Here is a 72,089-nt window from a genome sequence, read left to right as displayed (position 1 = left end):
TTGTTTATTTTTAGCAAAGTTATTTTTCAATAATATGTTCGTAAATGATAAAAAATATTCTTCGATCATGTATCTTTTTTAAAAAAACTTTAGAAATGGTTAAATTTATATGATAATAAAAGTGGGAGTATTGTGTTTTCAAATTTGTTCTTCATGCTTATATTGTTGTACCCTCTTTGTTGTGATGTTTTTATTTTTACTTTTTTACCTTTTTAGTTATATATATATATATAGCACCAATAATTTTCATAGTTTACAAATATATCATAATATTTTTTTAGTTTTAATCCCTAACATTTTTCACGTTCAACTTTGGTCTCATATACTTTTCATCTTTTAAAATTTTTTGTTAACATTTCGGTCTAAATTTAACGAGTTAACACATTGCAACGCGTGTGTGTGGTTCATCCTTTTTATGTCCATTTTCCTGTTTAACGGTCCCGTCACAATGCATATATGTTAAGTTGACTTGGTTATTTTTTTTTCTATATATTATGCTTTAGTCTAATTTTACGACGCAAATGAGTTTGTGTGCTTCAACATTTTTTACGTCTACTTTTTGTTCGGTTTTTTTAATGGTTAATGAATGTTACTCACCGTTGGTGATGTGAAGGTGACCGAATGCAGTGGTGGTAATGGTGGTAACTTCATGCTTTTGAGTTGAGTGGATATGTAAATACACGGTTTTACACCCCGCCGTAACACAGGTGGTGTTAATACTAGTTTAAAATAGAATCGGATGGAAAACAATAAGTGTAATTTTACACTGTTACAAATAAAAGTGATACCATTTGGTTTTTAATATATGCATGGTTATTAAACCAACTAAAGTTGACTAATATATATTATATGATTATTAAATTAAACCAAAATGCCTTCTTTCTTCATTTTATAAATAAAAAGCCAAAACGTTTGCGGAAACATTACTTGCTCAACCGTCATGTCCTTTGTATTTACTTCAGTAACTACCTTTTAACCAGGGGCGAATCTTCATTGGGGCCAGGGGTGGCCCCGACCCCCTGTTTTTTGTATAATAGTGTAAATTTATCCGTTTTCGGCCAAAATATTTAATACGTAGTGTAAGTTTAGCTTTTTTGGCCGAAAATTTGAGTCCGCCCCCCTCGTTTGTGAAATTTTGTATACATTTTGAGCTCGGTCTCCCCGGTGCCTCAGTTCAAGCTTTGCCACTGCTTTTAACCGTAAAAACTAATAACCGCTACCCAGGACCGTCTTTGAGGCATGGCAGGGTAGTTGAATGCCACAGACCCGACACCCCATAGGCCCGAAAATTTTTTTTTCAAAAATAATTATATGTATTTTTATCAAAAAAGATATGTATGATATCTAACTAAAAGTTTGTGGGTTCTAATCTTATTCGAGACCATTATAAGCTTATTTTTATACAAAAGTTTTTTATACAACTCAAATCGTAATCTGGTAAGCCCATTTAAAATTAAATTGTATAAACCCAACAAAATGTTTATTTTACTTAAGGCCTAAAATTTTTTATGTATTTGGCCCAAAAAATTCACCTTCTCGGAGCCGGTCCTGCCGCTACCCCTCCAAACCTATATATACATCCCCATATTCATCCATTCTCATAATCCATTACCATGGTGAAAGGAAGTGATCACAACAAGATGATCGTGCCATCTTCTTCTGCACCACCGCGGCACCGCCAACATACTTGCACATCCAATCACCATTACGACAACGAATGCTGGCCGTGTATGGCATAGTTCGAGTGATGGGGTTGACAAACCGGCACCGAAAACCTACAAGAGCCGAACCATAAACAATTCCAGAGAACGATGGAGACTTATATTGCTTATATGTGAATTCATACAATTCCGGCGGATGACGATATGAGAAATTTTGATTGATTACATAAGTTGTCAAAATTTGCATAGTATAAGCATTTTTTTAGTAAAATTCATACCCATGTTTTAAATTACTTACATGACAGACGAATGATGGTCCGGCAAGTGTTGGAGAATGGTACGCTGTCTATTGTCCAGTAGTTACCGCTTCCGTCCTGTGCCACCGTTATTACTCTCGCCATTGATATTTATCTTCGACAATATTAATAGAGACACAGATAGTGAAAGATAGATAATAATAATAATAATAATAATAATAATAATAATAATAATAATAATAATAATAATAATAACTTGAAAGCGGTTTGGTTAAATTGTCACATTCTATTGTGAAAAATAAGTTGTATTTTTCCATTTTGTAATTAACGTAACTTTTCCATGTTTTTTAAGTTAGCGTAATGTAGAAAACGGGAGAAATAATAGTTTTAACTATTAAGGCATTGGTGGTTACCGGCCAACCATCGCGTCTCTTCATTAACATTATTAGGGTTACGTGTATGGCGGTTAACCACGAACAATCGCAATTCATCAACCATCGCATTGTGTATCTAATAACCAATTAACCATCAACGGATAACCACCACCACTCCCACGCCTATAAATCATAAGAAAATCCAATTAGATTTCATATATCTATCCTATGTTAGTAAGTTTCATATAAAAATATTTTAAGCCTAAAGAGAAAAATAATCACAAATATAAAGCAACATTGAATCCATTTTTTAACACTACATTTTGTAGTGAAATTAGGATTCTATAAAATCCAAATTCAACCTTATAAATCGTGTCATATCAAAATTCAAAAGCAAACAACCTTATAATATATTTTAATTTTTTTTTATGTTATCACAAATATTCTCTACATCAAAAGTAAAGAATTTTATTGCTTTTAATCGACAAAAACAAGGGAAATTAATTGGGATGCAATGCTTATTTGTTGTAACTATTTTGAAGAATTCGTAAAACAACATAAGTGTTCACAAACACAACGGTCCCATAAGGTTCGAGATACGAATATTGCCGCAACACACAAAAACTTCCACAGGTTATGGTACCGTAATACTATTGTAAAAAACAATTCTACCAATTAAATTTCTGTTGCAACGCGCGAGTGTAACATCCCGAAATTTCAAAGGTAATATTAATTACATTACTTATTAATAGATGGGAAGTTTACTCGGGTTATCAGGGAATAAATAAAAGAATAGGAGTTGGTATGGGTCGGGCTAATGTCGGGTAATGGAAGTGGGTTATGGACTTGGGTTAATTGAGATAGGTTAAATGAGAATGGGATTTCAGGGATATAAATACCCCCAAAATCCCAAAATATCTCATTTTCTCACCAAACTCCCTAACACACACTCCTTACACCCTCAAAACACACACATTCTAACCGATCAAGATTCGGAGCCGAGACCCGAGGTTTTGTTGATAGATCTGCGTTGGTAAGGTAAGAACATATCCAACAAAGCTAATATTACTGAAAATGGTTAGGATTGGATGGGTTAAACCGGACCCAAACCCAAACTGCCCAAATCGGACCTCTAAAACGTCGATTTTAGGTCGATTTGATGGTTAGGGTTTGTAGGCGCCGATCATACGATTCCGTGGGTACCAAAATCGAGTTATTTGGCTAAGAAACGAAGGAGTTATGGGCAAACAGATCTGCAGCGCGACAACTTCGCCTTCATCTGGGCAACTTCGCCTTCAAGCGATGAACTTCGCCTGCAAGCTAAGTTCGCCTGATGAACTTCGCCTGCAAGCCAAGTTCGCCTGATAAGTTCGCCTGAAGCCAAGTTCGCCTGATGGCAACTTCGCCTAAATGGTAACTTCGCCTAAAAGCCAAGTTCGCCTAAGGTTTAACTTCGCCTGAAGCCAAGTTCGCCTAAGGTTTAACTTCGCCTGAAGCCAAGTTCGCCTGAGGTTTAACTTCGCCTAAAAGCCAAGTTCGCCTGAGGTTTAACTTCGCCTGAAGCCAAGTTCGCCTAAGGTTTAACTTCGCCTGAAGCCAAGTTCGCCTAAGGTTTAACTTCGCCTGAAGCTAAGTTCGCCCGAAGGGTTAACTTCGCCTAAAGCCAAGTTTGATTAGAAAATAAATTATAAAGCGATAAGTTAAAGTAAGCTAATACTAGGCCACCAGATTAGGTCAGGCGAGTATTGATACGTGTAACTTGTACAGTTAGCCGAGCTCAGTTAAAGAAGGGATTTACAGCTCTCAGAAAAAGAAGCAGTATTCAGGTGAGTTTCTAGCCCCATTCCTTGTTATGTTTTCGGGGCTGTGTGCATACTCGATGTGTTGTTAATACATTTATCCTAAGTGATAAGTGTATGTCATATGTGAAATGTGTGATAGATATGAATGATTGTTTGTCGGTACGCGAACGATCTTCGGATATTGCGCGTACTGTCAGGTTAAAAATAAAGGTACGAATATTATATATCGTAGATGTATGAATGTTCAAATGAATACTTGTCGGGGCGTGAACGATCTTCGGATATTGCACGTAACGACAAGGGGTATGGTTGTTAATGAATGAGGTAAAGAATGCCTAGAGTGTTCTTATGTTATAATGTAAGTATGTGTGTATAGGTACACGAATGGTATGTGATATGTGTGATATGTATGAATGATTGCTTGATGGTACGTGAACGATCTTCGGATATTGTACGTACTGTCAGGTTGTAACGTTATAAATATGGTAAGTATGATATGTATGTTTATGTATATGAACGTAATAAAGTTAATAAAAGAAGGAAATGACGGTTGTATGGTTGTATGGTTACGAAAAGGGTACCGAGCCCTAATAATACTCGAGGTAGGATGTATGGTTGTATGGTAATGAAGAGGGAATCGAACCCTACTAATATTCGAAAACCAAGGGACCAGACCCTTATAATATCTGTGATGTTAAGGACCAGACCCTTATAATATCTGTGATGTTAGGGACCAGACCCTTATAATATCTGTGATGTTAGGGACCAGACCCTTATAATATCTGTGATGTTAGGGACCAGACCCTTATAATATCTGTGATGTTAGGGACCAGACCCTTATAATATCTGTGATGATAGGGACCAGACCCTTATAATATCTGTGATGTTAGGGACCAGACCCTTATAATATCTGTGATGATAGGGACCAGACCCTTATAATATCTGTGATGTTAGGGAATCGAACCCTTCTAATATTCGAAAACTAGGGACCAGACCCTTATAATATCTGTGAGGTTATAGGGCGAAAGGCTCTTTAAAACGTATGATTATGAATGTAAAGAAAGTATGTAAGTAAGAAAGAAAGTATGTAAGTAAGAATGATGGTATGAGTACTTATGTGTGTATGAAAGAAAGTTATGAGGTTAAGTACGTATGTATGTAAGAAGGTATTGCATGATATTGTATGATTAACTAGAACTCACTCAGCGTAGCTGACTTTTAGTATGCACGCAGGTGAGCTGATTATAGAGTTAGCATGAGGATGACACACGGCATGGATTGAACGGCTGGCATCTGAAGAAAGAAGTAAAGATGTTTTAAATATAAAGTTTTGTGTTATGGTATCAAAGAAAAGATTTAATGTTTGGTAACAAATGATTGATGTTTTATATTCCGCGAAAAGTTTTAATAAACTCTGATTTGAAGAACTGTGTTTATGAGTAAATCCGACGCTAAAGTAGGGTCACCGGGTTCGGGGCCTTACAAGTTGGTATCAGAGCATAAGTTCGAGAGATTTAAGCATCCTACATGCTTAGACTCGAACAGAAAATGGGATTTAAGTAAGAAAGGAAAGAAGATGCCAGTTCAAGAATGCCATGTGTCGCTCAAGCAAGATCAGTAAAGGTAAAGTGTATGATTAAATGATATATGTTAATGAGAAAGAAAGGATATGTGAACGATAGGGATAGGAATAATTGATTGTTTGATTTGACTAACTGCTTAAGTAGAACCAGCACAAATAGACTCATAAAGGGAAGTGTATAGGACACGGAAAGCAATGTGATCAGCTAGTCACAGCTGGCCACTGTTATTACCTGTTAGCCTTGCTATCCTTGTACTAGATAGTTCCTTGAGTGATGATGTTTGTGTTTTCCCTTAGAATACTAATGGCTGGAGCAAAAAGGTTTGTTGGTAAGGGAGGTCACACTGGACGTCCTCTTGGAATACGCGTTGTCCGAGAACCTTCTGAAGAACTAGTTACTACCACGAAAAAGGATAAAAGTGAAACTTTGCAAGGACCAAGCAGCAATGAAGGGTATCAGCTGGATCCTGTTACTCAATTTGCCATTTCTTACGCTGTGGCTGCTGCAGAGAAGAAATTTCGTACTGACAAGTCTGCCGAAAACCATGCAAGGGCCACTGAGAAGGCAGGAGGAGACGGAAAGAAGGGTGATGATTATAAGGGAGGAGCGAAAGGAACCAAAGGATCTGTAGATGTCGTGGAGTATGCGGGGAAGAAGATACTAAAGGTCGCGGGAAGGGAAACATGCAAAGTGTGCGGGAAGATGCACCTAGGAGAATGCAAGGCTGGTCCAAATCAGTGCTACCGATGTGGGAAGAAGGGACACATAACTCGTGATTGCACCGAGAACCAGAAATGTTATAAGTGTGGTAAGTCGAGTCACTTAGCTAGGGATTGTGGGGGAGCAAGAACGGTGGGGGAAAAGAAGAAAAAGAACCCAACTCCAGAACCAGAGGAAGCCGATGAGGTGGATCCACGCAAAAAGAAGGCAAGGCAAGAGGGGTTCACTGCTTGTGAAAAATGTGGGAAGAGACACCCCGGAGAGTGCAGAAAGGGATTAGGTGTTTGCTACAGGTGTGGAAGAGCAGGACATTCCTCTGGGGAATGTGATGATTACCATAGGTGTCACAACTGTGGAGGACGTGGGCACCTAGCAAGGGATTGCAAGAAGCCAAAGGAAGGACATGAAGGAGAAAAGAAGGAGAAGAAATGGGCTACCTCTGCTAAGCGGTCTGGCGAGATGGTGACAACAACTGATGAGAGGAAGGCCAAGGTTGGGAACAAGGATGCGTGTAAGACATGTGGGCGAGTGCACCAGGGAGAATGTAAGACTGGGACAGACAGGTGCTATCGGTGTGGAAAGAGTGGGCATTATTCTCGAGAATGCCCTGATCGTCCAAAGTGCTTCAATTGCGGAAAAGCTGACCACATGGCTAGGGATTGCAAGGAATCAGGGGCGGTAGGTGCGAAAGGATGAAGACTTTGGGAAACTGCAGAGAGGAACACCTGATGAAGGAATAATTGCTCATGCAATGGTTTATTTAAATTACTTTTGCTTAAGAACTTGTTTTGTGTTAAGGTTTAAAACTTATGTTTATCTGGGGCGTGTAATTATTTTGAGTTTGGTTAAGAATGATTATTATGTTATGGTGAAATGTTGTTTTAGACAATAGTGTTAAAAGTACTAATCGAAACCCTTAGAAGGATGAGATGAGTCTTGGTGCATCGAGGGTCTCATGGACAAGCTACCTTAAATAGCTAAAACACATGACCACCATTCGATGGCTGTAAAGTCGGAAGTAGGAAGGGTAACTCAGAAAGCGAAAGCAATTCTATAAAACGTGTATATGTAAGAAGTTTTCCTTTTATAGGGAATAAGTTAGGTTTCGGGGACGAAACCTCTTTAAGGAGGGAAGACTTGTAACATCCCGAAATTTCAAAGGTAATATTAATTACATTACTTATTAATAGATGGGAAGTTTACTCGGGTTATCAGGGAATAAATAAAAGAATAGGAGTTGGTATGGGTCGGGCTAATGTCGGGTAATGGAAGTGGGTTATGGACTTGGGTTAATTGAGATAGGTTAAATGAGAATGGGATTTCAGGGATATAAATACCCCCAAAATCCCAAAATATCTCATTTTCTCACCAAACTCCCTAACACACACTCCTTACACCCTCAAAACACACACATTCTAACCGATCAAGATTCGGAGCCGAGACCCGAGGTTTTGTTGATAGATCTGCGTTGGTAAGGTAAGAACATATCCAACAAAGCTAATATTACTGAAAATGGTTAGGATTGGATGGGTTAAACCGGACCCGAACCCAAACTGCCCAAATCGGACCTCTAAAACGTCGATTTTAGGCCGATTTGATGGTTAGGGTTTGTAGGCGCCGATCATACGATTCCGTGGGTACCAAAATCGAGTTATTTGGCTAAGAAATGAAGGAGTTATGGGCAAACAGATCTGCAGCGCGACAACTTCGCCTTCATCTGGGCAACTTCGCCTTCAAGCGATGAACTTCGCCTGCAAGCTAAGTTCGCCTGATGAACTTCGCCTGCAAGCCAAGTTCGCCTGATAAGTTCGCCTGAAGCCAAGTTCGCCTGATGGCAACTTCGCCTAAATGGTAACTTCGCCTAAAAGCCAAGTTCGCCTAAGGTTTAACTTCGCCTGAAGCCAAGTTCGCCTAAGGTTTAACTTCGCCTGAAGCCAAGTTCGCCTGAGGTTTAACTTCGCCTAAAAGCCAAGTTCGCCTGAGGTTTAACTTCGCCTGAAGCCAAGTTCGCCTAAGGTTTAACTTCGCCTGAAGCCAAGTTCGCCTAAGGTTTAACTTCGCCTGAAGCTAAGTTCGCCCGAAGGGTTAACTTCGCCTAAAGCCAAGTTTGATTAGAAAATAAATTATAAAGCGATAAGTTAAAGTAAGCTAATACTAGGCCACCAGATTAGGTCAGGCGAGTATTGATACGTGTAACTTGTACAGTTAGCCGAGCTCAGTTAAAGAAGGGATTTACAGCTCTCAGAAAAAGAAGCAGTATTCAGGTGAGTTTCTAGCCCCATTCCTTGTTATGTTTTCGGGGCTGTGTGCATACTCGATGTGTTGTTAATACATTTATCCTAAGTGATAAGTGTATGTCATATGTGAAATGTGTGATAGATATGAATGATTGTTTGTCGGTACGCGAACGATCTTCGGATATTGCGCGTACTGTCAGGTTAAAAATAAAGGTACGAATATTATATATCGTAGATGTATGAATGTTCAAATGAATACTTGTCGGGGCGTGAACGATCTTCGGATATTGCACGTAATGACAAGGGGTATGGTTGTTAATGAATGAGGTAAAGAATGCCTAGAGTGTTCTTATGTTATAATGTAAGTATGTGTGTATAGGTACACGAATGGTATGTGATATGTGTGATATGTATGAATGATTGCTTGATGGTACGTGAACGATCTTCGGTTATTGTACGTACTGTCAGGTTGTAACGTTATAAATATGGTAAGTATGATATGTATGTTTATGTATATGAACGTAATAAAGTTAATAAAAGAAGGAAATGACGGTTGTATGGTTGTATGGTTACGAAAAGGGTACCGAGCCCTAATAATACTCGAGGTAGGATGTATGGTTGTATGGTAATGAAGAGGGAATCGAACCCTACTAATATTCGAAAACCAAGGGACCAGACCCTTATAATATCTGTGATGTTAAGGACCAGACCCTTATAATATCTGTGATGTTAGGGACCAGACCCTTATAATATCTGTGATGTTAGGGACCAGACCCTTATAATATCTGTGATGTTAGGGACCAGACCCTTATAATATCTGTGATGTTAGGGACCAGACCCTTATAATATCTGTGATGATAGGGACCAGACCCTTATAATATCTGTGATGTTAGGGACCAGACCCTTATAATATCTGTGATGATAGGGACCAGACCCTTATAATATCTGTGATGTTAGGGAATCGAACCCTTCTAATATTCGAAAACTAGGGACCAGACCCTTATAATATCTGTGAGGTTATAGGGCGAAAGGCTCTTTAAAACGTATGATTATGAATGTAAAGAAAGTATGTAAGTAAGAAAGAAAGTATGTAAGTAAGAATGATGGTATGAGTACTTATGTGTGTATGAAAGAAAGTTATGAGGTTAAGTACGTATGTATGTAAGAAGGTATTGCATGATATTGTATGATTAACTAGAACTCACTCAGCGTAGCTGACTTTTAGTATGCACGCAGGTGAGCTGATTATAGAGTTAGCATGAGGATGACACACGGCATGGATTGAACGGCTGGCATCTGAAGAAAGAAGTAAAGATGTTTTAAATATAAAGTTTTGTGTTATGGTATCAAAGAAAAGATTTAATGTTTGGTAACAAATGATTGATGTTTTATATTCCGCGAAAAGTTTTAATAAACTCTGATTTGAAGAACTGTGTTTATGAGTAAATCCGACGCTAAAGTAGGGTCACCGGGTTCGGGGCCTTACAAGTTGGTATCAGAGCATAAGTTCGAGAGATTTAAGCATCCTACATGCTTAGACTCGAACAGAAAATGGGATTTAAGTAAGAAAGGAAAGAAGATGCCAGTTCAAGAATGCCATGTGTCGCTCAAGCAAGATCAGTAAAGGTAAAGTGTATGATTAAATGATATATGTTAATGAGAAAGAAAGGATATGTGAACGATAGGGATAGGAATAATTGATTGTTTGATTTGACTAACTGCTTAAGTAGAACCAGCACAAATAGACTCATAAAGGGAAGTGTATAGGACACGGAAAGCAATGTGATCAGCTAGTCACAGCTGGCCACTGTTATTACCTGTTAGCCTTGCTATCCTTGTACTAGATAGTTCCTTGAGTGATGATGTTTGTGTTTTCCCTTAGAATACTAATGGCTGGAGCAAAAAGGTTTGTTGGTAAGGGAGGTCACACTGGACGTCCTCTTGGAATACGCGTTGTCCGAGAACCTTCTGAAGAACTAGTTACTACCACGAAAAAGGATAAAAGTGAAACTTTGCAAGGACCAAGCAGCAATGAAGGGTATCAGCTGGATCCTGTTACTCAATTTGCCATTTCTTACGCTGTGGCTGCTGCAGAGAAGAAATTTCGTACTGACAAGTCTGCCGAAAACCATGCAAGGGCCACTGAGAAGGCAGGAGGAGACGGAAAGAAGGGTGATGATTATAAGGGAGGAGCGAAAGGAACCAAAGGATCTGTAGATGTCGTGGAGTATGCGGGGAAGAAGATACTAAAGGTCGCGGGAAGGGAAACATGCAAAGTGTGCGGGAAGATGCACCTAGGAGAATGCAAGGCTGGTCCAAATCAGTGCTACCGATGTGGGAAGAAGGGACACATAACTCGTGATTGCACCGAGAACCAGAAATGTTATAAGTGTGGTAAGTCGAGTCACTTAGCTAGGGATTGTGGGGGAGCAAGAACGGTGGGGGAAAAGAAGAAAAAGAACCCAACTCCAGAACCAGAGGAAGCCGATGAGGTGGATCCACGCAAAAAGAAGGCAAGGCAAGAGGGGTTCACTGCTTGTGAAAAATGTGGGAAGAGACACCCCGGAGAGTGCAGAAAGGGATTAGGTGTTTGCTACAGGTGTGGAAGAGCAGGACATTCCTCTGGGGAATGTGATGATTACCATAGGTGTCACAACTGTGGAGGACGTGGGCACCTAGCAAGGGATTGCAAGAAGCCAAAGGAAGGACATGAAGGAGAAAAGAAGGAGAAGAAATGGGCTACCTCTGCTAAGCGGTCTGGCGAGATGGTGACAACAACTGATGAGAGGAAGGCCAAGGTTGGGAACAAGGATGCGTGTAAGACATGTGGGCGAGTGCACCAGGGAGAATGTAAGACTGGGACAGACAGGTGCTATCGGTGTGGAAAGAGTGGGCATTATTCTCGAGAATGCCCTGATCGTCCAAAGTGCTTCAATTGCGGAAAAGCTGACCACATGGCTAGGGATTGCAAGGAATCAGGGGCGGTAGGTGCGAAAGGATGAAGACTTTGGGAAACTGCAGAGAGGAACACCTGATGAAGGAATAATTGCTCATGCAATGGTTTATTTAAATTACTTTTGCTTAAGAACTTGTTTTGTGTTAAGGTTTAAAACTTATGTTTATCTGGGGCGTGTAATTATTTTGAGTTTGGTTAAGAATGATTATTATGTTATGGTGAAATGTTGTTTTAGACAATAGTGTTAAAAGTACTAATCGAAACCCTTAGAAGGATGAGATGAGTCTTGGTGCATCGAGGGTCTCATGGACAAGCTACCTTAAATAGCTAAAACACATGACCACCATTCGATGGCTGTAAAGTCGGAAGTAGGAAGGGTAACTCAGAAAGCGAAAGCAATTCTATAAAACGTGTATATGTAAGAAGTTTTCCTTTTATAGGGAATAAGTTAGGTTTCGGGGACGAAACCTCTTTAAGGAGGGAAGACTTGTAACATCCCGAAATTTCAAAGGTAATATTAATTACATTACTTATTAATAGATGGGAAGTTTACTCGGGTTATCAGGGAATAAATAAAAGAATAGGAGTTGGTATGGGTCGGGCTAATGTCGGGTAATGGAAGTGGGTTATGGACTTGGGTTAATTGAGATAGGTTAAATGAGAATGGGATTTCAGGGATATAAATACCCCCAAAATCCCAAAATATCTCATTTTCTCACCAAACTCCCTAACACACACTCCTTACACCCTCAAAACACACACATTCTAACCGATCAAGATTCGGAGCCGAGACCCGAGGTTTTGTTGATAGATCTGCGTTGGTAAGGTAAGAACATATCCAACAAAGCTAATATTACTGAAAATGGTTAGGATTGGATGGGTTAAACCGGACCCGAACCCAAACTGCCCAAATCGGACCTCTAAAACGTCGATTTTAGGCCGATTTGATGGTTAGGGTTTGTAGGCGCCGATCATACGATTCCGTGGGTACCAAAATCGAGTTATTTGGCTAAGAAATGAAGGAGTTATGGGCAAACAGATCTGCAGCGCGACAACTTCGCCTTCATCTGGGCAACTTCGCCTTCAAGCGATGAACTTCGCCTGCAAGCTAAGTTCGCCTGATGAACTTCGCCTGCAAGCCAAGTTCGCCTGATAAGTTCGCCTGAAGCCAAGTTCGCCTGATGGCAACTTCGCCTAAATGGTAACTTCGCCTAAAAGCCAAGTTCGCCTAAGGTTTAACTTCGCCTGAAGCCAAGTTCGCCTAAGGTTTAACTTCGCCTGAAGCCAAGTTCGCCTGAGGTTTAACTTCGCCTAAAAGCCAAGTTCGCCTGAGGTTTAACTTCGCCTGAAGCCAAGTTCGCCTAAGGTTTAACTTCGCCTGAAGCCAAGTTCGCCTAAGGTTTAACTTCGCCTGAAGCTAAGTTCGCCCGAAGGGTTAACTTCGCCTAAAGCCAAGTTTGATTAGAAAATAAATTATAAAGCGATAAGTTAAAGTAAGCTAATACTAGGCCACCAGATTAGGTCAGGCGAGTATTGATACGTGTAACTTGTACAGTTAGCCGAGCTCAGTTAAAGAAGGGATTTACAGCTCTCAGAAAAAGAAGCAGTATTCAGGTGAGTTTCTAGCCCCATTCCTTGTTATGTTTTCGGGGCTGTGTGCATACTCGATGTGTTGTTAATACATTTATCCTAAGTGATAAGTGTATGTCATATGTGAAATGTGTGATAGATATGAATGATTGTTTGTCGGTACGCGAACGATCTTCGGATATTGCGCGTACTGTCAGGTTAAAAATAAAGGTACGAATATTATATATCGTAGATGTATGAATGTTCAAATGAATACTTGTCGGGGCGTGAACGATCTTCGGATATTGCACGTAATGACAAGGGGTATGGTTGTTAATGAATGAGGTAAAGAATGCCTAGAGTGTTCTTATGTTATAATGTAAGTATGTGTGTATAGGTGCACGAATGGTATGTGATATGTGTGATATGTATGAATGATTGCTTGATGGTACGTGAACGATCTTCGGATATTGTACGTACTGTCAGGTTGTAACGTTATAAATATGGTAAGTATGATATGTATGTTTATGTATATGAACGTAATAAAGTTAATAAAAGAAGGAAATGACGGTTGTATGGTTGTATGGTTACGAAAAGGGTACCGAGCCCTAATAATACTCGAGGTAGGATGTATGGTTGTATGGTAATGAAGAGGGAATCGAACCCTACTAATATTCGAAAACCAAGGGACCAGACCCTTATAATATCTGTGATGTTAAGGACCAGACCCTTATAATATCTGTGATGTTAGGGACCAGACCCTTATAATATCTGTGATGTTAGGGACCAGACCCTTATAATATCTGTGATGTTAGGGACCAGACCCTTATAATATCTGTGATGTTAGGGACCAGACCCTTATAATATCTGTGATGATAGGGACCAGACCCTTATAATATCTGTGATGTTAGGGACCAGACCCTTATAATATCTGTGATGATAGGGACCAGACCCTTATAATATCTGTGATGTTAGGGAATCGAACCCTTCTAATATTCGAAAACTAGGGACCAGACCCTTATAATATCTGTGAGGTTATAGGGCGAAAGGCTCTTTAAAACGTATGATTATGAATGTAAAGAAAGTATGTAAGTAAGAAAGAAAGTATGTAAGTAAGAATGATGGTATGAGTACTTATGTGTGTATGAAAGAAAGTTATGAGGTTAAGTACGTATGTATGTAAGAAGGTATTGCATGATATTGTATGATTAACTAGAACTCACTCAGCGTAGCTGACTTTTAGTATGCACGCAGGTGAGCTGATTATAGAGTTAGCATGAGGATGACACACGGCATGGATTGAACGGCTGGCATCTGAAGAAAGAAGTAAAGATGTTTTAAATATAAAGTTTTGTGTTATGGTATCAAAGAAAAGATTTAATGTTTGGTAACAAATGATTGATGTTTTATATTCCGCGAAAAGTTTTAATAAACTCTGATTTGAAGAACTGTGTTTATGAGTAAATCCGACGCTAAAGTAGGGTCACCGGGTTCGGGGCCTTACAGCGAGTTAATCTTGCTAGTAAGTTAAAACAAATCTAATTATGAAAACTAAAAGCTATCCCTCAATTATTTATGAGAAAGAATTGTAGCGAAAATCAGATAACATAATAACTATTCTAATTAAATATAGTAATGGTTAAATAAAAATAAAATAAAAACTACTTTATGAATATATGAAAAGTAAAATCATAGAAAGTTGTAACACCCCGACCGATGGCGGATTATACATCGGGGCGCCACGTATTGTTTCATTACTCGTGACACTATTTGGGTGTCAATATTTAATAAATACATTTTCATTGCGCACGCGCAGAACACAAATCGTAAAGTAACATAAATCATATCATAACTTAAAATATTCAAATAACATAATTTGTCTTGTTACATTTTAATCTAGGTCCAAAGAAAAAGAAAACATCCTACGTGTCCTTGAGATTCCCAAAAGCAGCTACAGCAAACCTGAACATGTGTTAAAATAAAACGTCAACACTTGCGTGTCGGTGAGAAATCAAGTTTAATAGATATAAATAGATAATAACAAACACTGCGCGCAACATGTGCTTAACTGGGGTTTAACATAGGGTGTAATCAGATTGTGATCAAGCCTAAATAGATCATAGCTCATAGTTCAATCCGTGCTCCCAATCGAGCACAAAAACAAATAATCATACGTGCATGTGTAAACAAAACAAGAAAACCGTAAACGATAGGTCTCCCGTGTTCATCTAATGGATCCATGAAAACTTCGGAATAGGCCGAACAAAGCGGTTAATGATTCACACATACAAATAAACAGCCAAGTAAACGTCCATAACACATGGGGTTTTGCGCACATAAATTTCATAAACAAGTTTAAGACTCAAGTTGTACGAACACATGAACATCCCAAAACGTTAAAAATAAAAGGGGATTAAGTACGAGATTACTCACCTGTAAAAGGTGTGTTGAAAGATAATGCAAGAACCAACTTTTAAACAAGCACAAGTTAACCTATAAATAAGAGGTTATTGGTTTAACGATTGGTTTTTGTGTCTTGAATATATGCAGTAAGTATCGATTTTTTTTGTTAGTTAAACAATTTAAAACAAAATATATATATTTATATTTACCGAGATTCTGGGCAGAACAGAAGAGAAGACGGAGGCAAAGAGAGGAGTGGCGTTGCTGAGGAACTACGGCAGAGAGCAAAGGGAGAGAGATTTGGGGAGTGTTTAAGTGTAGTGTGTGTAGTGTTAATAAACAAGAAATTAGCTTAATTTATAGGAAAACCCAAGGGAACACAATCCCTTGAAAGGGGAAAAGATCTTATCAAATCAAGCAAAAGATATTAAAAAGCACAAGAAACCAAAAGCAAAAGATATTAAAAGATATGCCGGCAGCTGCAGGGGATGGGGAAAAGCTGACAGGTTACAGATCAAAGCATGGGAGGTGTCAGATAAAGCACTGTTCAAGACATGCAAAAGAAGATTTCAAAAGATTATGTCAGTCACTTTTTCTGTCCACCAATAGGATTGGTGCGCATGCTGCGCCGAAAGTGGCTCTTCGGACAGATGTCGGAACTGACCTACAGTGCTCAAACAAAAGATAAGATATTTCAAAAGAATACAGGCTGGCATAAACTGGAGAAAAGACTTAAGTGTCTAGCGCGAGAAGGCTTGAGTGCGCGAGGGCGAAGGCAGACAGAACAAACCTTAGCGCGCCGCGGGAAGAACAACAATCCTTAGCGCGCCGCGGGAAGAACTACAATCCTTAGCGCGCCGCGGGAAGAACTATAATTCTTAGCGCGCCGCGGGAAGATCTACAATCCTTAGCGCGCCGCGGGAAGAACTATAATTCTTAGCGCGCCGCGAGAAGATCTACAATCCTTTGCGCGCCGCGGGAACAGTTCGTCTCGCGTATCGCAGGAACAGCTGGTCTTCACGCAGGCTTCCTTGTAAGGAGTCTGGCGCGTGGAGCTGCGCGGACATCCTTAGGCGGGAAGAACCAAAGGACAAGCAAAGAGTTAAGAGAGAGGGGTTCAAGGTTTAAGGGTTAAGCAGAGGGGCGGGACAGCGACAAGAGAGAAAAAAAAAGAGACGGGTCGGCGGAAAAGAAATTATTATTATTAGTAAGTAATATAAAAAAAATATGTATATATATATGATTTATTTAATGTTAAATTTACAAAGATTAATAATCAAATTTTAAATCATAAAAAGAATCGGATTCGAAAACGGGTACCTGGGTCGGGTCGGATTAGGGCAGATGCTACAGTCTCCCCTACTTTAAGAAATTTCGTCCCGAAATTTATCTCGAAGTAGGATGCGCAGAGAAAAGGTGCGGGTATTTGATCTTCATTTGATCTTCCCTTTCCCAAGTGAACTCGGCTCCGCGCTTGGACTGCCAGCGAACTTTAACAATAGGGATGCGACTGCGCTTGGTTTGCTTTACCTCGCGATCCATAATCTCAACAGGCTTCTCAACGAAGTGCATAGACTCATCAACTTGAACTTCATCAAGTGGTATGTGGAGGTTCTCGTCAGCTAAACATTTCTTGAGATTGGATACATGGAATGTTGGATGCACATTGCTGAGCGCGGGCGGCAGGTCCAGCTTGTAGGCAACTTTTCCCACCCTCGCAAGAATCTTGAACGGACCAACATAACGAGGTGCAAGCTTACCTTTCTTCCCAAAGCGGACAACACCCTTCCAGGGCGACACTTTGAGGAGAACAAGATCACCAACTAGAAATTCGAGAGGCTTCCGCCTGCGATCTGCGTAACTCTTCTGTCGGCTTCTGGCAGTCAGCAGATGATCACGGATCTTGGCGATTTTATCGGTTGTCTCTTGAACTAGTTCGGGTCCTGTGATTTGAACTTCACCCACTTCGTTCCAACAAATCGGTGAGCGGCACTTTCGACCGTAAAGTGCTTCAAATGGGGCCATACCGATGCTGGAATGATAGCTGTTATTATAAGAGAACTCGATCAGAGGTAGGTGTGAATCCCAATTACCTCCAAAATCAAGAACACAAGATCGAAGCATATCCTCAAGGGTTTGGATGGTTCGCTCAGACTGTCCGTCAGTCGGAGGATGATATGCAGTACTCATGTCCAAGCGAGTTCCTAACGCAGATTGGAGAGATTTCCAAAAGCGAGATATAAAACGGCCATCGCGATCGGATATGATGCTCAAGGGAGTACCATAACGGCAGACAATTTCCTTAACATATAGATGCGCAAGTTGTTCAACACGGTAGGTTTCACGAATGGGCAGAAAGTGGACAGACTTGGTCAATCGATCCACTATTACCCAAATGCTATCATGTTTGCTTGCGGTCAAGGGTAACTTGGTGATAAAGTCCATTGCTATACTTTCCCATTTCCACGTAGGAATTTCAGGTTGTTCGAGCAAACCAGATGGGCGTTGATGTTCAGCTTTTACCTTAGAACAAGTTAGGCATTTAGCTACGAACACAGCAATATCCTTTTTCATACCAGGCCACCAATAAGAAAGGCGCAAATCTTTGTACATTTTGTCAGCACCAGGATGAACGGAATACCGAGTTTTGTGCGCTTCACTCAGTATGACAGTGCGAAGAATCTCATCATTGGGAATCCAGATGCGATTGAGATAACAGAGAGTTCCATTCAGGTTAGGGACTAGATGCGCTTCTGCACCACACGCTAACTTGGCGCGTAGGTTGCCTTTGCTGATCGATGCGCGGTGCGCGTCGCGAATGCTGTGGTAGCCGATGCGCTCAGCCGATGCGCTGCGCGTCGCGAATGCTGCGTGCACGGCAAAATACTTTTACCTTAGAACAAGTTAGGCATTTAGCTACGAACACAGCAATATCCTTTTTCATACCAGGCCACCAATAAGAAAGGCGCAAATCTTTGTACATTTTGTCAGCACCAGGATGAACGGAATACCGAGTTTTGTGCGCTTCACTCAGTATGACAGTGCGAAGAATCTCATCATTGGGAATCCAGATGCGATTGAGATAACAGAGAGTTCCATTCAGGTTAGGGACTAGATGCGCTTCTGCACCACACGCTAACTTGGCGCGTAGGTTGCCTTTGCTGATCGATGCGCGCTGCGCGTCGCGAATGCGCGATTCAAGATTGCTTTGGATCGGCGCGAAGTGAAGCTGCGTGCGCGGCAAAATACAGTTGAGTTGACTGGGTTTGCGGCTGAGCGCATCGGCTACCACATTAGCCTTTCCAGGGTGATATCGGATCTCACAATCGTAATCGCTGATGAGTTCGCTACATCGGCGTTGTCTCTGTTAAGTTCCTTTTGATCAAAAATGTGCTGAAGGCTTTTATGGTCGGTGTAAATGATGCACTTAGTACCATAGAGGTAGTGTCTCCAGATTTTTAAGGCAAATACAACTGCACCAAGTTCGAGGTCGTGAGTCGTATAATTCTTTTCATGAATTTTGAGTTGCCTTGACGCGTAAGCGATAACCTTGCCTCGTTGCATAAGTACACAACCGAGACCTTGGTTGGAGGCATCACAATAAACGACAAGGTCGTCAGTACCCTCTGGTAACGTTAGAACAGGAGCTTCGCACAACTTTCGCTTGAGCGTTTGAAAGGCTTCTTCTTGCTTAGAGCCCCAAATATACGGTTTGCCTTTGTGCGTTAATGCTGTTAAAGGCAAGGCGATTTTTGAGAAGTTCGAAATGAATCGCCGGTAGTAACCAGCTAAGCCCAAAAAGGAACGGATTTCGGTAGGAGTGGTCGGTGTAATCCAGTTCTTGATTGCTTCAATTTTGGATGGGTCGACATGAATACCCATCTTGTTTACAACATGACCAAAAACTGTACTTCATCAGACCAAAACTCACACTTGGAGAGTTTGGCATAGAGTTGTTCGGTTCGAAGCTTTTGCAACACCAACAGAAGATGTTGTTCATGCTCGGCCTTGGTTTTGGAATATACCAGAACGTCATCGATAAACACGATCACGAATTGGTCCAAGAAAGGCCTACACACCCGGTTCATTAGATCCATGAAGACAGCGGGTGCGTTGGTTAAATCGAAGGGAATGACCAAGAATTCAAAATGACCGTAGCGGGTCCGAAAGGCAGTCTTGGGAATATCTTCTTTGCGGATACGCAACTGGTGATAGCCAGAACGGAGATCGATTTTGGAGAAACAAGAGGCACCTTGGAGTTGGTCAAAAAGGTCGTCAATACGCGGTAAGGGATACCGGTTCTTAATGGTGAGCTTGTTCAGCTCACTGTAATCGATACACATTCGAAACGAACCGTCTTTCTTTTTAACGAACAAAACCGGAGCACCCCACGGCGAAGAGCTAGGGCGAATGAATCCTTTATCGGTCAACTCTTGAAGTTGACTTGCTAATTCCTGCATTTCAGCGGGTGCAAGTCGATAAGGAGATTTGGCTTCGGGGGATGCACCAGGAACAAGATCAACACGAAACTCGACTGTGACAACTGCCCAATCCGACCCGACCCAGGTACCCGTTTTCGAATCCGATTCTTTTTATGATTTAAAATTTGATTATAATCTTTATATATATATTACTAATAATAATATTTCCTTTCCGCCGTCCCGCCTCTTTTTCTCTCTTGTCGCCGTCCCGCCCCTCTGCTTAACCCTTAAGCCTGGAACCCCTTTTTCTCTTAAACTCTTTGCTTGTCCTATGGTTCTTCCCGCCTAAGGATGTCTGCGCAGCTCCACGCACCAGACTCCTTACAAGGAAGCCTGCGTGAAGACCAGCTGTTCCTGCGATACGCGAGGCGAGCTGTTCCCGCGACGCGCTAAGAATGGTAGTTCTTCCCGCGGCGCGCTAAGGATTATAGTTCTTCCCGCGGCGCGCTAAGAATTGTAGTTCTTCCCGCGACGCGCTAAGGATTATAGTTCTTCCCGCGGCGCGCTAAGGATTGTTCTCTGTCTGCCTTCGCCCTCGCGCGCGCTCGAGTCTTCTCGCGCTAGACCTTAAGTCTTTTCTTCAGTTTATGCCAGCCTGTATTCTTTTGAAATATCTTATCTTTTGAGCACTGTAGGTCAGTTCCGACATCTGTCCGAAGAGCCACTTTCGGCGCAGCATGCGCACCAATCCTATTGGTTGACAGAAAAAGTGACTGACATAATCTTTTGAAATCTTCTTTTGCATGTCTTGAACAGTGCTTTATCTGACACCTACCATGCTTTGACCTGTAACCTGTCAGCTTTTCCCCATCCCCTGCAGCTGCCGGCATATCTTTTGATATCTTTTGCTTTTGGTTTATTGTACTTTTTAATATCTTTTGCTTGATTTGATAAGATCTTTTCCCCTTTCAAGGGATTGTGTTCCCTTGGGTTTTCCTATAAATTAAGCTAATTTCTTGTTTATTAACACTACACACACTACACTTAAACACTCCCCAAATCTCTCTCCCTTTTGCTCTCTGCCGTAGTTCCTCTGCAACTCCACTCCTCTCTTTGCCTCCGTCTTCTCTTCTGTTCTGCCCGGAATCTCGGTAAATATAAATATATATATTTTGTTTTAATTTGTTTAACTAACAAAAATCGATACTTACTGCATATATTCAAGACATAAAAACCAATCGTTAAACCAATAACCTCTTATTTATGGGTTAACTTGTGCTTGTTTAAAAATTGGATTCTTGCATTATCTTTCAACACACCTTTTTCAGGTGAGTAATCTCGTACTTAATCCCCTTTTATTTTTAACGTTTTGGGATGTTCATGTGTTCGTACAAATTGAGTCTTAAACTTGTTTATGAAATTTATGTGCGCAAAACCCCATGTGTTATGGACGTTTACTTGGCTGTTTATTTGTATGTGTGAATCATTAACCGCTTTGTTCGGCCTATTCCGAAGTTTTCATGGATCCATTAGATGAACACGGGAGACCTATCGTTTACGGTTTTCTTGTTTTGTTTACACATGCACGTATGATTTATTGTTTTTGTGCTCGATTGGGAGCACGGATTGAACTACAAGCTATGATCTATTTAGGCTTGATCACAATCTGATTACACCCTATGTTAAACCCCAGTTAAGCACATGTTGCGCGCAGTGTTTATTATTATCTATTTATATCTATTAAACTTGATTTCTCACCGACACGCAAGTGTTGACGTTTTATTTTAACACGTGTTCAGGTTTGCTGTAGCTGCTTTTGGGAATCTCAAGGACACGTAGGATGTTTTCTTTTTCTTTGGACCTAGATTAAAATGTAACAAAACAAATTATGTTATTTGAATATTTCAAGTTATGATATGATTTATGTTACTTTACGATTTGTGTTCTGCGCGTGCGCAATGAAAATGTATTTATTAAATATTGACACCCAAATAGTGTCACGAGTAATGAAACAATACGTGGCGCCCCGATGTATAATCCGCCATCGGTCGGGGTGTTACAGATTGGTATCAGAGCTCCGTGACTTTAGGATAGGTGGTTAGATGTAACGACCTAAATTACCTAAGAGTCCCTTCTCGCGCATGAGAAATATCTCATGTTTGCGCGCTAATTGTTAATTACTCGATATTTATAAAATATGCTTGCGTATACGCAGCACATGATTTCATGTTTTAACCGCGATCTTTTGATTTTTATTGTTAAGTTTCAATTCGTTTCTTTACTTACATATTCGTTTGTTGTTGGGATTTAGCATTGAGAATCCGAAAAGTCATGGTGATACATGAATAGTTGATTTTCAATCCCCATTAACTTTATGTTTTAAATTGAAGATTTGAAAAGTCATGGTGATACATTAATTGTCAATCTCCAATATTCATTTACTCGATATTTTAAATTGAGAATTCGGAAAGTCATGGTGATGCATGAATTGTCGATTTTCAATTCGAATTCATTACCTGTATTAAGTTTGCATTTAAATTCATATTTTACTTCAAAATTTGATAGCATTTAACTCCGCGAAACAAGCTTTACGACGATATACCTTGCGCTAAAACGATTTCCCATACCAAGATATTAACAAAAATTAAAACTTTTATAGAATGCCTCCGCTATCAGCTCGCCGTCATCAGAGGAGAGAAGCCTCGCGCAGACGTATGCAGCGTCGTTCCCAGGAAATGGCCGCCGCAATAGCCCAAGCCTTAAACCAAAATAATACCAACCCCTCCGGATACAATATTAAATCCTTTAATGCGGGTAACCCTCCGAAATTCACAGGGCTTGAAGGAGCCACCGTAATGCTCCAATGGCTCGAGAAAATTGAGAACACCTTCCTCCATACCCAATGCCCTCCAGACCGACGAACCTTATACGCCTCAAGTGTCCTAGAATCAAGGGCGCTTACTTGGTGGAACAGAGTAGCTCACGCGCGTGGCGCAGAGGCTGCTTCTAGCATGCTCTGGGAGGAATTCAAGGAACTTTTGACTAGAGAATTCTGCCCTCCCAACGAAATAAAGCGCCTTGAGGAGGAATTTTGGAACTTGAAGCAGTACAGTGGCGAAGCGCGCGAGTACGCTACGCGCTTCCACGAACTAAGTTTGCTTGTCCCGCACCTAGTTACCCCTTCCCGCCGAGCCATCGAGAAGTTTTTTGGGGGTCTCCCCATGGAAATTCAAGATTCTGTATGGGCCAGCAACCCAGTAACCCTCTCTGACGCCATCGAGTTGGCCGCTGTGCTCAGCGACAACCATGTCAGGGCAGGAACCCTGTTCCTGCGGGGAGCCGAAAAGACCAAACTCACCAAGACTGTCCCAGAACCAACAGAAACCAAGCCAGAACCCTCAAACCGTAACAACCTCAAGCGTAGGCGCAGACCCAATCATCAAACCTACGCGCTTACCAACCCGCTCGTTGTCCAGCAACCCGCCTACCAACCTCCAGTATACGCTCCAAACCCACTGTCAACCTACCCAACACCCCCTGTAGTCCATAACTATGCCTTAACCAATCCCGCACTCCCTGCCCCGTCAACTAAGAAACCTTACACAGGAAACCAACCCTTTTGCCCAACCTGTAGACTTCACCATCCAACTCAAGTCCCGTGCCGACAATGTAACCGATGTGGCCGTACTGGTCACACTGCTGAGAACTGTAGAGTCCTTCCCGCCAACCCAATCGCGCAAACACCACCAACTTACCCGCTAAACCCACAACCAACATACCCTAATCCACGACCCAGGTCGTGCTATAACTGCGGTGACCCCAGTCATTTCCGGAACGCGTGCCCGAGACTGCAAGTACAAATTACGCAAGCTAATCCGGTTAACCAAATTTCAAACCAAGTGACGCGCGGACGAGCTTTTAATATAACCGCGCACCAAGCGCAAGCGAATAATGACGTGGTTAATGGTACATTTTTACTTAACGGACAATATGCATCTATACTTTTTGATACTGGCGCCGATAGAAGTTTTATTTCTCGCGCATTTGAACAAAAACTTGAGCGACCGCGAGTAAACTTAAACGAAAACTTTTCAGTTGAATTGGCTAATGGTGAAACTATTTTAATAAACTCCGTGATCAAAGATTGCACGCTTAACCTTAATGAACATGATTTTCTAATCGACCTCATTCCCATGCCTCTTGGAAGTTTTGATGTGATTATTGGAATGGACTGGCTCTCGCAAAATCGCGCCGAAGTAATCTGCGCCAAGAAGTTGATTCGCATTCCTCGGGAAAATGGTCAAGATCTTTATATCTACGGCGAGAAACCATCTAACGGTCTTAAACTTATGTCATGCTCTGAAGCCCGAAGACTTTTTGTCGCGTTCTTAGCTCATGTGGTCAAACCCGATGAAGGAAAGAAGAAACTTTCTGAAATCCCCATCGTGCGTGACTTTCCTGAAGTCTTCCCCGATGATCTTTCTGGTTTACCTCCCGCTCGGGAAGTCGAGTTTCGTGTTGATCTTGTCCCTGGTGCATCCCCCGTAGCCAAATCTCCTTATCGACTTGCACCCGCTGAAATGCAAGAATTAGCAAGTCAACTTCAAGAGTTGACCGATAAAGGATTCATTCGCCCTAGCTCTTCGCCGTGGGGTGCTCCGGTGTTGTTCGTTAAAAAGAAAGACGGTTCGTTTCGCATGTGTATCGATTACCGCGAGCTGAACAAGCTCACCATTAAGAACCGGTATCCCTTACCGCGTATTGACGACCTCTTTGACCAACTCCAAGGTGCCTCTTGTTTCTCCAAAATCGATCTCCGTTCTGGCTATCACCAGTTGCGTATCCGCGAAGAAGATATTCCCAAGACTGCCTTTCGAACCCGCTATGGTCATTTTGAATTCTTAGTCATGCCCTTCGGTTTAACCAACGCACCCGCTGTTTTCATGGATCTAATGAACCGGGTGTGTAGATCTTTCTTGGACCAATTCGTGATCGTGTTTATCGATGACGTTCTGGTGTATTCCAAAACCAAGGCCGAGCATGAACAACATCTTCGGTTGGTGTTGCAAAAGCTTCGAACCGAACAACTCTATGCCAAACTCTCCAAGTGTGAATTTTGGTCTGATGAAGTACAGTTTCTTGGTCATGTTGTAAACAAGATGGGTATTCATGTCGACCCATCCAAAATTGAAGCAATCAAGAACTGGATTACACCGTCCACTCCTACCGAAATCCGTTCCTTTTTGGGCTTAGCTGGTTACTACCGGCGATTCATTTCGAACTTCTCAAAAATCGCCTTGCCTTTAACAGCATTAACGCACAAAGGCAAACCGTATATTTGGGGCTCTAAGCAAGAGGAAGCCTTTCAAACGCTCAAGCAATTGTTGTGCGAAGCTCCTGTTCTAGCGTTACCTGAGGGTACTTACAACTTTGTCGTTTATTGCGATGCCTCCAACCAAGGTCTCGGTTGTGTACTTATGCAACGAGGCAAGGTTATCGCTTACGCGTCTAGGCAACTCAAAATTCATGAAAAGAATTATACGACTCACGACCTCGAACTTGGTGCAGTTGTATTTGCCTTAAAAATCTGGAGACACTACCTCTATGGGACTAAGTGCATCATTTACACCGACCATAAAAGCCTTCAGCACATTTTTGATCAAAAGGAACTTAACATGAGACAACGCCGATGGAACGAACTCATCAGCGATTACGATTGTGAGATCCGATATCACCCTGGAAAGGCTAATGTGGTAGCCGATGCACTCAGCCGCAAACCCAGTCAACTCAACTGTATCTTGCCGCGCACGCAGCTTCACTTCGCGCTGATCCAAAGCGATCTTGAATCGCGCATTCGCGACGCGCAGCGCGCATCGATCAGCAAAGGCAACCTACGCGCCGAGTTAGCGTGTGGTGCAGAAGCGCATCTAGTCCCTAACCTGAATGGAATTCTCTGTTATCTCAATCGCATCTGGATTCCCAATGATGAGAATCTTCGCTCTGTCATACTGAGTGAAGCACACAAAACTCGGTATTCCGTTCATCCTGGTGCTGACAAAATGTACAAAGATTTGCGCCTTACTTATTGGTGGCCTGGTATGAAAAAGGATATTGCTGTGTTCGTAGCTAAATGCCTAACTTGTTCTAAGGTAAAAGCTGAACATCAACGCCCATCTGGTTTGCTCGAACAACCAGAAATTCCTACGTGGAAATGGGAAAGTATATCAATGGACTTTATCACCAAGTTACCCTTGACCGCAAGCAAACATGATAGCATTTGGGTAATAGTGGATCGATTGACCAAGTCTGCCCACTTTCTGCCCATTCGTGAAACCTACCGTGTTGAACAACTTGCGCATCTATATGTCAAGGAAATTGTCTGCCGTCATGGTACTCCCTTGAGCATCATATCCGATCGCGATGGCCGTTTTATATCTCGCTTTTGGAAATCTCTCCAATCTGCGTTAGGAACTAGTTTGGACATGAGTACTGCATATCATCCTCAGACTGACGGACAGTCTGAGCGAACCATCCAAACCCTTGAGGATATGCTTCGATCTTGTGTTCTTGATTTTGGAGGTAATTGGGATTCACACCTACCTCTGATCGAGTTCTCTTATAATAACAGCTATCATTCCAGCATCGGTATGGCCCCATTTGAAACACTTTACGGTCGAAAGTGCCGCTCACCGATTTGTTGGAACGAAGTGGGTGAAGTTCAAATCACAGGACCCGAACTAGTTCAAGAGACAACTGATAAAATCGCCAAGATCCGTGATCATCTGCTGACTGCCAGAAGCCGACAAAAGAGTTACGCAGATCGCAGGCGGAAGCCTCTCGAATTTCTAGTTGGTGATCTTGTTCTCCTCAAAGTGTCGCCCTGGAAGGGTGTTGTCCGCTTTGGGAAGAAAGGTAAGCTTGCACCTCGTTATGTTGGTCCGTTCAAGATTCTTGCGAGAGTGGGAAAGGTTGCCTACAAGCTGGACCTGCCGCCCGCGCTCAGCAATGTGCATCCAACTTTCCATGTATCCAATCTCATGAAATGTTTAGCTGACGAGAACCTCCACATACCACTTGATGAAGTTCAAGTTGATGAGTCTATGCACTTCGTTGAGAAGCCTGTTGAGATTATGGATCGCGAGGTAAAGCAAACCAAGCGCAGTCGCATCCCTATTGTTAAAGTTCGCTGGCAGTCCAAGCGCGGAGCCGAGTTCACTTGGGAAAGGGAAGATCAAATGAAGATCAAATACCCGCACCTTTTCTCTGCGCATCCTACTTCGAGATAAATTTCGGGACGAAATTTCTTAAAGTAGGGGAGACTGTGACAACTGCCCAATCCGACCCGACCCAGGTACCCGTTTTCGAATCCGATTCTTTTTATGATTAAAATTTGATTATAATCTTTATATATATATTACTAATAATAATATTTCCTTTCCGCCGTCCCGCCTCTTTTTCTCTCTTGTCGCCGTCCCGCCCCTCTGCTTAACCCTTAAGCCTGGAACCCCTTTTTCTCTTAAACTCTTTGCTTGTCCTTTGGTTCTTCCCGCCTAAGGATGTCTGCGCAGCTCCACGCGCCAGGCTCCTTACAAGGAAGCCTGCGTGAAGACCAGCTGTTCCTGCGATACGCGAGGCGAGCTGTTCCCGCGACGCGCTAAGAATGGTAGTTCTTCCCGCGGCGCGCTAAGGATTATAGTTCTTCCCGCGGCGCGCTAAGGATTATAGTTCTTCCCGCGGCGCGCTAAGAATTGTATTTCTTCCCGCGACACGCTAAGGATTATAGTTCTTCCCGCGGCGCGCTAAGGATTGTTCTCTGTCTGCCTTCGCCCTCGCGCTGCGCTCGAGTCTTCTCGCGCTAGACCTTAAGTCTTTTCTTCAGTTTATGCCAGCTTGTATTCTTTTGAAATATCTTATCTTTTGAGCACCGTAGGTCAGTTCCGACATCTGTCCGAAGAGCCACTTTCGGCGCAGCATGCGCACCAATCCTATTGGTTGACAGAAAAAGTGACTGACATAATCTTTTGAAATCTTCTTTTGCATGTCTTGAATAGTGCTTTATCTGACACCTACCATGCTTTGACCTGTAACCTGTCAGCTTTTTCCCATCCCCTGCAGCTGCCGGCATATCTTTTGATATCTTTTGCTTTAGGTTTCTTGTACTTTTTAATATCTTTTGCTTGATTTGATAAGATCTTTTCCCCTTTCAAGGGATTGTGTTCCCTTGGGTTTTCCTATAAATTAAGCTAATTTCTTGTTTATTAACACTACACACACTACACTTAAACACTCCCCAAATCTCTCTCCCTTTGCTCTCTGCCGTAGTTCCTCTGCAACTCCACTCCTCTCTTTGCCTCCGTCTTCTCTTCTGTTCTGCCCGGAATCTCGGTAAATATAAATATATATATTTTGTTTTAATTTGTTTAACTAACAAAAATCGATACTTACTGCATATATTCAAGACATAAAAACCAATCGTTAAACCAATAACCTCTTATTTATGGGTTAACTTGTGCTTGTTTAAAAATTGGATTCTTGCATTATCTTTCAACACACCTTTTTCAGGTGAGTAATCTCGTACTTAATCCCCTTTTATTTTTAACGTTTTGGGATGTTCATGTGTTCGTACAACTTGAGTCTTAAACTTGTTTATGAAATTTATGTGCGCAAAACCCCATGTGTTATGGACGTTTACTTGGCTGTTTATTTGTATGTGTGAATCATTAACCGCTTTGTTCGGCCTATTCCGAAGTTTTCATGGATCCATTAGATGAACACGGGAGACCTATCGTTTACGGTTTTCTTGTTTTGTTTACACATGCACGTATGATTTATTGTTTTTGTGCTCGATTGGGAGCACGGATTGAACTACGAGCTATGATCTATTTAGGCTTGATCACAATCTGATTACACCCTATTTTAAACCCCAGTTAAGCACATGTTGCGCGCAGTGTTTATTATTATCTATTTATATCTATTAAACTTGATTTCTCACCGACACGCAAGTGTTGACGTTTTATTTTAACACGTGTTCAGGTTTGCTGTAGCTGCTTTTGGGAATCTCAAGAACACGTAGGATGTTTTCTTTTTCTTTGGACCTAGATTAAAATGTAACAAGACAAATTATGTTATTTGAATATTTCAAGTTATGATATGATTTATGTTACTTTACGATTTGTGTTCTGCGCGTGCGCAATGAAAATGTATTTATTAAATATTGACACCCAAATAGTGTCACGAGTAATGAAACAATACGTGGCGCCCCGATGTATAATCCGCCATCGGTCGGGGTGTTACATCGACTTCCCGAGCGGGAGGTAAACCAGAAAGATCTTCGGGAAAGACTTCAGGGAAGTCACGCACGATGGGGATTTCATGAAGTTCCTTCTTTCCTTCATCGGGTTTGACCACATGAGCTAAGAACGCGACACATTTCTTTCGTAAAAGTCTTCGGGCTTCAGTGCATGACATAAGTTTAAGACCGTTAGATGGTTTCTCGCTGTAGATATGAAGATTTTCACCATTTTCCCGAGGAATGCGAATCAATTTCTTGGCGCAGATTACTTCGGCGCGATTTTGCGAGAGCCAGTCCATACCAATAATAACATCAAAGCTTCCAAGAGGCATGGAAATGAGGTCGATTAGAAAATCGTGTTCATTAAGGTTAAGCGTACAATCTTTGATCACGGAGTTTATTAAAATAGTTTCACCATTAGCCAATTCAACTGAAAAGTTTTCGTTTAAGTTTACTCGCGGTCGCGCAAGTTTTTGTTCAAATGCGCGAGAAATAAAACTTCTATCGGCGCCAGTATCAAAAAGTATAGATGCATATTGTCCGTTAAGTAAAAATGTACCATTAACCACGTCATTATTCGCTTGCGCTTGCTGCGCGGTTATATTAAAAGCTCGTCCGCGCGCCACTTGGTTTGAAATTTGGTTAACCGGATTAGCTTGCGTAATTTGTACTTGCAGTCTCGGGCACGCATTCCGGAAATGACTGGGGTCACCGCAGTTATAGCACGACCTGGGTCGTGGATTATGGTATGTTGATTGTGGGTTTTGCGGGTAGGTTGGTGGTGTTTGCGCGATTGGGTTGGCGGGAAGGACTCTACAGTACTCAGCAGTGTGACCAATACGGCCACATCGGTTGCATTGTCGACACGGGGTTTGAGGTGGGTGATGAAGTTTACAGGTTGGGCAAAAGGGTTGGTTTCCTGTGTAAGGTTTCTTAGTTGACGGGGTAGGGAGTGCGGGATTGGTTAAGGCATAGTTATGGACTACAGGGGGTGTTGGGTAAGTTGACAGTGGGTTAGGAGCGTGTACTAGAGGTTGGTAGGCGGGTTGCTGGACAACGAGCGGGTTGGTAAGCGCGTAGGTTTGATGATTGGGTCTGCGCCTACGCTTGAGGTTGTTACGGTTTGAGGGTTCTGGCTTGGTTTCTGTTGGTTCTGGGACAGTCTTGGTGAGTTTGGTCTTCTCGGCTCCCCGCAGGAACAGGGTTCCTGCCCTGACATGGTTGTCGCTGAGCACAGCGGCCAACTCGATGGCGTCAGAGAGGGTTGCTGGGTTCCTGGCCCATACAGAATCTTGAATTTCCATGGGGAGACCCCCAAGAAACTTTTCGATGGCGCGGCGGGAAGGGGTAACTAGGTGCGGGACAAGCAAACTCAGTTCGTGAAAGCGCGTAGCGTACTCGTGCGCTTCGCCACTGTACTGTTTCAAGTTCCAAAATTCCTCCTCAAGGCGCTTTACTTCGTTGGGAGGGCAGAATTCTCGAGTCAAAAGATCCTTGAATTCCTCCCAGAGCATGCTAGAAGCAGCCTCTGCGCCACGCGCGTGAGCTACTCCGTTCCACCATGTAAGCGCCCTTGATTCCAGGACACTTGAGGCGTATAAGGTTCGTCGGTCTGAAGGGCAATGGGTATGGAGGAAGGTGTTCTCAATTTTCTCGAGCCATTGGAGCATTACGGTGGCTCCTTCAAGTCCTGTGAATTTCGGAGGGTTACCCGCATTAAAGGATTTAATATTGTATCCGGAGGGGTTGGGATTATTTTGGTTTAAGGCTTGGGCTATTACGGCGGCCATTTCCTGGGAACGACGCTGCATACGTCTGCGCGCGGCTTCTCTCCTCTGATGAAGGCGAGCTGATAGCGGAGGCATTCTATAAAAATTTTAGTTTTTGTTAATATCTTGGTATGGGAAATCGTTTTAGCGCAAGGTATATCGTCGTAAAGCTTGTTTCGCGGAGTTAAATGCTATCAAATTTTGAAGTAAAATATGAATTTAAATGCAAACTTAATACATGTAATGAATTCGAATTGAAAATCGACAATTCATGCATCACCATGACTTTCCGAATTCTCAATTTAAAATATCGAGTAAATGAATATTGGAGATTGACAATTCATGTATCACCATGACTTTTCAAATCTTCAATTTAAAACATAAAGTTAATGGGGATTGAAAATCAACTATTCATGTATCACCATGACTTTTCGGATTTTCAATGCTAAATCCCAACAACAAACGAATATGTAAGTAAAGAAATAAATTGAAATTTAACAATAAAAATCGAAAGATCGCGGATAAAACATGAAATCATGTGCTGCGTATGCGCAAGCATATTTTATAGATATCGAGTAATTAACAATTAGCGCGCAATCATGAGATTTCTCATGCGCGAGAAGGGACTCTTAGGTATTCTAGGTCGTTACGTCTAACCACCTAATCCTAAAGTCACGGAGCTCTGATACCAATCTGTAACACCCCGACCGATGGCGGATTATACATCGGGGCGCCACGTATTGTTTCATTACTCGTGACACTATTTGGGTGTCAATATTTAATAAATACATTTTCATTGCGCACGCGCAGAACACAAATCGTAAAGTAACATAAATCATATCATAACTTAAAATATTCAAATAACATAATTTGTCTTGTTACATTTTAATCTAGGTCCAAAGAAAAAGAAAACATCCTACGTGTCCTTGAGATTCCCAAAAGCAGCTACAGCATACCTGAACATGTGTTAAAATAAAACGTCAACACTTGCGTGTCGGTGAGAAATCAAGTTTAATAGATATAAATAGATAATAACAAACACTGCGCGCAACATGTGCTTAACTGGGGTTTAACATAGGGTGTAATCAGATTGTGATCAAGCCTAAATAGATCATAGCTCATAGTTCAATCCGTGCTCCCAATCGAGCACAAAAACAAATAATCATACGTGCATGTGTAAACAAAACAAGAAAACCGTAAACGATAGGTCTCCCGTGTTCATCTAATGGATCCATGAAAACTTCGGAATAGGCCGAACAAAGCGGTTAATGATTCACACATACAAATAAACAGCCAAGTAAACGTCCATAACACATGGGGTTTTGCGCACATAAATTTCATAAACAAGTTTAAGACTCAAGTTGTACGAACACATGAACATCCCAAAACGTTAAAAATAAAAGGGGATTAAGTACGAGATTACTCACCTGTAAAAGGTGTGTTGAAAGATAATGCAAGAACCAACTTTTAAACAAGCACAAGTTAACCTATAAATAAGAGGTTATTGGTTTAACGATTGGTTTTTGTGTCTTGAATATATGCAGTAAGTATCGATTTTTTTTGTTAGTTAAACAATTTAAAACAAAATATATATATTTATATTTACCGAGATTCTGGGCAGAACAGAAGAGAAGACGGAGGCAAAGAGAGGAGTGGCGTTGCTGAGGAACTACGGCAGAGAGCAAAGGGAGAGAGATTTGGGGAGTGTTTAAGTGTAGTGTGTGTAGTGTTAATAAACAAGAAATTAGCTTAATTTATAGGAAAACCCAAGGGAACACAATCCCTTGAAAGGGGAAAAGATCTTATCAAATCAAGCAAAAGATATTAAAAAGCACAAGAAACCAAAAGCAAAAGATATTAAAAGATATGCCGGCAGCTGCAGGGGATGGGGAAAAGCTGACAGGTTACAGATCAAAGCATGGAAGGTGTCAGATAAAGCACTGTTCAAGACATGCAAAAGAAGATTTCAAAAGATTATGTCAGTCACTTTTTCTGTCCACCAATAGGATTGGTGCGCATGCTGCGCCGAAAGTGGCTCTTCGGACAGATGTCGGAACTGACCTACAGTGCTCAAACAAAAGATAAGATATTTCAAAAGAATACAGGCTGGCATAAACTGGAGAAAAGACTTAAGTGTCTAGCGCGAGAAGGCTTGAGTGCGCGAGGGCGAAGGCAGACAGAACAAACCTTAGCGCGCCGCGGGAAGAACAACAATCCTTAGCGCGCCGCGGGAAGAACTACAATCCTTAGCGCGCCGCGGGAAGAACTACAATCCTTAGCGCGCCGCGGGAAGATCTACAATCCTTAGCGCGCCGCGGGAAGAACTACAATCCTTAGCGCGCCGCGGGAAGATCTACAATCCTTAGCGCGCCGCGGGAAGAACTATAAGATCTACAATCCTTTGCGCGCCGCGGGAACAGTTCGTCTCGCGTATCGCAGGAACAGCTGGTCTTCACGCAGGCTTCCTTGTAAGGAGTCTGGCGCGTGGAGCTGCGCAGACATCCTTAGGCGGGAAGAACCAAAGAAAAAGCAAAGAGTTAAGAGAGAGGGGTTCAAGGTTTAAGGGTTAAGCAGAGGGGCGGGACAGCGACAAGAGAGAAAAAAAAAGAGACGGGTCGGCGGAAAAGAAATTATTATTATTAGTAAGTAATATAAAAAAAATATGTATATATATATGATTTATTTAATGTTAAATTTACAAAGATTAATAATCAAATTTTAAATCATAAAAAGAATCGGATTCGAAAACGGGTACCTGGGTCGGGTCGGATTAGGGCAGATGCTACAAAAGTTGTGCTAGTTCCAGTGATGCATAAAAGCATACTTAACCTAAGGGGGACGGGGCACCACGTGATGGATCACCCATCACGCGTGGTGGGTTATTCAACACCGCCGCCATCACGCGTATAGTGGGTTTGAGTGATGGAACTCTCTTTCTTTCTCTCTCTCTCACTCTCTCTCTATATATATATATATCCCAAATACACTCCTCTCACTCACACAAAAACCTATATATATGTATGTATGTATACCAAAACCTACCACACCACACCACACCACACCACCCCTTCTAAAATCCATCATATGTGATAGATTTGGAGCTGGTGATGTGGCACACCACCATTGGATGGTGTGTGTGAGGAAAATGGAACCCCCCCCCCCTTAAAATATCAAATTACCTACTTTGTTTATTCATCAAATAGACGTAGCTAGCAATTCCACTATTGATGTTCCTTCCGTCCACCAGAAAAATTTCTGATAGGCTTTCTTCACTTTTCATTTCTTAATTAACGGTTTCGGTCGCCAAAAATGAATAGGTTCGTTCGTTAATACACTATTATATGCTCTAAATAAAATAAAAAATAGAATGGGATCGGGCGAACCCAGAGCTGTATGAGTAGCTCCGCCACTGAATACAAAGACTTCTTATAATACAAAACGTAAGAAGGGTTTTGGACCATTAGAACAAGAATCAATGGTCGATGTCATGGAAATATGCCGACTCGTCAATTTTACACGAAATAAAGGCTTGGGGGTAAAAATGGTATAACCTACTATTTTTGACTTTTTTATAGTTCATTATTTTTTTAAACATCTATAACCATTTTATACAATGTTACCTTTTTAATTAATCTATCTCATAAAATCGAGCATTTAATTCTCTTTAAATACGAGTACCCTATTACTATATTTTTTTTAATGACTTTATATAAAACCTCAAAAATACTTCATGTATAACTTATGTAATTATGTACATATGTAATTATTTAATTTTATGAGTTACCCCTTGCTCTAAGGACACGTGTTGTCTCTTGATAACTTCGTACGCTTTGTATGATTAGAGTTGCTTGTGCATTAACTTCACTCCACGCAATTGTATTACAAAATTTTGTATATATCTTAACATAATATGTTTCCTGAAAATATAAAATTCTATATACATTGAGTTTTAAAAAATTTAGAAAAAATGGTTACTTGCAAAATATAAAACAAATTCAGAACAAGACTTTTCCCTAAATATTATTATTATTATTACTATTATTATTATTATTATTATTAATTCCCATTTTTTAATCCTTAATAATATATCAAACAAACATGTTTCGTTGGTTGGTTGCATGGATTTCCTGGGAAACTTTTCTTCCTATCACAAATTCAAACAATTAACCTTTGAATCTTGATTGATTTGATTAAGGTGGTGAAGATGTCGTTGACACCTCGTCATGTGAACGTGAATGGTCCAAGGAGAAGCGCGTCGTTGACATCCTCACCTCGGTCTCCAAGGAAGAAGAACAATGATTCTCCCCGCAAACCTTTAACCAAGTCTCGTTCCGCCGTGTATGTTACACCTTTTTTTATTCATCCATCATTTTATGTACTTGTTGATTATGTTATTGTTTTATTTTAATGCATATAGATGAGTCATGTTATCGATGGACCACACCAACTTACATGACCCTTTTTGTCACATCATGGAGGGTGCATGATGTCGAACATGTCATATGATAATGTGAAAAATATCATATTTATTTCTTTGTTAGTAAAAAAACCATACGCGTCGTATGGTTTGGCCTTAGTACATCCAGTATGATCTTTTTCGCTCTTCATACGACCCGCATGACTATCAAAACGGCCAGTTTGACCACTTTTAGCCATGTTATACGTCCCGTATGACATATGGGTTGTACATCTTTTTTGCAACATGTATGTCACATGGGTTGTATGGATGATGGGGCAAAAAAGGTCATATGTCTTTGTCAATTGTCAGTCACCTTTTTATTATTATTGTTAGTGAAAAGTCATAATGGCTGTATGTAAATAGTGTCCCGTGTATGGCTTTGTCAGTTGTCAGATCAATTATTTATTTTTCAATCAAAAAAGTCATGCGTTTATGATCATATGAACCGTATGACATGTTTCCTTTTATCATGCATACAACCAGTACTCATAATACGGCGAAAAAGATAGTGTGATCTGTATGACTTTGTCAGCAGGGGCGAAGGTTAGTGAGGGCCGGGGGTGCCCCCCCCCCCCCCCCCCCCCGTTTTTTTGCGTAATAGTGAAAATTTACCTGTTTCGTCCAAAGTTTTTTATACGCAGCGTAAATGCCGTTTTCGGCCAAAAATTTGAGCCAAGCCCCCTCTGTTTTTTGAAATTCTTTATACGTTTTGAGTCCGCCCCCCAGTGTCTTAGTTCAAGCTTCGCCACTGTTTGTCAGTTGTCACATTGGTAATTTATTTGTCAGTCTAAAAAATCATACATATTAACTTTTTTCTCAGTATCATACATATTAACTTGCTGACTGGATTTAAACAGGGGCGTGAGAGAAGAGCGTACGGTAAAGCGACTACGCCTATCGAGGGCGATGACTGTACCTGATACTACAACTATTTATGAAGCCTGCTGTCGAATGGCTGCTAAACGAGTTGACGCTGTTTTGCTAATAGACTCGAATGCACTACTCAGTGGTATATTAACCGACAAGGTTTGTCTTAAATCCTTACACTTTTGACGCGTTTGCTTATAAACGGGCCACTTTTGACTTTTTTTTGGTGACTGCAGGATATTGCAGCAAGAGTTATTGCTTATGAGATTGATTATATGAACACACCTACATCAAAAGTGATGACAAAGAACCCGATTTACGTTCAGTCTGATAGTCTTGCAGTTGAAGCCCTGCAAAAGATGGTACAAGGTTTGTAACAATTATTAAGACCATTTTAACCTGTTTACATAAACGGGCCAAATTGTACGTTTTGAAAACTTGTTCAATGTTTGTGTATTATCTCTAACGGGTCAAATGGTACATGCGTAGTTCATTTAGTTCTATAAAAAAAAAGAACAAAAAAATGTTTCTGCGTTAACCAACCCGACCCATTATTGCCACCTCTCGTTGTTCTAATGATGTAAATTAATTTATTTACGTATGTTTACAGGAAAATTTAGACACTTGCCTGTTGTGGAGAATGGTGAGGTTATTGCTTTACTTGACATAGCAAAATGTTTATTTGATGCAATTGCGCGTATGGAAAAAGCGGCTGCTGTTAAAGGTGTTGAAAGGCAGTGGGAACAACCTTATATGCATGGTTAGATTCTATAATCTTTATTAAATATGGAATAATAATAATAATAATATGTTAATCATATGCAATATTCATTGGTTGTCATTATACAGATCACAATGCATTCGACGAAACACTTAGAGAGCGAATGTTTAAGCCTACCTTGTCTACCATTATATCCGAGAATTCAAAGTAGGTAATAGCTTTACATTTTGCATATGATACCCTGTCCACAATATTCAAAATATAATTTGAGATTTTTTTGTTTTTTGTTTTTTTTCTTATTTAGTATTGTGACCGTTTCTCCATTCGACACGGTTGTTATGGCAACAAAAAAGATGCTCGCGTTTAGTAGTAGCTCTGCCATTGTAACAGTTGATAACAGGCCACGAGGGATTCTAACGTGAGTTTCTTTTAACTTTATTATATATACGTGACGTTTTAGACAAGTTTACTAATGAGTCAGTCAATTTGGTTAAACGGGTCGAAAAAAGTTTGCTAAAAATGAAACGGGTCAGATGGGTCAAACAGAATTTCAAAACAAAAGAATTTATGATTTATGAACGAGCTAATTTCGAACTTTATTATATATATGTGACATTTTAGACAAGTTTACTAATGTGTATGCGTGTGCATAATTTTGGGCTTTAACTTAAACAACCCAATGAGCGAGCCAACCAGCCGAGCTACCTTTGGCCCGGGCTTGGCTCGTCTACAAACTAAGCCGGCTTGGCTCGGCTTGTTTACAAACGAGCTAATTTCGAATGAGTTTTTTTCCGAGATTTTTCAAACTAGCCACTAGCTTTTTGAATGGCCCTACACACTGCAATAAGCCCTTTAGATGTTATTGTAATAATATAGTTTTTTTGTAATCATATTTAGCGGATTAATTATTGTTTAACAAAAACGGGCTTTGGGTCAACTCAACCTGACCGACCTGTTTTGGTTTAACAAAAACTAACTGTTTCAACTGTCCGTTTAGCCTCTAATATTAACTGCATCTCAGAATGTATGCTAACATGTGTTTTGATGAATATTAGCTCAAACGATATATTAACGCGGGTGATAGCGCAAGATATTCCTCCTGAATCAACCTTAGTAGAGAAGGTGATTGATTCTTAAATGTTATATGTTTTATTTTTTCAACTTACTTTTAAATTTTGTATTATTTATTATATAGGTATTGACTCCGAATCCTCAATGTGCCACTATCGATACACCTATTGTTGACGCCCTGCATACTATGCATGATGGAAAGTTTTTACATCTTCCTGTTGTCGATAGAGGTAAATACAACGTTACATGCGTCGGTTTGTATATTTAATATGAATCTGTGTATATGTAAATGGCAAATGGTTTGATGCAGAGGGTTTTGTTGTTGCCATTGTTGATGTACTTCACATCACTCATGCTGCAATAGCAACTGTAAGTAAACTATTTATATGTATATTAGATTATATTTAAAAAATCTGTATTTTGTTTTTTAAATTCCCATTATATATAGTCCAATACATGTATCATGTCCATTAGAATTATCACTTTAATCCAAATTTATTTTTTTTTAGTTTTTTGGATTTTAATAATCTCTATCTATTTTATCGCCACTGGTGGTCCAAAATTTAAAAAAGTTGACCACCAGTGGTCCCATGTTAAAAAGGAATTAACGACGTTATACTTTTTTCCGAATTTCAAACTAATGTTTTAGGGCTTTTAATCGGAAGGAGGATAAAAATCGTTTAAATTTTAGGCTTGATTTTTGTTAACTGTAAGTTCGAACACTCGGATTGAAGCATTATTTCGTCGTTTTAGAGCACCGTTTCGAACTAAGTTTTACATCAATCGGTTTGTATCCTTCTTCCGATCAAAATCCCTAAAACATTAGTTTGAAATTCGGAAAAAAGTATAACGCCGTTAAGTCCTTTTTAACGGGGGGACATTGAGGGCCAACTTTATTAAATTTGGTACCGCCAGTGGCGATAAAATGAATAGAGATTATTATCGGTCAATACCATTCAATAGGGATTATTAAAATCCAACAAACCTATTTTTTTTTTAGGAAAATACCCTTCTAGTTCAAAATTTTTTAAAAGTTACTTTTTACTATTAAAGGTGTTTTTGGTCAAATCACATTGACTTATAAAAGGGTCAATTTGGGTAGTGTTTTCTCAGTTTATCTCAAAAAGTCAAACGGGCCAAAGTAAAAAGTTTAGCTAAACCGGGAATGGATCAAACACGTGTCGAAAGTCTCTAAAAGTATATTTTTGATGCATACAACCTCCTAAATCATTTTTATCTAAAAGTAACTAACACGTTACTTTTTTACAAAAATAGCGTATTTTTAACTAAACGGCCCGTTTGACCGTTGACCCTACGCGTTTCTCAAATGTATGCATTTGTTTGACTTTTAAGATTTACATGAAGTTGTTGTGTACTGCAAATTAGGTGGGAAATGCTACGGGTATTAATAACGAGGGAGGGAGTTCAATGATGCAGACGTTTTGGGACTCTGCGATGGAGTTAGCTTCTGCTGATGATGAAGATGAAACTAGAAGGTTATATTATATAGGCTACATTGTTATTAATACATTAGTATCTTTTTAACTTGTTAAATTAGAGTGTTGTGAAATGCAGTGAGAATTCCTTGAAAATGACTTCTGAAAGCGGAGACACTGGGAAATCGGTTGCTTATCCTTCAACTGATCGTCCGAATTCGTTTGCTCTCAAAATTCAAGATAAAAGGGGTCGGATGCATAGATATATATGCGGTAAGATTCACGGGTCAAAACAATACTACAGGGGTGTGAAATTTTGACATAACATGAACCTAACACAAAGTTCACGGGGTTTGAGTTTATTATAAATGTAAAATTGGTTTGGATCAGTTTTTGGTCGCACCCGTTTATTTAAACGGGCAATTATTGTGTCAACCACACGGGTTCACGGGTTGACCAGTTTAACATGTTTGTTTTCCCTTTTATTTATAAAAGTGTGTTTTATGAATAAGTTTTTGGTTGGCTATACTATGTTGATATTTAAAATTTAAAATAAAAAATAAAAAAATAGACATAAGGTTTTTAATGAAAATGTAACTTATGTTTACTGATATATTTGTTTATTTTGTTATAAAATTGTAATTTTAAAGTATTAAATTGTGAAAGAGAAAAAAAACTATATTATTTTTTTTGTGTTTTTGTCAACCCGTGAATAATCATGTTCAGGTTCATATGTCTGACTTGATTTTAGGATGTGTGTCGCCCTCGAACACGGCATTTTTAGCATGCCTATAATGACTCTTTTTATTCATATTCTTTTAACTATATTTGTAAATTAAAAGACTTTTGCTGCTTCTAATTTGACATAATTATAACATTGTCCATTATTTATGTTGCATGCTTTTCATCTTGTAGAGGTTCTATAAAGTTTACTTCACAAAATAATGTATTATTTAGACTTTGCAACCTTAAATTATATCCGCTCTTGCTCTGCTAGATTCTCACAGTTTGTCGGATCTTACAACGATAATAATTCAGAGATTAGGAGGTGAGATCGACCGCAACAACATCCCACAAATTCTGGTACACCCGAAGACCACGCGTACATAATGTCAAATATTTTGTACACTTTTCTCTTTATGCATTATGCTAACCAGTTACCAATGGTTTCTATCATATTGTAGTACGAAGACGAAGAAGAGGACAAAGTTGTAATTACATCAGACAATGATCTTACTGCAGCTGTGGAACATGCACAGCTAGCTGGTTGGAAGGTATACTTGATATCATTACGGAAAATGACTAAAATGTCCATTTTGACGATCATAATTCCCAAAATGTCCATTTCAATCCCACTGGTTTCATTATGTCCAGCTCAAAACTAACTGGGCCGCTTGGTTATTCTACCCCAATGACCGAGCGTCACATGTCAAAAATGTTTCCGTCGCCTGCCTCCTTTTTTGATATCCCGACAAAATCGTTCCCGGCGCCGGGTGGATTTTTTTAGTCTGAAAAAATCCAGGCAACTACTAGATTAATCTACGCGCCACCTGGTTTTTTTAATTAAAATTTTTATAATATTTTTTTTCATATTATATAAAATCTGATAGATATATGAAAACTTATGTATATAGAAAAATAACCAAACAATTTACATAGCTTTCGTTGTTAGATCTTTTAATAATAAGGAATTTTTTGTTAATAATATCAGATTATATGAAAAAAAAAATTCAAATATAATATTTTAAACAATTTTATGGAAGAAAAAAATTATGAAGGATTTGAATTTGAAAACCAGGCGGCGCCTAGCTGCCTAGAAAAAAGCCACCCGGCGCCAGGCAGTGCTTGGAATATTTTAGTCTGGCGGTCAGTAATAAAGGCGGCCAACGAGAAACATTCATGTGACACTAGGTCATTGGGGTAGAATAACTAGGCAACCTGATTGGTTTTGGGTTGAACATAATGGAACCAGTGGGATTGAATGGACATTTTGAGAATTATCATGGTCAAAATGAACGTTTTGGTAATTTTCCCATGTTATTATCTTTTGTTGGAAATTTGTAATGTATAAAATTATTAATTACCACTACTTGTTTAATTCATAATGTTTGGTTATCATAGTAATGACATAGTTATTGACATTTTGATGGTGGATATTAAAGGGATTAAGGTTACATTTGGATTACTCTGGGACAACTAATAGTCAAAGTCAGTCAAGATCATCTGCACCAAGTGTGGAGACTAGTCAAACCGATGCATGGGGTTATGTGTATAGTGCTGCTGCGGTTGGAGTCGGGTTGGTAGTTGGATTATGCGTGTTAACCTTCTTAAGACGGTCCCATAATCGGGATTAGTTTCGAGTAATCACTAATCAACCATGCTTTAAAGTTGTGCATATACAAGTATGTATACAAGCTTACAACTATGCATACAAAAAGGAGTAAACAAAAATCTTAATTATTTGATATTTTTTGACCAACTTGTGTTTGATTTGGAGCTTTGTTTTGGTCTAAGCATAGATGTATGATAATAAGTGGTAATGCATGAAAATAGTTGTTGAATAGGGTTCAATTATAAAATTATATAATTAACAAGAAGCAATTTCTTATGTACCTTTGAAAAGTTGTGTAAAATCATAATTTCTTAAAGAAAATCATATTAAAATTATCTACTCAGGATTTAATTTACAGATATTCGTAATAAGTTATAGATTCTCACTCTACATACTTTGGCTCCTCTTTACAACTCTAAGAAAAAAGGTCTTTCAAGTCATTATCATTATTATCATGACGGCATGTTAGAGCGTATAAAAGATGAGGAATGAAATCATAATATCCGACAATATATGTAGGTGGTCATGATCCAAAAATTGGTGAAGGATATAGAAGTCTTTGGCATTCCTTTGGATAAAAAATAGGTTTATTTTTTTTAAATAAAAAATCTAACTTGGAAATATTAGAATTCTTTTAATTTTGTTTATACGTTGGCTTCAACTTTTTGTCACTTTCGTCTTTGTTTTAATTAACGTTGTCGTTTGAGTACAATATGCTATAGTTATATAAAAATATCAACTTTATCACGTTTTAAAATAGCGGGGTAATTCCAAAAGAAAAAAAGAAAAAAAAACCCCTTAAATGCCGTTGTCATGTGTTATCACGAGATTGCTTTTTATACTTCCTATGAGAGGCGAACCCGATGCATAATGTTCCATCTTTATCTGCATTTAGACGTTGCTTCCAAGACTTTAAAGTTCATATACATGGCCCTAAGACCACGAGACATAAACCTTACCATTGCTTCAATGTTCGCCCCTTTATATATTTCTTTTACAACATCCATTCCATATTATTTTATAAGATAAAAGATAAATACGTTATAACTTGCACACCATCAAATTTGTATCACAACCATTTATAACCAATAAAAATAAATGTTATATTAAAATAAAGTGAAATGAAAAGGGTCATGAATTAAACTAAAACGTTCAATAACCTTTTATATTTTTTTTGGAACGACCAACTAAGTAACGTCGGGTACTTCGTACACGGTCTCCATTGGCTAAAGGTAGCTCGAGCCGGCCACGAGTCTGGACGGACGGAACCCCTAGCGGTCCACCTATTGAGGGATTCCCCGGATAAAACCCGACCCCCACACCAGCCAAACAGCACGACAACAAGGAGCCGATAAAACCGAGTGGGGCATTAAACATATAGATCCATCTTTTTCTTACAACCAAATTTACATATATTTCACACAATTTAAAATTTTTTATATACACAAACACATTTATTTATTTATTAGGTTAGATACACGTGTCCTGTATGAGTTGAACAACTTAAAAAAATGATAAATAAAGTTGAGTATTACATTAAATAAGTACAAAGTTAAATTGCAACTATAATTCACAAACTTAAAAATAAATTATAAATCTCTAAATATTTCTTTCGATACAACATTAGATGATACACTAATAATATGGTAACAACTAATGTAGGATAGTATTAAGAGAACATAACTGGTACAATTGGAACAAAACAAACCTTTTGGTTGTCATAAGTGGAAGAAAGCTTCCGATTATTCAAATAATGTGCAGTAGAAGAGAATCGTTATGGTTTTGATCAGCAATATATTGATAGAAAGAAAGAAATACAGCTACAGAGAAAAATAAGATGGATCGGGTTATGTTAAAGATCCACATGTTTTTAACAATAAACCCGAGTAAGTTTTAAGGGCCAAAATATTTCATATATCCGTAAATATTTCATATATAGAGAAGTTAAATAATAAAAAAATGTTTAATAAACAAACCTAACTTTTTTAAATAAAATTCGTTATGTAAAAACAATTATAGAAATTATAATGAATTTCAAAATATGTATGCTTAATGTATAATTAATAGGGAGATAAAGAGAGAAAGGAATAGTAAGAATGCATCAAAAATAACACGTGACAAGAAAGAACTTTTATTTGTTATATAGTATATATTTTTAAAACAGTAATAATACGTAAAAGAACAAAGAGAATCACATTATACTTTTACCAAAAATACAAATTAAACCTTTTTTATACACCCATGAAATCCACGGGCAAAAATGTACATAACACCTTGAGGTAGGTATAATAAATATAATTGAGTACGTGTGTGTTTGTCACAAAATCACAATCATCATAACTATATAAAGGTAGAATATTATTTTTATTATTAATATTATTCTTAAGTATAAGCAAATAATAATAATAATAACAAACTTTCAAATCCATTGATAGCACACAAACATAAACACACCTGATGGTTTTTCATTCATCTCCTTATTGTTATTTTCTGCTTCTTCATTATCAACATTCATTCATTCATTCATTCATCATCTAGGTTTTATTATTATTATTATTATTATTATTCAACAATCGTATATCACAATCACCGTTGATCATCCATCTTCATCGCACAATAATATCCGGTTCCCGTACGAATTTCTTCTCAGTGAGTAATTTAGGTATTATTTTGCTAATAATTAGTTATTGTTATTGAAGATACGTCTCTGTATATGCGTAGTGTGTGATATTATTATTATTATTATTTGATTTGATATCGAAATGATGGTGGTTTATTGTGCGTTTGATTGATGTTCTCTTGTTGTTTTTTGTATTCTAGGGTTTAAGAGATGAATATACTGATTTTGATTGTGGTTGTTGTCTCCGGTACGTGTGTTGTTCGATTTTAACGCTTGTTCGAGTTCGTTTCAGTGATTTTGATGTTGACTTGTCAACGGCATCACTATATGTTTAGATTATGTTCTTCAAATCTGCTAATATCTTTTGTTTCATAAAGGTTTTTGATATGGCGCATTAACGTGTTGATGACATTTGGTGATTTTGATCGTGTTTTTAGTGTGTTTTGTTGCATCTCATACGACTTTCGTTCGATTTTAGCGCTTGTTCGAGTTCATTTGAGTGATTAAGTGGTTTTTGATGATTAGTTGATTTTAGAGAATAAAAGTATTCAATGTTTACTTATGAATGGCATCACTATATTAGTTTTTCAACTCTGCTAACGTTTTGTTTCGTAAAGGTTTTTGAGATGGAACATTAGATTCTCTGGATTATTTGTTTGATTCATGACATTCTTTTTATTATATTTAGTGATTTTGATCATGTGTTTAGTGTGTTTTGTTGGATCTGATACGACTGATGTTTGATTTTAATGCTTGTTCGAGTTCATTTGAGTGATTTAGTGGTTTTTGGGGGTGATTTTGGTGATTAATTGGTTCTAGAGAATGAAAGTATTCAATGTTGAGTCATGATTGGTATCACTATATGTTTATATTATGCATTACTGTCAAGATATGATATTAGTTCTTCAAATCTGCTTTCATTTTGTTTCATAAAGTTTTTAGATATGGTGTGTATTATTTGTTTGGTTCATGTTTCTAAATCATTATTCATGAGTCATGACAATCTTTTATGATATTTAGTGATTTTGATCGTGTTTTTAGTTTGTTTTATCTGATACGACTGATGTTTGATTTTGACGCTTGGTCAAGTTCATTCGTGTGATATAGTGGTTTTTGGGGGTGATTTTGATGATTAATTGATTATAGAGAATACAAGTATTCGATGTTGACTCATGAATGGCTATCAATGATGATAATGTCACATCCTATATGTTTAGATTATATACATTTATGTCAAGATTTGATATTTGTTTTGCAAATCTGCTATCATTTTGTTTCATAAAGGATTTTGATATGGCGCATTGATGGATTGATTCTCTGGATCATTTGTTTGATTCATGAAATTCTTTTATGATATTTCGTGATTTTGATTTCGTTTTTAGTGTGTTTTGTTGAATCTGATACGACTGTCATTCGATTTTACCAGTTATTCAAGTTCATGTGAGTGATTTAGTGCTTTTGGGGGTGATTTTGATGACTAATTGATTCTAGAGAGTAAAAGTATTTACAGATTATGCATCTCTATCAAGATCTGATATTGGTTCTTCAAATCTGCTATCGTTTTGTTTCATAAAGATTTTTGATATGGTGCATTAATGTATTGATTCTCTGGATTATTTATTTGATTCATGACATTCTTTTATGATATTAAATGATTTTGATCACGTTGTTGGTGGTGTGTTTTGTTGGATCTGATACGCCTGTCGTTCGATTTTAACACTTGTTTAAGTTCATATGAGTGATTTAGTGGTTTTTGGGGATTAACTGATTCTAGAGAATTAAAGTATTCAATGTTGACTCATGAACGGCTATCAATGATGATAATGTCACATCCTATATGTTTAGATTATATACATTTTTATCAAGATTTGATATTAGTTCTGCAAATCTGCTATCATATTGTTTCATAAAGTTTTTGGTATGGCACATTAATGTATTGATTCTCTGGATTATTTGTCTGATACATGATTCTAAATCATTATTCATCTCTGTTCGTTAGTTATTTGTATTGATTTCATGAAGATACATTTCTGTAATTGCATGGTGTGTGTTATTACTGTTTAATTTGAAATGCTGGTGGTTTATGGTGCACTGATTGATGCTCCGTTATTGTTTACGCATTCTAGGGTTTTAGAGAAAATTTTGTGATTGATCGCGTTTTTGGTTTTGTTGGATCTGATACGACTGTTGGTCAATTTTAATGCTTGAACAAGTTAATATGAGTAATTTAGTGGCTTTGGGGGATGATTTTGATGACTAATTGATTTTAGAGAATAAAAGTATTCTACACATTTAGATTATACATCTCTATCAAGGTTTGATATTAGTTATTCAAATCTGCTATCATTTTTTTATAAAGATTTCTGATATGACACATTAATGTATTGATTCTCTGGATTATTTGTTTGATTCACGACATTCTTTTATGATATTTAGTTCTTGTTATTGGTACTTATTTTGCTAGGGTTTATCCAAATTTGTTGATTTGCTTGACCGGATTATAATGATTTGTTTCCCTGGTGTTAGATTCATGAACTTATGATTACACACAACGGTTTTCAATATAACTTCTTACAAATAGTGCATTGGTCAGTTGTGTGTTTCTTCTTGTTAGGCAATCAAAACGGGCCTATAAATAAGATGCCGGTTTGTGTATTTTGTTATGTTCATAATCACTCTTCTTGTTATCGATCTTTGTCGTTTCTGGTCACGCCATCTTTCTTACATAAACTTTTATTGTTATTATTATGCCAGACATTAGGGCTTACTCAAGTTGGACATGAAACATTATTGATATGGAATGTAATAAAGACGAGGCTCTTCGGGCCAAAGAAATATGTGAGGCAAAGCTAGCAGAAAAAGATTTTATTGGGGCAATAAAGTTTGCACTAAAAGCTGATAAGCTGTTTAACGGGCTTGAAGATATTCCACAGCTGTTAGCGATACTTGATATATACATTTCTTCAGAGAAGAAGATACATGGGGAACCGGATTGGTATGGTGTTCTTGGCGTGGGGCCCACAAGTGATGATGAAACGATTAAGAAGAATTTTAAGAAACTCGCACTCTATCTTCACCCCGACAAGAACAAAACAGTGGGTGCCGAAGGTGCGTTTAAGCTCGTGTCACAGGCGTGGACTTTACTTTCTAATAATATTAGTAGAAAAGTGTACGACCAAAAACGTAACCCGAAACCTGTTTACAAGCCCGTTAATATCACTAAACCCGTTCAAACAATTCCTAGGCCACCAAACACACCTACATTTTGGACTTCGTGTGTAAGATGCTCGATGCGGTATGAATACTCAAAAGAGTACTTAAACAAGAAAATCATTTGCCCGAGCTGTAGTGACCCGTTTTGGGCTATTGAGTCGCCTTCCCTACCCGTGAAACGTCATCCAACAATGCATTCTCAAAGGCAGAACTCCAACCCGTCTAGTGTTAGTCACGTCAACGTCCAAACAGGCCCGGGTGTGAATCAGTTTAAAAACCGTCACTCAGCAAAAGCATCTGCAATGAGGTATCAAGCCGCGGATTCGGGGTTAGGCTCGGTTAAAAGTGGTGCGATTTTGAAACGGAAACGTGCAGCTGAACCTTCTTCTACGGTTCATGTTGGTAACGCTTATGCAAAAGTCAACTCAGTAGGTAAGAAAGTCAACTTTAGTAATAGTAGAAGGGAGTTAACACAGGCGGAAGTTCGTGTTATGTTGATGACAAAAGCTAGAAAAGAAATTGTTAAAAAAATTGATGAATGGAATTTAGAAACTGCTTTAAAGAAAGAAACCGTTAGTAAAAATGAAGTTGATGAAATCGTTGTAACTGAAACAAGCAAGGGTAAAGATGTAAAACCGTCATTAACAGATACTACGAACAAAGATGACGTGGAAGCTAACGTGGATGATGCTGATGTGGATGATGCTGACATGGATGCTGACACAAACGCAACGCTAATGAGTGTCCCAGATCCCGACTTTCACGATTTCGACAATGACAGAACCGAAAGATCGTTTGGTGAAAACCAGGTTTGGGCTGCTTATGATGAAGATGACGGTATGCCTCGTTATTATGCAATGATTCATAACGCCATATCTAAAAAACCGTTTAAAATGGAAATAAGCTGGTTGAATTCCAAAAGCAATGCTGAACTGGGACCGATTAATTGGGTTTCATCTGGATACCCTAAAACGAGTGGCGAGTTTAGAATTAGAAAACGTGAAGTCAACACATCTCTTAACTCATTCTCACACAAAGTCAAATGGGTCAAAGGAAAAAAAGGGGTTATTCAAATATACCCTAAAAAGGGTAATGTGTGGGCCCTATATAGGAACTGGTCTCCCGAATGGACCGAGTTCACTCCGGATGAAGTGATTCATAAATACGATATGGTTACAGTTCTTGAAGATTATAATGAGGAAAAAGGGGTTGTTGTGGCGCCGTTGGTTAAAGTGTCGGGTTTTAAGTCTGTGTTTCGTCTGCATGCTGACGTGACAGAAGCGCGCACAATTCCAAGGGATGAAATCTTTCGTTTGTCTCATCAAGTACCGTTTTATGTTCTTATGGGTGAAGAATCTGTGAATGTCCCGGAAGGTTGTTTGGAGCTGGACCCGGCTGCATTACCATTGGAGCTTCTTAAAACGACAGTTGAACCAGTGAAAACCGAGGTTAAGGAGGTCAAAACATATTTTAGGAAAAATAGGAAAAATGGTAAAGTTCAGTAGGTGATAGAAGAAAATGATAGCAGCTGACAGAAGTGGAGCTAATTTTGAGGCAGTTTTGAGGTTTGTTAAGGTTTATCTAACCGTTTTACTTTATGTAGAAACTTTTTGTTTTTGGCTTACTGGAACATGTTACATACATGTAAGCAATACGCTCGTTAAAGGTCATTTTTTTAACCTAAATGCGAACTTTATGGTTGTTGGATGTGTCCTTTGAATGCATGTTTAATGGTATATTGGCTTTAATATGCTTCTTTATGTTTTGGATCTTTTTGTTTGTGATTGAGGCATTGCAGATTTGCAGTGTGTAAAATGTAGCTGTTGCTTTAAGTATGCGTGGTTATGTTTTTTTCTTAACCAAATTAGGATGGAACTTGTGTTGTATGTATGGCAAAAACAAGGGTAGTGAATGAGTCTAGCTGAGCCTGACTAAACGCGGTCTCTGTTTGTTTTCGGGCTTTATATTTAAAACTTTAAACTCGGCTCGTTTGTCATTTATTTATTTTGATTGTTTTTTTAATAGATAATAATATGCATTTGTTTTTTTTTTCTTTAAATTTATATATAGAATTTATCGTGTAATAATAATAGGTTCGTTTAGGCGCATGAGCCTGCTCAAGCTCAAAGTATGAAGTTTGGGCTCGAGCTCATTCATTAAACGGGCGCCAATTTAAGTTTGGTTTGACTTGAGATTTTAGCAAGTCGATCTCGAGTAGCTAGGGTCATTTACACCCTAAGCAAAACAAACGCAATGTTGTGATAATAGGTAATAAAATATGCAGGTCCGTCGGTTGGGTAACCGGTCAAAATTGTCATGTATTTGCTACATAAGCACGTCATAGATTGTAATGGAATTGAGTGAGGATTAAGGAATGGTTATTGCTTGGTTTCATGACCAACGTGTTTTGATAGTTTCGGTATACTAGTCAGTAATTCAGTATCAAATGGCGTGTTCGTAAAGGAAATCTAAACTGAGTTAAAAGTGTTGAATCCTTAGCCCAAACCGAAAACAAAAAATACACAAACTGTGATTGTAATGGCTAGGTTATTATCTTCTACAACCTTTTTATATTATTGTTTTATGCATTTTTAATTAAGACCTAACGAGCGCAAACTGTGAAACCACATCAAAACCAAACCGTTACTCCGTTAGTAATGGTTCGGTTTAGTTTAGGTTTATTTTTCAATGGTTCCATTTCAGTGGTAAAAAAACGTTACTAACTGTTTGGTTTACGTGTTAACGTAAAAACCGACAAAACCGGACCGTTAACACCCCTAATAATAGATGTTTCAAATTACGGTTATACAATTTAACAAACACGAATCACATTAAGTAAAATAAAATTATTAGATTCTATGACCATCGGAAACAACAAACCGGGTCGTGGAATGATTTTTGTCTACTGGATGCTACATCACCCGAACCTCAAAAATTGAGGCCCGATGTGGTCCATGTGGATGCTCTTAGGTGGGTACACCGTACACCAACCAGGTCATAAGATTGTTTGTCGAAAAATACACTTTCAACGTTTTTTATTATTAATCAAATGCTCGACCGACCCAAGACAAGGTCGCAAATGCACATGGCCTGACGTAACGTGTTGGAGTTAATTTATTGTCATTTATAAAAGTAATAGGGTGTGTATTATAAATTATAATTTGTAACCATCACCAACAATATAAACTTACACCACCATGCATTTGTACACAATTTCATAATTCACAGTTTTCTTCTTCTTCTTAATCAAATCAATGGACGCCATAGATTCAGTCATCGATCCACTCAGAGACTTCGCTAAGGACAGTGCTCGTCTCATTAAACGCTGTCACAAACCGGATCGCAAAGGTACCATTACCATTATTATTATTAATATGATGCATGTGGTTTTTGATGTAACGTTAAAATTTTGTACAATTTCATGCAGAGTTTACGAAAGTTGCTACTCGTACCGCGATCGGATTCGTTGTGATGGGATTCGTAGGGTTCTTCGTTAAATTGATCTTCATTCCTATTAATAATATCATTGTTGGCGCTACTTAAGGTCAAATTTGTATTGTTATTATTATTATTATTATTATTATTGTTGTTGTTGTTGTTGTTATTTGATATTGAACCGAACGTTCAGCGAGCTGTTTGTTGGGAAGTTTGTTTGTTTAATAAATGAAAAGACAATAAAAAGGAATTTTGTTTTATTAATTAAATGAAGTAACACGGACAAATGCCATGTTGTTAAATTATGTTTGTGAACGTTAGATAATGTGTTCAATGTTTATGTAATGACATTTTATTTAACAAATGTGGTAATGTGATGAGTTAAGTTAAATAGGCATAAGTAGAAATGTCGTGTCATTATAACTGTTAACTTTGGATTTAGGGCGTAGAAATACTTTTCGTTCATGAATACAATTTAACAACATGGCCTTTGTTCGTGCTCGTTTATTTATTCGTTTATGTTCGTTCACATATTTTTATGTTCTTTAATGTTTGCTTGTTTTTGTTTGTTCACTAAAGGTTTTGAATGCTTTTTAATGACTTTTCTGATCTTGCTTACAGTGATTAATTTATATATAATAATTAGCAATATGCATATGAATGCTTAAGAAAACAACACAAACTTGGTAGCCAGACCGAACGGTTAACAGACGAACATGAATTAAAAACAGTCCTGTTCAGTTCAGTTCGCTTACAGCCAACATCCTTCCGTTTCTTGATTAATATTGGTGTTGACCAAAGTGTTATATCTATTGCAGGCTGCATGGAGGTTGAAAGATGCATAGGACAAGTACTGGAGGTTAGAATAACATGAACTGTGATATGCTTAAACATATTATACGTACGTTCGTTCTTGTATTACTACTAATACTAAAATTGCGGATTAATACGCGTGTCATTTGTTTTCTGTTGCATCAAAGTTAAGGTCTACTTTAACATAATATTTTTCTTTCCATACTGTTACTATGTTGGTATTATATTTTGTAACTATTTAGTTGGGATCAGGACTTCTTATTACCATTAACCTCGCGTTGTTGACATGAACATGACCCGTTTAAACCAATTTTTTTATCAGTATCTTCTTTGTTACATTTTAATACTTCAATAATATTTAATGGCTCATATAATTTTGCAAGTCAAGCTTCACAACACAAATGTTTATTTTTTAAAGTTTGAGCTCAAACTTTAGACTATACCAAAATGCTCAAAATTATTAACCGGCCATCGAATTTGAGCTTGAACATCGGTCATTTGAACTCAGGCCAGATATTAGTTTCTAGTTGCCTACTAATCGACTTGGCTCGACCTATTGATCCCCCTGCTTAGTGTCATTACAGTTTGATTAAAGGTGACAGGTTGTTATTACATTAATAATCTAGATCCTTTAATAAACTGATTGAATAGCATTTAATTATTATTAAGTTCTACTTTATTAAAACCATAGTTACTAAAAACCCTAAAATGCAGTTTTGACTAGCAATTAAATGGCTCAAGAATACAATGATTTCATTCAAACGATTCAAACTGAACGATTCGGTTAACAAGCTTAAAAGCTTACAAATACTTTAATTAAAAATAATCAACTAACTAAACAAAATATCTAGCAAACCTATATATAAATAAAAACAAAACATTTGGGCCGGGCCGACTTAATGGACCGGATGCTCCTGCATCACCCTCATTTCTTGCGGCTAGGCCCATTTTTCAGGCGATGTTTAATAAATGTGCTTCTAGTTCCTAGGCAAGCGCTTCGGCACTGCCTAGGACAGGAGCATGAAAAGATAAAAGCCGAGCAAAAGAAACACAGGGAGTGCTATTGAAACTTAGATCTCAAATGAATTACATTCAACATTTTGTCATTCAAGTTTTGAAATTACATTTAAGTTTATATTTTAGAACTTTTCTTGTTATTTAAATGATATTAAATGTTACATAATATCTTTTATTTATTTTATCTAAAGAATAATATTATTTTTCATATACTAAGTATATTTTATTTTTTTATTCAAGTGCGTTTTCTTTTTCTTTTTTCCTCAGACCCTCGCTTTTTTTGTGACTTGCGCCTAGACCCACGGTGAGACTCATGCGCCTTGAGTACGCCTAGAGCATTTAATAACTATGATTAAAGCATAACCAAAGTAAAATGTGAGTTGGGTCAAAAGACTCAAAACTAACACATGGGTTGAGAAGATAACATCATACCAAACAGTTGACATGCTTCCAACCTAAGCAATAACCATTATTAATTCCTTCATCCTCACTCAATTCTAACACATTAACAAACACTATCACTTGTTAATAAAAAACATTAACTTACAAACAACAAAACATACCTCAAAAACCAAAAATGTCTTTTACACCTCAACAACCATGGGATTCACCAAAACCAAAATAATCCTCCCTCTTGTTTTCATTCTTGTTATTATATCTCTCCTTAGAGTACTCAAACTCACCATTGTTTCTTCATCATATTCACCTTCATCGGTCCATCCGGTTTTTGCATTAACTAGTATCAAACAACAAGGACTCCCGGAGAAGGAGATCCGCTTTTTGTTAGATATCATTCGTCAAAAATCTCCATGTAACGTTCTTGTTTTCGGGTTTGAACACGACTACATTAAGTTACATAACATTAATAAAGGCGGTACGAGTGTTTTTCTAGAAAACAATCTAGAAAAGGTGAAGGATATGAAAGGGGAGTTTAAAATGTTTAATGCTACTTTCGTTTATAAAGTCGAGTACAAAACTTATGCCAAGGATGCGTACAAGTTATTGAAGCACGCACGATCAAGCCCGAGTTGTGATATGAATTCGGGGATGAGTAATATTATGTCCGAATGTAAACTTGGGTTAACCGGGCTGCCAAAGGAAGTGATGGAGACTAAATGGGATGTGATTGTTGTGGATGGGCCTTGTGGGGATGGGCCCGGGTCACCGGGTAGAATGGGGTCTATTTTTATGGCTAGTGTGCTGGCTCGAGCTGGAAATGGGACTAATGTGGTGGTTCATGATACTGATCAAATGATCGAGAATTGGTTTTCTTGGGAGTTTTTATGTGAAGAAAATCGCGTTTCTTCGAAAGGGAGATTTTGGAATTTTAAGGTCCCTAATTTGATGATTGAAAATAATTCTAGTCATTTTTGCTCTCATTAGACAAGTTACATACTTTCTTTTGTTTCAATTCTAGTATTTTGAATCATTGTAAAGCTATTTTAGAAATTATAAATCTCTAAAATGACAATATTTAAAGTAGAAAATAAAAATACATAGATATAAAAATGTTTATTTGAGCTAAAGTTATTGGTTGTCTAAATTGTTACCAAAGCACCATGTATGATTTGTTATTCATAATGTCAAATGAAACATTTAATGGGTTGATGTGAAGTATGAGGTGATTTAAGCATGTGCGGGTTAGAGTTGATGTTTTTAGCACACACATATGTGTGTGTGTACGGGCTTGGGGATTCACCTGTTCAACCTGCTAGCTAGCCGAAGATCATTCAACACGTCAACCCACTTACAAAGAATATATAGAGGTGCACAAAAAACCCGGAACTTTTTATTCCCGGGTTTTTACTACCCGGCCCTACCCGTAGGGTACTAATAGGGTTGCATTTCGGTATCAAAACCCGTACCCGGAATCGGACCCGATTTGTATCCGGTGATACCCGAAAACCGGAACTGTATCCATACCCGGAACCGGGTTTTTCAAAAACCTAATTTATACCCGAAATTATAAGAGAAATACCCCAAAAGTACAGGCCCTTAGAAAACACAATCTAAACCTGAAAAATACCCTAAAAATCCAAAAATAGAGTTTTTTTCAGTACCCGAATATACGGTATTCAAATACCTAGTTTTATACAATTATACCTGACCCAAATCCAATGCATAAGATATAGATTTTAGAGACAATACTCATACCAAACCCGACCCAGGTATTAGAAAACCCCGATTTGTGCATCTATAGGGAAATACAATAACAAGAATTTAAGTTTGAGAGGCCCAATATCACCATCAGTTTAGTTCTTCCTGTGCCCATTTACAACCAAAATAGAAGTTGTCAACTGTCAAGTTGTGTTTGGCAAGCATTTACGTTTACTAGAAGCAAAATATAGTTTTCATGATTTAATATCATTTTATAAAGGACCATCTATGTCTAAAATCATTTACTGTCTACAATAAATTTAATTGTGTAATTTGTACAGTCACAATCATATTAAGAGTTTATGAAATCCTTTTCAATATGTGCGAATAATGAAACTAACCTACTAAGCGCTCGGGTCCATATAACACCCTCGAGTGTCACACTTCGACGATCTCAATTGCATTTTGTGCTACATTCTGGGACGTTGTCCATATACGTGATAGTCGACTTCATAGCTTCATATTACCATCTCTCAGTCAAAGCAAATGCATGTTGTGGTCAAAATATGGCGAGCTTTGATGTCCTCTGGCTCTACTCCATGCCGCTATGTTTCTACTATAACAGGGTTGTGTGTGTTGTCTATTTTTCGACCAACCTACTACAACATCGTCATAATCATTATATAAAAAGTTTTGTAGCAGAGGTTATTAAATCAGTGAAGGTGCACGTATTTCTTCTTATTTTTTTAAGACTGGTCTTCACTTTGTTAATAGAAAAACCTTCGTAATCTTCATGTGCTTTATGTTCTCTACGTCATCAAGAGTATATCGATTTTCAAGATAATCCACTTATCGTTTTTACATGGTGAAAAATAATGTAAATTGTACTAGACTCGTTAGTTAGTTCATTAGTCAAATGAGTTATTGGGTTTTCTTGTTTATAGGGATTATTATGTTATAGTCAATTTATAAATACCTACGTATTTTTCACTCAATTTGTTCAAATTATTATTTTATTTTTTAGCAACAAATTTTAACTCTCTAAGAGCATTCCCTGCCATATCCATATACATAAAAAATCATTACATTTTCTCGTTTACTTTCAATTAAACAATATTATTTATACTTTTATTATTATCTGTTTTTTTCTCCCCCACTTAAAACTACTTTGAAAAAATATTAAAAACTTATACATTGTGAACAGTATAAATCAAAATTTAACTTGCTCATATAACATTTTTATTTTCCTTTACTTACGATTATTTATAACCATATCATATAATTTACTAAACTCACTCGCATAATTATAAAGAACAGGCTGAGAATGCTCTAGCTTCGAAAACCAAAACCCTATATCTTGACTTACATCATATGCATGCCCAATAACATATGTTTTCAGAAAATTCTTTTAATGCAACTTTGCACACTAATCAAAACCCTTAATCAAATACTATCTGTAAAAAAAAAAGATTTAATTTTTATGAGTTTATAACAAAAATGTTTAATATACCCTCACCGATGATTTCCTTTTCAATCCAATCATTGTTGCAAGTGTTATTATATATATATCAGCATACATCTCTATCAAAACTGAGACAAATCACTAATTACCATGTCAAGAAAGAATCCAAATATGAAAAGACAAAATTGCCCTGGATTTACCACTTGGCTTTCCTATGACAGGCTTTCTAAAAGATAAAAAAACATGTCATGCAAACTTCAAAGGCTTGACTCCTTGTAAAGACCCTTTTCAGTAATTTAAATATATACACACACAAATAAATAAATAAACAAATACACGGTAGGGTTATAATAAAAAAACTCTGCAGTTTAAGAAGTGTAAGAAATGTTTTTAACCAATAAACTAGGTTATTTAACGGACAAGATTGAGTTAATGGTAAAAAGGTCTTTCATAATTCATACACTCCAACATGTCATAAGTTTACCATAACTTATTAACCACCGCGTGTACCTCCTCTTTTCTCACCCCATCATTCCTCGCATTCTGATGACTAGTGAGCAAATCTTGAACGGAGAAAGCATATGGGAAGGGATGTTACACCATTGACTTACGAATTGCCAAACCAAAGTCAATCGATCACAAGATTAAGGGTCTGTTTGGTATGGGGTAATGAAATGGATGACGGAATGGAATGGACGTGGTAATGGAATTGATAAAGGAATGGAATGGGTTACCAATGAAATGTTTGGTTACCACATGAGAATGAAATGAATCATTGCTTTGTATTGTTGGTAGGTAAGAAAAAAATAAAATTAAAATGGTAGTGAGTGGTGGTGGTGGTGGGAGCGGTGGCGGTAATGGTGGAGGTGGTGGTGGGCAGCGGTGACGGTGGGCGGTGTGTGTGATGGTGGGGCGATGATTGATGGATGCGGCGGGCTGCTGTAGGTGGTGGTTGGCTGGCACCGATGGCGATGGTTTTGGAGGTGGGTGGTGGCGGCGGTGGACGCCGATGGTGGTGATTGGTGGCAATGGCAGCGGTGGTGGTCAGCGGTGACGGTGGGCGGCATGTGTGATGGTGGGGCGATGGTTGATATATGCGGCGGGCGGCTGGCGGTGTTGGTTGGCTGGTACCGATGGCAATGGTTGGTGGAGGTGGGTGGTGGTGGCGGCGGTGGGCGGAGGTGGACAACGATGGTGGTGGTTGGTGGCAGTGGCTGCGGTGGTTGGTGGTGGTGGTGGGTGTTGATGTTGGGTGGTGGTGGTGTTGGGAGGGTGGTGGAGGTGATGTAGGGTGAAGAAGGGAATGGAATGAAAAAAAAACATGAGGTATTTTAGAGGGAATGGAATGGACTAGGTAATGGGTCATTTCATTCCTTTGGTCAACCAAACACACTATTTTCCATTCTCTCGTAATGGGTCATTCCATTCCGTCCTCCATTACTGTATACCAAACGCTACCTAAGTGTTCAACAATTTCCATACGATCGTTGCATAACGAGCACTTATAGGAAGCAATATGAACATTCCTACAACGGAGTGCATGCATCTATAGTGGCTATATGCTCCATTTTCGCCCTCCAAGCAAATATGTTTACTTTATAATGAACACACCGTCTCCATTGTAGTATGAAATCCGGGACTAAATTATGTAATCTGCAAGACATAACCGGAAACATACCATTTTGATATCTCAGCCATTGTCATCTATCCTCATTAATCCTTCTTAACTCCACCGGATAAAGGAGGGAGACATTCCTTCAAATCTAATAGTTACCCCATTGTAACCGGCTCCCTAACCCTACTAACCTTGTTTTTTAAAAAAAAAATTAAAAAAAAATTATGACTACTTTTAAAAATATCACACCATAAAATCAAGTATTTTATTCCTTTTAATTCGAGTACACTATATCATTATACTTTTCAAAAAACAATGTTTTCTAAGCACATTGATGTAAAATGTGTAACATACGTAATTAAGTATATGCATAATTATAATCATAGGTTGCATTGCTATCTACGTATGTCATGCGATTATTTAACTTTATCCATACTTATGACGCGTAGATTAATTTTCCTAACTCGCTTCCTGGTGCATTTGTACACTTTATAGGTTAATGACATTTGCATTTGTACACTTTATACACTTTACCCGTCCGGTTCTTTTAAAAATCATTACAGGTCGTGAGAACTTTAAAAACCCTAAAAAAAGATAAATGTCACATGTCATCTCCAAAATCCTTCTTAAGCTCCTAATTAGTGAAAACACATTTTTTTTAATAAGAGGAGTGCTACATTTTTTAGGGGATCCCAATAAAGAAAAGTTAATTGCCTGGTCGCTATCGTGTTGCATGGATCCATATTCATATGAGTGTAAAAGACAAACACTAGTAGTTAGTTCATGTGACTTGTACCCTCATAATTCTACATGATGATGATCCTACTATAATTTTTTGTTTCATATTCGATGTGCACATTTACCCAAAAAAACACTGTTCTTTCTACAAAGTTTGTGCCTTTGATCGACAAACATATATATACCCTGATCCCTTGATTCAGGAATATACATCATGCACACAAATGTATAATACTTTACGTACGTACATGATCAGTTTATTATATAAAAATCTATTAGGTTTATAAATAATTCGTAGATCGGAATTGTAGCTTTTGTGGATTAGTTGCGGAATCATCCGAGCATCTCTTTGTTCACTGTAGGGCGTCTAAATGTGTATGGTCGAGCATATATAATTTGGTCAAGCTACCGAACTTGACTAATTGGGATTCAGTAAAGGAGTTGCTTGAATTCCCGAGAAAGCAAAAACTAAATAAAGCGAAGTGTCTGGCAGTGCAATACATCTTGGCGGTTACATGTTGGATGATTTGGAAATCAAGGAATGATCTCATTTTTTATAATGTCCCATTTTCGGTATCTAAAGTGGTGAACGACATAAAAACGACTTCCTATTTATGAGTGAAGTATAAAAGCAAAAGTGCCATCCTTGAATGGGAGAAGTAGTGCAAGTTTAATTTTGTTAATTTTCTATTATAATTGTTTGTCTTTTATTTACATTTCTTATATGTCTTTGGCCTTTGCTTCTTGTAATGACCCTTTGGTTTTTAATATTATTGGCATTTCAAAAGAAAAAACAAGTGTGGCTTGTTTTGAACTTTATGTCTATAGCTAAAGCTCAAGCGTGACTATATTATTTAGTTATTTTATGTCTATATTTTGATGATCTATTGTATACAATTTATATATATATATATATATATATATATATATATATAATTGATTTCTTTTGAGAACCGCTTTGAGCTTTAAGAAATCGAAAGAACTCAACGTAACAATTTTTTTTTATTTTTTTACACAAGTGTAATACGTAAGTGTAAGTAATGTACAAAAAATTACCGTAATTTTTTACACACCGAATCGACTTATTACACATGTGTAACGAACATTTAAACCTGTGTAATTCTCAAAAATACTTATTCTCTCTCCTGATTCATTTTTTAATCAAATTTAATCTCAGCCACATATTCAAACTCATTTAATTAAATGTGTGGTCCAAAATTGAGTTATTAAAGTTCTTACAACTCATCAAGTTCTCAAAATATCCCTCCCATATATATATATATATATATATATATATATATAGGGGAGGGTTATTTTGAGAACCATTGTGAGTTTTAAGAACTTTAAGAACTCAATTTTGAACCACACATTTAATTAAATGATTTGAAATATGTGGCTGAGATTAAATTTAATAAAAAAATGAAGCAGGAGAGAGAATAAGTATTTTTGATAATTACACAAGTTTAAACGTTAGTTACACATGTGTAAAAAGTCGATTCGGTGTGTAAAAAAATACCGTAATTTTTTGTACGTCACTAACACTTACGTATTACACATGTGTAAAAAAAATTCTAAAAAAAATTGTTACGTTGAGTTATTTCGAGTTCTTAAAACTCAAAGTGGTTCTCAAAATAAATCAATCATATATATATATATGCTAGTTTTTATCCCCCGTATTACATGGTTGTTTTATATTATTTGTTTATAATATTTATTTATTTTTTGAATTTTTATTTTTTTATTGTATAAAAGTTAATAACATACTTATGGTTTGATGATAAATTGTTTTATAAATAAATAAGATAGTATAACCTGGTTTAAAGTTTATATGGGTTTGATGAGACCCAAAGCCCATTTATTTTTTTTACTATAAAATTGGTTTTTATAATTATAAATAATATAATTTTTTTAATAAATCAGATATTAATTTTTAGTATATCACTACTTTATAGGATTTTTATATTAAATATTAGGTAAGATTAGTTTTTAATTTAATGAGATGTTATAACTCGTTTAAGAAATATATTGGTTTGATAAGACCCATACCCGTGAATTCGGGTCAAATGCATGAGAAGCCTCCATTTAAAAATCAAGCAAATCTGGTGACTCTAAAAAAAAGGGGAGCGACCACATCACGACACGTATGATTTTTATGTTTTCGTTTATATATATATATATATATATATAGGGGATGGTTCAGGAGAGAAGTCATTTTAATGCGAGAAGTGCGAGAAATAAATCTTAACCCATGATAGTGTTTGATCAATGGTGCATATTGAAAATGACAATATTGTAATTAATCTTGATTGATTTTAGTGGGTTTTTATACTAAACGGGTAGTTTGGTAAACGAAATCAAATTATCTAATCCCTTAATTAATGCCTAAATAAACTCCGGTGTCATCAGTTCTCTCTCTCGTTTAGAATCACCCCTGCCGTGTAATCAATTGGCACATTCTTTACTAATTCATTAAAGAATTATTATTATCAAGGTATAAATAAAGCAAGTTTTTGATTTTTTTTTGGCATATGTGAAGGTCGTAACATGGATATAAGGCAAGGGTTTTTTTTTATTGTTATTATTTTTTGCTTTTCCTTAGATTTATACTTAACAAATTAAATACAACAGCTACTTTTGAGTTTAAATATATACATTGAGTAATGGGTTCTTTAATATGTTATGGTCTCCTATGCAGCAATAATTTTTGGTTTTCTCTTACATGTGTTCTTTGTATATTATTGTGTAGGGGTAAGATATTTATATAAGCAATAGTATAATATATTCTATCGTGTAGCAATTATATGTGCTTTTATTCCTATAGGTTTTTGTTTGTGTATTATATATGGGTTTATGTACATGCGTACACAATTACTTAAAAACAATTAAAAATCACATTTTGTATAAAAAAATATATATAAACCTATATTGAGTAACTGTGTAGGTGGAGTGTAAGATTGTGTAGGTACATTTTCATCTTTTTACAAAGATTGTTATTTTATTTATGCAACAATCAATCTGTGTAGGGAACATTTTACCTGTGTATGTATATGAGTTGTAAATAATGTCTTTGTTTTCTACAGAAGTCACATTTGACTAGAATGTAGGTTATTAGGTTGCTCTGTGTAGAGTAATATGATTAAGTGTAGGTTATTATTATGATCCGCGTAACTTAATATGAATAATGTGTTGGTTATTATTTTAATCGGTGAAGGTTAATATGAATTATGTGTAGGTTACTACTATGATCGGTTAATAGAATTAATGTATAGGTTATTATTATAATTAGGTAATATGATTAATGGTTTGTCGATAAAATATTTAGTGGTTTGATGATATCCAAAAAAATTTATTGTTGTTTATAAGTCCGAGCTCAAGCTTTCAACTCTGCTTAAAGTTAAGTTGAGCTCTAGCTGGTCTGCCTTTGACTCATGAACAACTCTATCTTAGATACACATTGGATATCACCATGCCTACACATTTTCTGTTTTTTTTTCTAACCATGTATTATCTTCTACACTTGATGGCTATTCCTTTGTTGAAGATGGACTAAATGGTGGAATTGTTTTTACTTTTTACATATGTAGTGTTAATTTTAGCCTTTTAGAACAACTTAAATGAGAAGGTAAACTTTAATGTATATAGAATAAGATAATGAAAATTGAAAAAGAATCTTTGAATGATGTGTAGCTTTTAGTATTTGGATTTGAACCCAGACAAGGGTAGTGGGTGTTTGGTTGAAATAATAGATATATGGTGCTAAAAGGTAAGAAGGTGTATACAAAAAATGTATTGTGTATGAAAGAGATAGTAGGAGGATGGTGTTTGCTTTAGTGATTAATCATAACCCTTTTCAACTACAAAATCCACTACTTCTAACAATGTCTTCAACGCTAAGACACGTTCTTCTCATATACATTTCTAGTCAGCATAACATGTCAGTTTTTTTAACTCAAACATATTTTTACTCCCAAAACTGTGGTATTTATTATTCCCATATGTAACATACCTATTAATATGTATTTAACTCAAATGTTAGAACGAAAGAAAAGAAAGACTAAGAACGAAAAAAAAAAGGAATTCGATGCATGTGACTAAGGATGGAGCCTCAAGTGCAGGGAGGCATCAAAGCCGCATGCCCCACATGCAGGTGATAGTGTGATACCTCAACCACGAATGGTTTAAAAATAGAGCGATGGGAGTGGTCTAAGTATTAAACTTTAAAACGTACTAAAGTACAGTAAACTTATGTTGTAAAAATGTGGATTGCATCCATCACATGAACTTCTTGCTCATGTGTTTGTTATTTTTCTAATAGGATGCTTGGTTAATATGGAAGTCATCTAATCAAATAATAATAATAGAGCGATGGGAGTGGTCTAAGTATTAAACTTTAAAACGTACTAAAGTACAGTAAACTTATGTTGTAAAAATGTGGATTGCATCCATCACATGAACTTCTTGCTCATGTGTTTGTTATTTTTCTAATAGGATGCTTGGTTAATGAAGAAAATATGCCTTGTTTAATATAAGAAAAAGTACATCATATGCTTTTGTACGTGCATCACACATTAGGGTAGTACATCTTTAAAACTTTTACATAAATCAAGTCATCCTATTCATTTTTCTAAATGTTTTTAGAAAATTCACATTTATACTATTTTTGGTGTATTTATATGCTATATGCATATATGATAATACATTAATACGTAATAGGCAAAAGTTATACAGATATATTCATGAATACGTGAAAGCTTCTATGAATGTACTTTATATTTACGAATCATCAAAAATGTTTTTGAAATATACGAACATGATTTACTTTGTACTTTTAAAAACTTTATATCCTCAAAAAAAGTTACGTGCTTGAAAAAACAAAATTAAAAAGTAACTCAAAATTGAAAGTCAATTTTCAAAAAAAAATATAGTCTAGTTCAAAGAAAATATCACAGATCATGAAGATAAACACTATAAAAAAGAACTGATATTCGAGACTGAAAAGAGTTCAAGGTTTCGTCGATTAAAAGAGTTCGAGGTTTTCGTCGATTAAAAGATGGATGGTGCGGTCCGTTGTGGATGCTGGGAGTTTCGGTTTTCAATGGAGCGATTGGGTTCCGAAAAAATGTAATATTTTTATGTGAAGGGCCGTTCTGGATAGTCTTCCAACCAAGGAGGCTTTAGCTAGACGTCATTTGCATTGTGATGATCATAGTTGCGCTTTATGTGAGAGTAATGAGGAATCGCTCGAGCACTTGTTAACCGGGTGTTTCATTTCTATGGCCGTTTGGAATGCGATTGGTTCATGGTGCAACATCCCTAGATCTTTTGTTTTCCATGTCAATGATTTGGTGGAAGTGCATAAGGTTTGTGGTGCGACGGGGAACAAGAGATTGATTATTCATGGCATTGTCATTATTACTTGTTGGAGGATTTGGCGGGCTAGGAATGAAAAGATTTTTTCGGGCAAGAACACTAAGGTGGTAGAAATGGTTGCGGATATAAAATCTTTGGGTTTTCTTTGGTACAAAAATAGATCTAAGATAGGGGTAGTGGATTGGAAAAGATGGTGTTTATTTGATGTAACGTGATTGTTGTTTTTGGTTTTTGGATTTCGGCGTCTTTCTCCGTCTTGGGGAGAGTCGTTGGTTGTGTTTGTTTTTAATGAAAGTAAATTTTCAAAAAAAAAAAATTTGAGACTGAAAAAACAGCATCTTATTCCCTAATTAATACCTAATGTGATCAGCAACTGATCAAGTCCAAATATACTACATTCAAGAGTGATATATCAATCTATGATAATTTGATCTCCAATTGTCCCTTTTTTTTAGTGATAATGTGTAAATGTAATTTAGATGTATATTTTTGTCAATAAATGTATTTTGAAAAAGCTGTCTCACTGTCTTGTAAATATAACTTAAAAGATCAATTAATGTTGAAGTCATAACAAAGATCTTTGTTTAAAGGATTCAAACACTCGCCACTAGTAGAGAACAATTCATATTGATGTTATGTTTTTTTTAACGACCAACTAAGAAAACTTCATTAAAACACTAGTAAGTAGCTAGCCCACAAGTACAATAACACCATCGATAGACGTAACAAACAAACAGAAACAATTACAATCGAAAAGCACGTCAATCTCCTAAGATATCTCTCTTTTTTTGCCTCTTTTCTTAACTCAAAGGTAGCCCAAAATCTTTATCTACTTACTCTCCCAAGATATCTTTATATTAATTATTTGTTATCCAATTTATATTAACATAAAAAATTATAAAAACCACACAATGTTAGTATAATTTACTGGAAGAAAATAATAAAAATGTAGACAACAAGATTATAATCCTTATTCAGATTCAAATATACGAAACCCTACTATATAGATCGCCGCGACACATATTCCATTCCATCGATATTCAACTCGTATGCAAGGTTGCTCAAAAAACTCGTGGCTCATTTAATTTCGAGCTCGAGCTTCAAACCACCCTGCCTTGACTCATGAACAACCCTACTCGTATATGATAGGGTTACAAATAGATCAAGTTGCCAGTATTTGCATCACTTATATTTTTAATTTTTCTTATTTATACCTTTTATATATTATTATTTTTCAATTTAGATTAATTCTTGTAACTAGAGAGAACCTGGAGATTATTAAACCTCCTGTCGGCCAAAATTTATATTGTCAATTTCATATAATTATCTCTAATGATTATTAGAGATATAATTATTTCTAATGATTATAGTGTATCCAATGTTGTCAATTTCATATAATTATCTCTAATGATGATTATTGATAAAGTAGTTAAAAGGAGGTTGAAAATATATATGCAGTATAAGCTTTAGTTGAAAGTTGTTCTAAAGATTAAACTCATAACTATAAAATGCTCTTCTAAACATCCTTCTTTAGTTCAAACAAGTCATCATTAATTTAACATCCGGCCCCTCGCACCACCAATATTGTCCGCTCTGCCCACGAAGAGCTCACGGATTTGTTTTTGGTTGCCCAAAACGCGTTGGTGATTGAAAAGGTAGGACATTACTTATGAACCAGTGATCTCTCTTGTTCACGGCCGATGTGGGATAGCCTAAGAGTGGGACAATGTTGTGTTTGCCAAGGGTGTTACAGACAACCCCCCTTTGGACTCATCGTCCTCGATGAGGCGTGTCCCAACATCCCGAACGGCACAAGAGTGACTTTGATACCAACTGTAACATCCGGCCCCTCGCACCACCAATATTGTCCGCTTTGCCCACGAAGAGCTCACGGATTTGTTTTTGGTTGCCCAAAACGCGTTGGTGATTGAAGAGGCAGGACATTACTTATGAACCAGTGATCTCTCTTGTCCACGGCCGATGTGGGATAGCCTAAGAGTGGGACAATGTTGTGTTTGCCAAGGGTGTTACAATTAATTGAGAAACATGAGAACCAATAATCATTTTGAACACGAGTAGTTCCAATAAGGGGAAAAAAAGGTTAAGTAGAATTATATTTTTGCATCTAAATTCTAATGTTTTGATATACTAACTGAAAATATTTGATATTTCGGACAAAAACACATAAATTTACACTAATGAGAAAAAAACTATGGATCATGATTATGCTTCGCCCCTTTTAGTTATAAGGATTAAGAAATAAGAATGATCATAATAAAAGTGATTATTATGAATTATATTCTAAACTATTTTTACAAACTTATTATTTCTATTATCTTAAAGTTGATATAATAAGATTTAGCAAAATATAGAATAAATGTAACATAAATATAAAATTAGCTAATTAGCTAATTATCATTATCATTATTATTAATAAGGTCGAAATTTTCGTCTACATGCTTGACAAGTTATCTCCATACACGAATCAACACGACGTGTCGCTCTTTCCTTCATTTTCTCCACCCTCTCTACCTCCTCATGTGCCATCTCCCACATACGTCTTGCGCGTGCAAAGTCTGACTGCGCCATTTCCATTTCCCGTCGTGTCAACTCCATAACACGCTTGGCATACGCGCTCTCCATCGCAGCTATCCGAATTTGGTCAGTGGCTCTCCATTTTCGCATCTCCGTCCCCAGAAATGGTTTAATGGGACGGAGACTGCTGGAGAGCTCGAGGTCCAAAGAAGGACCTACACCGCCATTTAAGGGATGTTGGAGGTCGTCGGATCGGAAGGTTATAAGATTAGATGACCATTGTGAGTAGGAGGGTGTGGTGAATGGTATAGGGAGGAGTTGTAGTTCCTTATGATCATTTTCCATTGTTTTGAGATAATGGAAAGAAGTTGGCTAATGGGGAGCTTTAGTGTGACTATATATACACCTTTTAGGATATATGCTATATTAATATATTTATTTTGGATGATTAATTAACGTCTTGTAAGAAACAAGACACTTTTTAGCTTATATTTGTTATTATTAGTTATGGTTTTTAATTTTTATGTAGATACAAAAACTACCTAATAAGAATAATTGTAGGAAAATATAAGTGTGTACTATGACCAGTGTTATTATTAACAGTCATTAACGCTAGGGAATACCAATGGCCAGTGTTACCTATAACAAACTATTTGGATTATACTTTTACTCAAAAAAAAAGTTGGGATTCAAACATGCAATCTTTGTCTCTTTGAGTTAAGTATAATAGGTTATATTACATATGCATGCATATATGTGTGTGCATATATATATAATGAATAAGTTATATCGTAAGGCAATTAAAAACTCTAAAAGCTAAATGATAATATTACTAATTAGGGAAAAATTAGCGTACAAGCTAAAAAAACGTACTAACTATGCAAATCAAGTAGTGTAATTATATATATGCATGTAGTATAATTATGTAAATTACACTAGACTATAATCACACTATGTTGTATATATTACATTACTTGATTCACATGCTAATTTAAGTTGTATTTGATTCAAATCATTAGTAAACCTTTTGTTATATTAGAATTAAAACATATATATGTACTTTTTGTAAACCTAAAAGTAAAAAAAGAATTAAAGATATATGAAGAAAAAGATACAAAACTTATCTACACCTTTCATTGCATACAAACAAATGACATATGTTTTTGTCCTTTTTTTTCTTTCCATAACTACATAATTCAGAATGTTTAGAAAAAAGATAGACCCACTAGATTTTTTTTATTTTTTATTTTTGAATATCTATTAATGTTAGCTATTACTTCTATTGTTATTCATGTATTATCACTTAAACATGTATATAACTACAAGAGCTTGATCGGTTGACACGATTTTTGCGATTGATACTATTATATGCATTCAATCTTGCATCTACGTGTGAGTGACCATTTATCATAGTTGATTTGCATGACTTAATCGTCTACTATTATATGCATTCAATCTTGCATCTACGTGTGAGTGACCATTTATCATAGTTGATTCGCATGACTTAATCGTCTAGTAATATACAAACGATGCATGTTGATTTTAGACAGGAGAACGATATATCATTCTATTAAATTCTGTGTGTTTGTCGTTTTAAAAGCGTTATCTTCATCGGTTTTTAGAGCATTCTCATCCAACTCACTATCCCTAAATCCAAAATTACACTAAAACACACTAAATTTTCTCTCTCGTTTTTAATTAAATAATACATTTTTATACCTTTATCATTATCATTTATCTTTCCTTCACTCACAACCACTTTCAAAATATATTATAAAATTATAGGGGGTAAACATTGGCTTTTCAAATATACAGAAAAATTACTACGTTTTCTAAAATATAAAAACTCTTCACTCACAACGCCTTAAATCACTCTCTATATTATAAAAACACACACTCACATAATACGAGGGGTTGAATGAAAATGCTCTTACATGTTCTCTTAATTTTATCAATAGTAAATAAAAAAGTTGAAAAGGATATAACATTAAACTTTTAGAGTATATAAACAAATTTATTTGAAAAGGTTATCCCGAAAATACCCTTTATTCTCGTGCAAAATGATCCTACACAAACTTGGTATATTGAGTTATTGACAATGGTACAAAAATCTAGCAACAAATGTTGTAGGCCCATGAATATCTATCTATAATATATATAAACTAAACATTTAAAAGCTCTCTGATTACTTCCTACCTTTTTTTAATCCATCAGAGCATTTTCATTCCATTCCCCATCTTCATCTCTATAATTACACTAAAAAACACTATATTTCTCTCTCATGTTTAATTAAATAATATTTTTTATACCTTTATCATTACAGTTTTCTCTCTCCTCTATTCACAACCAATCCAACAAATATCAAAAAATAAATAGGGGCAAACAATGTTCCCCAAATGTTTCCCTAAATTTACAAAAAATCACTACATTTCTCTCTACACCCTATAATTTACACTCACAATCACTCACAACCCCACCCCATAATTTACAAACTCTCCACACATAATTATAGGGGATGGGATGTGAATGCTCTCAGATTACTTTATTTGTAAATGAATGTTTCTTATGCATTTGACCCAAATTCACGGGTATGGGTCTCACCAAACCCAAATAACCTTAAACAAGTTATAACATCTCATTAAATTTGTGTTCCCGAGTCTTATTTAACGAGGGGAGGGGAAGGAAAAGAGAGGAAAATATAAAAAAATCATGTTCCTGAGATTTTTTAAGAAAGGGGGGGAGGGGAAAGGAGGAAAAATGCTAGAAAATATAAACATATTATCATCCTCCCAAATTGGAGAGATTATGAGAGAAAATATTTATGTATTATAACTTTTATCAATTTCTAAATTACCCTTATATGTAACTCCATGTAATAGTTTACTTAAAGGGTATAATAGGAAAATGTATCTTTCTTTTCTTTTCTTCTTAACTTGGGAACACCTAAAATGTTTAATTTCCCTTCTTTTCATTCCCTTTTTATTAAACTCGAGAACACAAAATAAAATCACACATTTTTCTTCCCCTAGCTTTCTTTTCTGTCATAATTCCCCTTCCCTCCCCTCCCCTCCCCTCCCTTCGTTAAATGAGACTCGGGAACACAACGTCTCACCAAATATTTTATATGAAAATTCCTATAAAATATGGATATACTAAAAGTAGCGGGTCATGGGTCTCACCAAACCCATAAAGCTTTTAAACCGGGTTATAATATTTTATTTATTTATGAAGTCATTCAAATCCTAAATATATTATTAACTTTCTTACAATAATATATATATATATATATATATATATATTATAAATGAATAATGTAAAACAGTCCCGTAATACGGGGATAAAAGCTAGTATATATATATATATATATATTTAAGTATCACATCAAACTTGTTAATTTTGGGTGAAAATAATCAATCTTATATCTTATAATGAGATAGATTGTTTTAAATAAGTAATTTAAGTTAATTCAAATTATTTATTAAAAAATAGACAGTTATGTGGTTTTAATTGGTGCTAGAATTTGATTTGGATTTTGATATTTATGTTACAAAATATGTATTTGAGTTAATGATTTGGGTTTGTCATTGATTTATGTATGTCATTTCTGTTGGGTTACGCACTTGATTACTTATGATGCTATTTTGATTCCTAAATTTGAAACATGTTTGCCTTTAGTTTAAGACAGGTTGAATGCTATATGAGTTGGTCTACTCGCCCGTCAAGTTGTTTTGACATGTTTAGATTAACGGCTTACATGAATTGTGACAGTGTTATTTGATTTTAAGTATGTGTTAGTTAGGTTAATATAGTTTACACAAATACATGTTTAAATTGTATACGGGTAGATTAATTTCAACACATTAAGCGGCAACCCATCAAGATCCAGGTTAAAGTAAAAGTTTTAAAGATTTTGTTGTCCTATAGAATTATGTGTTTGTTGTTGCAAAAAAAATCATGATACATATAAAACTTACAAAACATATAAGGGCACGCCAATTATACTATCCCAGTGATCAACGTTAGATCTAAAAAAACCCCAATGTTGATCAATTCCTAGTTAGGTTTGTTTGATTCGCACTGACTTGTTTATTACCTATCATTATGCAAAGAGTGTAACCTGTAAGCTTTAGAAGTTAGAACTACCAGCCATCATGTAAGTTTCTTAGTCTAGTAAAAATGACTTAAACCAAAAGGTCATTGGCCTAGCAGTATCAAGAAGCTGTTGGATAAGAATTTGCATTTACAAGGGGACGTGAGTCCTGAGTCCACCTATGTGAGTTTCGCATATTGTCTCTGTCCTCCACCTCATCCTTATCTCTTCACGTCATAGTTTGTAAGGTCGACACACCCAATTACAAATGCTCGAGAAAAGCTATGACGTCAGCTTCTAACTCAACAATTACAAATTTTCAACTCTCAACTACTTTTAACCCCCTGTGTAACCAGACCTAACAAGTGTTCTTGGGTCCAAATAGCTCGGGTGAGTGAAAATCAATCCGAACCATCAAAATGTCAAACCGGAAGTAATAAAAAGAGTAGAGAAGTAGAAGCAAGAGAAACACAAACGGTATCAACCAAATATTTTGACTTATTTTATGTGTCACATCTTTAATTTCTTTTTAATGATTATAATTCAACTAACTCAATTGTTTGCATGCCAAATTATATATCTTACTTTTTCAAACAATTACTAAAAACAATTATATAAATTAGAGTTATGATGTTGTATGGGCCTCAAATGTCAGTTTTAACGGTCCCAAAAAATTGTCATACAATAATAATCCAAGAAAATATAAATGTTGGATGTTTTTTTGTAATTTAATGTCAAACCTAATGATTTAAACAGTAACATTTTATGACACAATAGTTTTAGAAAACTAATTTATTTCACAGACTACCAAGTGGTAAATTGTCATGGACAACATGATTATAAGTATTTTGTGACAGAATTTGTGAGCAGCCAAGGAGATTCGTATCAAGTTTGAAAGAAGATATATTATTCAACTCCTATATATGGTTTTGTTTTCTGATAACAAAATATATTTACTAGAATTAATATTATAATGCAATAATTAATGTTATATTTTAGCTATATGTTGTCTTTTTAGTTTTCAATTTTCAGATGTAATCAACAAAGTATGATAAAAACAATACTTAGAGTTTTTTTTTTTTTTTTTTTTTTTTTGTTTTTTTATCAAAATAGGGGTGATTTGAAATATATTTATCAAAATAGGTGTTTTTTTT

The 72,089-nt window shown here is 37.1% G+C and overlaps 5 protein-coding genes across 5 annotated transcripts; all 5 read left to right on the top strand.

Annotated features, from left to right (window-relative positions):
• Positions 1 to 35,248: 35,248 nt before the first annotated feature.
• LOC143567233 (CBS domain-containing protein CBSCBSPB1-like) lies at positions 35,249 to 39,884 on the top strand. The gene is made up of 10 exons (XM_077053699.1): positions 35,249 to 35,382; positions 36,361 to 36,529; positions 36,607 to 36,739; positions 36,981 to 37,130; positions 37,220 to 37,298; positions 37,396 to 37,509; positions 38,147 to 38,213; positions 38,287 to 38,392; positions 38,473 to 38,531; positions 39,549 to 39,884. The coding sequence occupies exons 1-10, from the start codon at positions 35,249 to 35,251 to the stop codon at positions 39,705 to 39,707; spliced, it is 1,170 nt and encodes a 389-aa protein (XP_076909814.1). The 3' UTR covers positions 39,708 to 39,884.
• LOC143567232 (CBS domain-containing protein CBSCBSPB5-like) lies at positions 39,754 to 41,952 on the top strand. Its single transcript, XM_077053698.1, has 4 exons — positions 39,754 to 39,871; positions 40,596 to 40,681; positions 40,783 to 40,872; positions 41,761 to 41,952. The coding sequence occupies exons 1-4, from the start codon at positions 39,754 to 39,756 to the stop codon at positions 41,950 to 41,952; spliced, it is 486 nt and encodes a 161-aa protein (XP_076909813.1).
• Positions 41,953 to 44,511: 2,559 nt separating this feature from the next.
• On the top strand, positions 44,512 to 49,411 carry LOC143567220 (uncharacterized). Its single transcript, XM_077053687.1, has 2 exons — positions 44,512 to 44,592; positions 47,305 to 49,411. The coding sequence occupies exon 2, from the start codon at positions 47,346 to 47,348 to the stop codon at positions 49,266 to 49,268; it is 1,923 nt and encodes a 640-aa protein (XP_076909802.1). The 5' UTR covers positions 44,512 to 44,592; positions 47,305 to 47,345; the 3' UTR covers positions 49,269 to 49,411.
• Positions 49,412 to 50,750: 1,339 nt separating this feature from the next.
• On the top strand, positions 50,751 to 51,323 carry LOC143567219 (protein transport protein Sec61 subunit gamma-1). Its single transcript, XM_077053686.1, has 2 exons — positions 50,751 to 51,111; positions 51,191 to 51,323. The coding sequence occupies exons 1-2, from the start codon at positions 51,018 to 51,020 to the stop codon at positions 51,304 to 51,306; spliced, it is 210 nt and encodes a 69-aa protein (XP_076909801.1). The 5' UTR covers positions 50,751 to 51,017; the 3' UTR covers positions 51,307 to 51,323.
• Positions 51,324 to 53,437: 2,114 nt separating this feature from the next.
• Positions 53,438 to 54,453, top strand: LOC143567217 (arabinogalactan O-methyltransferase 2-like). The gene has a single exon (XM_077053685.1). The coding sequence runs from the start codon at positions 53,629 to 53,631 to the stop codon at positions 54,409 to 54,411; it is 783 nt and encodes a 260-aa protein (XP_076909800.1). The 5' UTR covers positions 53,438 to 53,628; the 3' UTR covers positions 54,412 to 54,453.
• The last annotated feature ends 17,636 nt before the right edge of the window (positions 54,454 to 72,089 follow it).

The sequence above is a fragment of the Bidens hawaiensis genome, unplaced genomic scaffold (assembly GCF_021521415.1).
Source record: "Bidens hawaiensis isolate Kalapana, Puna unplaced genomic scaffold, B.hawaiensis_p1.1 tig00023240_1, whole genome shotgun sequence".
NCBI lineage: Eukaryota > Viridiplantae > Streptophyta > Magnoliopsida > Asterales > Asteraceae > Bidens > Bidens hawaiensis.
Note: the sequence above shows the minus strand (reverse complement) of the source record. Positions and strands in the feature narration are given on the sequence as shown.

Excerpts from the sequence above, each read along its gene's own strand:
- LOC143567233 (XM_077053699.1), top strand. The coding sequence starts at position 35,249 with ATGTCGTTGACACCTCGTCATGTGAACGTGAATGGTCCAAGGAGAAGC. Across the intron at positions 37,299-37,395 it reads ATTATATCCGAGAATTCAAA|TATTGTGACCGTTTCTCCAT; the intron begins GTAGGTAATAGC and ends TTTCTTATTTAG. Across the intron at positions 38,393-38,472 it reads TCTTCCTGTTGTCGATAGAG|AGGGTTTTGTTGTTGCCATT; the intron begins GTAAATACAACG and ends GGTTTGATGCAG.
- LOC143567232 (XM_077053698.1), top strand. The coding sequence starts at position 39,754 with ATGACTTCTGAAAGCGGAGACACTGGGAAATCGGTTGCTTATCCTTCA. Across the intron at positions 39,872-40,595 it reads GATGCATAGATATATATGCG|ATTCTCACAGTTTGTCGGAT; the intron begins GTAAGATTCACG and ends TTGCTCTGCTAG. Across the intron at positions 40,682-40,782 it reads ACAACATCCCACAAATTCTG|TACGAAGACGAAGAAGAGGA; the intron begins GTACACCCGAAG and ends ATCATATTGTAG.
- LOC143567220 (XM_077053687.1), top strand. The coding sequence starts at position 47,346 with ATGGAATGTAATAAAGACGAGGCTCTTCGGGCCAAAGAAATATGTGAG.
- LOC143567219 (XM_077053686.1), top strand. The coding sequence starts at position 51,018 with ATGGACGCCATAGATTCAGTCATCGATCCACTCAGAGACTTCGCTAAG. Across the intron at positions 51,112-51,190 it reads TCACAAACCGGATCGCAAAG|AGTTTACGAAAGTTGCTACT; the intron begins GTACCATTACCA and ends AATTTCATGCAG.
- LOC143567217 (XM_077053685.1), top strand. The coding sequence starts at position 53,629 with ATGGGATTCACCAAAACCAAAATAATCCTCCCTCTTGTTTTCATTCTT.